A 72,089-nucleotide genomic window follows, 5' to 3' on the forward strand; every position below is an offset into this window, starting at 1 on the left:
CTCCTGGGCACCTGTTTGAATGTTTTATTTTTTTGCAGTTGTGAGGCAGTCAACAGAACCACTGAGCAAAATCCCTGGACCCTGTTTACTTTTTTAAAAAGTTACTTTAAAAACAAAATCAACTTATAAAACCAATTTATAACACCAAGTGTAAACAATTTTTTTGTTTTATTTTTATGAAATTTTAATGAATGAAATTATAAACATAAATGTCAAATATTTATCAGTTTTCAAATGAGGCATATTTAAAGAAGTCTGGTTTCTGGCCTTGGTCATGCACCCTGTTCCTTCCTCCTCTTGGGGAGAACAATTTCCCCTCCATTTTAATGTTTAAGTTATTCTTTCACTGTTTCTTATACAAATAATTTTTTGGTACTTGAAATAAACAGCTATTACACTAATAATGAAATTAGTTACTAAATTCTTCTTCCTCCTACAACTTCACTTCTCTATCATCTGATATTAAGTAACTCAGTTTCATTTACTGTTAATAATTATATGGTCATCAGCAATAAAGGCCATAACCTATTCTACTTAGATTTTGACAAAGTTATTTACATTTGATTTGGCTTTGATTATAAATCAAATTTATTCCCAAAATATCCTCCAATCCTCTTTCCTTCTTTTCCTAGAAATTATAAATTTGGAATATTTTAAAATATTATTTCCTGAATATACCATATGTTCAAGTTTGAATCATATTTATGGAATATGTTATCTAATGTTAGATTCATATTTTAGTGAAATGATTAAATGAATTAGTTATAATGTAATATTTCTCCTCAACCTATTTCCAGCTTCCAGAAGATTTTGAAATTAGTTGTAAAATCTAGAAGTTGATTATTTCTTTTACTGTGTTAAGGTAGAAGAGCTCAGAGTCAGACCTAAACACAGCATCTGTGAATTGAGCAATCATCTTTCTTTACAGGAGAATGAATTAGAATTTGGAAACATGATAGATTCAAATAGTTATTTGCTATTCCATTTTCCCATTTCCCAGGGATATTTTTTGAACACCTGTGTAGATAAAATAAAATTGCATAAATTCTCTATTTATTAATATTAATTTTATATTTGTAAGAGGAAAATGCTTGCAAAATTCCTTTGCATCAATAGTATTTTAATTACATAAGACTTTTACCTCCCAAATTTGTATAAATGCTTACATATACATTTTATTTAATAAAACTTTACATAGAATAAGGTCCATTTACTTATTTAACAATATTTTGAGCATCTTTTTCATAAATTAAGCATTAACCAATCCTGAAGATCAGACCAATAATAACACAAATTAAAATTACCCTTGAGTTTAAAAGTGTGATCTCTTACCAAATTACAGTTAACTCTATATGCTGGAGAAAGCAGAATTTTTATTACTTAAGAGCTAATATATTTCTGATAAAAATAAATGACAAGCATATCATCCATGAATTTGGTAAAATAGATAATGGAGTGATAAAAATTGAAGTGGGTTACTTTTGACTACTTCAAAGTAAAAGAAAACATGTGCTCTCTTTTTTTAATCCCTTTTTCCTATGGATAATATTTTATCATGATTGCTAGTTATGAGTAGAGGTGCAGCTTGGATCTTCAGCTTTGTGAGCATTTTTATACCACATATTCTTTTTCTGCCAGTTGTATGAGAAAGTGTATTTATAGAAACACACTTCTTGGGTACCTCTTATTATAGGCACTTGGGTTAAAACAATAAACCACACACAGCACAACCCTTCTTACATCTCATAGTCTAGCAGAAGAGCCTTGGAAATAGGCATTTGTAATGCAAAGAATGTGACATTCAAATCTGCCTTACTGAAAAACAAATTTTAAAGTAATCTAGGGTATAGGAAGTAAAATTCCAGGCAACTGGTGAGGTTTAAGCATTCCTATGATATAATTAGATTTTTATGGCATATAATCTACTCTTATAATGGAAAATATAGAGTCACACCTACTTGGCAATCTTGTATCAGTGAAAATAGTATTGTGTTGGCAAGGAGAAAAATAAGATATTTAATTGGACTTTTAACTTTATTGTATTTCTGGACAACAATTTAAAGATGTCATGAAGCCATACAAAGGCATTTTTACTGTCTTTTATATTTGTAATGAATTTTGAATTAGATTTGAAACATGAAATAAGTTAGAAGAAAATCTTAGTAAAGTCAGACATAATATACATGTACTTGTAAAGAAATTTAATGTGTGGGAGTAATATCCTGGGGCACTGCCCTAATTCATCCAATTATAAACAAAACTATTAACTTAGTTTTTGCCTGCAAAAGGAACTCATTGAATGTCATTTCATAACCCCATTTCAGAGCATCAACATCCTTGTTTATGTTTGTTAAGTCATTTTTATGATCAGCTAAATATATTTAAAATATATTTCTAAAGAAATATCATAGATTTATAATGGAGAAACTCCTAATTAAAATTAGGCATATTTATTTACATCATTTTATTTATATTCTATCAAAGCATTTGTCTATGCAATTTTGTGAGCTTAATAGCTATGTAGGCCATGTTTCTACTGTATAGGTCAGGAAGATGTACATATGTAAGATGTAACTATGTCACATTTTGTGTTTACATAAGAGTTAATGAAAAAATAAAATAAATTTAGGGCAAATGTTATCCATCTTGATTTTGTGAGGTACTGTATTAGAGGTAATAGACATTACACAATTAAATGTATAATGTTTTTCTGCATTTGAATGTATCAAGTAAATTTATAATAAGCAAAATAATTGGTGGTGAATATAATGTCTGTTTAATGATTTCATAGTATTACAGTTGAATCTAGCACTAAGTAAGCCTATAAATAAATTTCATCTGTTTCATGACATGCACATCAGTAAGCATATTTGAAATGTGTGTTTGCATGTTTTGAGATTTTAGAGAAGTTGTAGCTTTACTTCAGGATACAAGGTGATGCTGTTTCATTTTACAAACAAAACTGCTGCTACAACAATAAACAGAACGAGGACATCATATCTTATAAAAAGAAAGAGAATACAGAATAAGCCAATTCCATACTTCTATATGTCAGTTATGATTTTGTTTAATGGAAAAATAGATAAGTTATATCTATATGCACTATATAATGTAAATACAGAGGCAATAACAATATGCAATCATGGATGAAATGTTCATCTTTTAGTAGTTTACTAGATTCTATGGCCTGCAGTATTGGTAGAGGCTGCAAAGGCCCTAGTCTGAGGAGAATAAAAATAAGTTCCTTGTGAAAAATAAATGAAAGTGAAGATTATTTCTAGTTCGTTCTGACTTTCTGTACTAGTTTATGGTTTTGAAAATGAAAATCCAATTTCTCCTTTTAATTTTAAAAGTCTAATGTTTTGTGACACTGATGAAGATCAAAGTTTCCACTGTTTTCTACCTAATCAAATACTGATCAACATTTCCAGGTGTGAATTTAAGTGCTACAAAAAGTGACACATCTTTTCATGTTATTTTTCTCTGTACTTACAGAGTTCAGGGTCCTATTTCAACAGTAGAATTCCTAGGTGATATTGGTCCAATTAAATAAACTTTCTGGGTCTGTTTGAATAAAATTTAAAGAAATGTTCAAAATTAACATTTTCACAATAGTTCTTTCTTTTTTAAAAAATTATTTTGGAGACAGGGTCTTGATATATAGCCCAGGCTGGCCTCAAACTCAAGCCAACCCTGCTTCAGCCTCTCAAGTGCTGGGATTACAGGCATGCACTACCATACCTGGTATTCACAGTAGTTCTTGAGGTTTGTTATATTTGTAAAACAAATTGACAAGAAAATTTTAAAAAGTTAGACAAGTTTACTGTAAATTGATAATGTAGAACAATTTGGTTGTTTTATGTCTTTTGACATCCTTGGAAAATCTTTTGCAAAAATTATTGATATTCATAACAATTTTGTGAGGTCTTTAATTATACCTATTTATCAATCTATTTATCATATATTTTGGTTACTAAAAAGAAAAAAATTAACTCTAAGCTCTGCTGAGAACATGTGAAATATATTATTTCTGCACTCAGCCTTTTTATCCTGACATATCAGCTATTTTAATGCCATTTCAGAAATCATTATTGATGTTGACTCTTTAAAAATTACACTTTTTTTCTAAAAGATGCCTTCTATTTTCAAATAATAGAGGGAAATAATTGCATTCTTCATTTATTTTGTCATAAAATAGCTTTTTATTTGGTTTTACTGACTAAATAGTAGACCATTTATTGATGATATTGAATTACATGATGTTATTTATTCTGTGGAATACAGCTATATCATAAATAAATATGATATAATCTTGAAAAGAAGTTCATGTCATCAAGATTTAAATAATTGTAGATAAAGAAGACAAGGTAGTTAACCTAGCACCAAAAGCCAGTCACAAAAATGATTAACAGAGAATAGCTAGAATGAGCCTCCTGGAAGGAGATTACCTGACTTTTGACATTTTCCCCATATTCCTAAAACTTAATGTCTTGACAATGTAATATGAATGTTAGAGATCTTTCCTTTTGAAACAAATGTAATATGCTAGAAGGCACTAGTGTGTTGTTATATAAATTGTGTCCTTGAACTACATAAAAGCTCAGACTTGAATGATAGCTATGCAGTTTAGGATTGTGTGATCCTAGAAAAATAAGCCCCTGTATGATTCAGTTCCTTCTACATATATCTATTCATAGCAATTAGAATATATTGTTATAGTTAGATAAATGGTTACATGAGATAATTCATATCTATTGGTTAACAAACTGTAACCTCTTAAAAATTAAGTAACTATTTTAGCTTCTGTTTTCAAGTAAACACATAGTGTCAGAAAGTCTCAATATATTCAAAATATTTAACTATTAAATGTTACTAGTTTCTTTCCTGTCACATGTGCATAAGAGCAGTACATAGTTAAAATATATTTATTGTTTGCAAAAATAATAATATGGAAGACAGTAGAGGTGCATAGAGGCAGGAGAAACCTGACAAACACTACTCCAACAAAGTGCCTAAGGTCAATATCACAATGAAAGCTCCTTGTGATACTTGAATCTTTGATATAATGTTTTGCAACAGCATCTTACCTCTGTGACATTTTTCCTGGAGGACATTATCCCAATCTAAACAGGGGATAAACATCAAACACACACCAATTAAGGGGTAGCCTACAAAATACCAGTATTTTTCAATACTCCCTGTCTTAGTTTTCTTGCTGCTGAGATAAAATATCCTACATCCAAAGTTAAAGGAGGAAATGTTTATGTTGACTCACAGCTGGTAGAAGTTTCAGTTCATAATTGAGTGGCTCCAAGGATACAAGGCAGTGTGGCATGGCAGAGGGGTGTCACACAGGAGAAACATTTCATGGTGGGCAGAAGGCAGCAAAGGAGAAAAATAGGGAAGAAGCAGTGAGTCCTCTTTCTGTCCATTATATTCTATTCAGGCTATAAGCCCTTAGGGCAGGTAGCACTCACAACCAAGTTGGGCCTTTCCATCAATAATCACATATCCTTAATCCCACCATTGTACCCTTAATCCCAGCATCGCACACTAGATCAAGTCACCTCTGAAAAGCCTCACCTATGACTGCATGACACTTTGAGAGGACATCTAGTCAAAAGCCATAACGTTCTTCAAGTTATAAAAAAACAAGGAAAATATGAGAAAATATCATTGTCAACAGGAACCTCAAGGAGCATGACAAAAATAGTATTATGTTATCCTATATGGATTTTTGAACAGAAAGAAAGTATTGGATTATATACTGAAGAAATTTGAATAAAGTATGGATGATAAGCTTATTCATATCATAATTGTTTTATAAAATTTGAAAAATTTATTTTTTATTCTATTAATTATATTTTATTAAATAATATACTGAATAGGCAAAAATGGACATGGGATATTATGGAGACAGTATTATGTTACCATTTTTAATAAAAAAAATCCTAAAATAGAAATTTTATTAAACATAATTTTAAAAAGTACTTGGCATCATTTGTCAATGAGATTTTTAAATAATGTCCCCCGCAGGATGAATACTTACAAATGACATAAATGTAAAAATTTTCTGTTTGCAAGAGGAATATATATGAATTTTAGAAAGCAGAAATTATGAACAAAATAGAGGAAACTTTAAAATCATAGTTCTACCTATAAGCAATCACTATTAGCATTTTGACAATATAATCTTTCATTTTTTGTATTTGTTTAAATTTTAAAATAAATACCTTCTGGGATTTTATTTTTGGTTCACATTTTTCATATAACCATGGATGAATATACACCCCTGATATATTTTTTTTGTATTAAATTCTTTTATTGGTACATTGTAGGTATACAACACAATTACATTTCTCATTGGGAATTGTACCTTTATATAATGCATCTTGGTTCTTATTTTTTCCCCATTCCTAGCCCTCCCTTCACACCCTCTACCCTTCCCTATTTACATAGACTTTATTTCCATTTTTTCTATTTCTCATCATTTTTTCTTTCCCTTCTTTCCTTTCCCCTGCCCCTCCCATACCCCTACCCATTTGGACCTTTTCTTCCTATTTTACATTATCGATTATTCATTCTAATCATTGGTACGTTTTAGGTATAGCAAAAGAAACTCAAAAAATTTCATAAACACGTGGAAATTGAACAACACACTTCTGAATAACCAATGGGTCACAGAGGAAATTAAAGAAGAAATCAGATAGTTCCTTCAATTAAATGACAATGACAATACAACATATTGGAATCTATGGGACACAATGAAAGCAGTCTTATGAGAGAAATTCATAGCAGTGAATATGCATATTAGGAAAACAGAATGAGCCCAATTAAACAACCTGATGCTGAACCTCAAGCTTCTAGAAAAAGAAGAGCAGGACAACCACAAAGCTCATACAAGGGAGGAAATTATAAAGATCAGAGGAGAAATCAATGCAATGGAGACTAAGAGAACAATAGAAAAAATCAATGAAGCCAAGAGTTGGTTCTTTGAAAGAATCAACAAAATTGACAAACCCTTAGCCAACCTTGTCAGAAAAAGGAAAGAAAAGGCCCAAATCCATGCAATGAGGAATGAAAAGGTTGAAATTACAACAGACCCAGCAGAAATCCAGAGGATCATCAATACCTACTTCCAGAACCTATACACCAATGAGATATACAACACAAAAGAAATGGACAGATTCCTAGATACATATGAATTACCAAAGTTGAACGAAGAAGACCTAAAAATTCTGAACAACCCAATATCAACCAATGAAATTGAAAATGTAATTAAACACTTATCAACTAAGAAAAGCCCAAGCCCTGATGGCTTCACTGCTGAATTCTACAAGACATTTAGAGAGGAACTGCTCCCACTACTGTTTAAACTCTTCAGTGAAATTGAAAGGGAAGCAATACTACCAAATTCATTTCAGGAAGCAAGCATCACCTTGATCCCCAAAGCAGAGAAAGACCTAACTGAAAAAGAGAGCTATAGGCCAATCTCACTAATGAACATAGATGCAAAAATCCTGAATAAGATACTGGCAAACAGAATGCAGAAGATCATCAAGAAGATCATACACCCTGCTCAAGTGGGATTCATCCAAGGGATGCAGGGATGGTTCAATATACGAAAATCAATCAATGTAATACACTATATCAATAGAGCCAAGGACAAAAACCATATGATTATCTCCATAGATGCAGAAAAAGCATTTGACAAAATCCAACATGCATTTATGATAAAACCCCTACAAAAAATTGGAATAGATGGTCTCTACCTCAAACTGATAGAAGCCATCTATGAAAAATCAACAGCCAATATCATACTAAATGGCCAAAAACTGAAATTCTTCACATTAAAATCAGGAACAAGACAAGGATGTCCACTATCACCACTCATGTTCAATATAGTTCTGGAAACAACCTCTGCAATTAGACAAGAGAAAGAAATAAAAGGAATAAAGATAGGTAATGAAGAAGTCAAATTGTCATTATTTGCAGATGACATGATACTCTATATAGAAGACCCCAAGAACTCCACCAAAAGTCTTCTAGACTTAATAACCAAATTCAGTCAAGTAGCTGGTGACAAGGTCTACACCCCTGATATTAAACTTATTTTTATGGTAAAAGTGGAAAATAGTTCAACTTGAATCCTAACGTTGTGTTTATGGCTATTAGAAGTGCTAGCTTGACAAAGAACCAGTAGGCATACCTTCATCATTAGGAAGGAATGACGTGATCGGGCAATGATATATTCCCCAGACAAGTAGCAGCTCCTACAGCATATGGCATATATGTCCTTATATCTACATTATTTCCCTGTTTTTAATAATGATTATTTTAAAATATTCTTCCTTTAAGTATTTATATATATTAAAACAAGGAGAAAATTATGAAAGGAAATCTTAGAAAAGAAAATTAGCATCTATGCAATGGATAATGTTGAAGGATATATTTGATTGACTTTACTGAGCCTGACTTTTTGTTAGACTTGCTTCAGATAGTCACAATTCTCTCAGCCTAAGTTTATACACAATTTTTTCATGATGCTGTACTTTGAACATAAGTATTTAAATGATAGCAATAAAGTGGAATAGAAATTGAATAATCTGGGAAATTACCTCTGTTCTTGGGTGGGTCCCAAAATTTTCCTTTTTGATGAGCTCAGCCATCACATCACACTGTTGGATCTTTACGAAGCCAGTAAGAGCTTCCTCTTCTGTTTTGTCTTATCCAGGGTTCTCCAGAGAAGGAGATAATAGGACATATAGAGGAAGAAACTTATTAATAGCAATTAGCTGACGTGATTAGAGAGACTGAGAAGTCCCCTGGAAGAGCCCTAGAAAAACCTACAGTTCAGTTGCTTTTCAAACTTTAAGGCCAGAAAACTGATAAGGTGGGAGATAATAACTGTCCCAGTTCAAGCAGAAAGAGCAAATCCAACTGATTTCAGTCTTTTTGTTCTATTTGGGCCTTCAGTGAATTGGGTGATTACCAGCCACATTGGTGTGAATGACTGCTTAACTCAGTCTTCTGTTTCAAATGCTAATCTATTCCAGAAACTCAAATAATGTTCTTCCAGCTCTCTGAGCATTGCTCTGCCCATCCAAGTTGGCACATTAAAATTAATCATTATCTGTATACTTTGGTAGGATTTGTAGATCTTATTTGCTTGCCTAACTGAGGAATGTGCCTTCTTACTTTGCTGAGTCCATACAATGCAAAGACATGAATGCAAGCATCAAACCCCTATAAGCTCAAAAATATGTGTGTATGAGTATTTTTTATCATTTCACAGAACTAAAAGTCCTAGAATCTGATCTATATTCTTATCAATTCTTTAACTCAAAAGGTAGCAGTAGGCCATCATTACCACAATCATCTAGATATATTTATCACTAAGATTAAATAATGGTTTCTTTTGTGCATCTTCATTAAAGCAGAAATGTTGGTTAATTAACCAATAGGTTAAAAATATGTTATTTTATTAAAAAGTGATGATGATGATATATAAACTCTAATTGGCAAACAATAAATTCAGTTCTATTTGAAGTAATGGAAAAATTTTAGATAAATGATTTTTCATCATAGGATATGCTACAGTATTTGCTGAGGATAATACAATACAAGGTTGAGTTATTATGTGCTTTTTAAAATATACATATTTCAGCATTTTGTAGTATAAATTTATTCTGACCATAAATGATGAAGTAATTACCTGCAGGAAAGGGCATATTAATGGACCTATTAACCTGACTGCCTGAGACATTTAAGTAACTGATCTTTGTTCTTGTTCCAGCTATGAGTTAAAGAATGTACTTACCTCAGTCTGTGTAAGCCTGGAGAGGGTGATAAATGGGATATGTCCTGATGCTGGTTATATGGGAACTCACCGTATTATTATATTTTATTCAGTAAACTCAGATTAATCAGGATCACTTGGCCTTAGGAAAAGGTACCTGGCACATGTTAAATTAGTCTATATTAACCTATTCCAGGTGTAGGTATATAGGCCCAGGTAAACAAGACAGATCTGAGAGAAGGGCAGAGAACACCTAAAGTTATTCGTATACAATGAGAAATTACCATTGGTAACTGCTTTTCATGATTTTGAGTTTCAGAGTTTTATCTTTCCATTGGCCCCAGAATATGGATTCCAATTTATGTATTCCTATTTTACTCCCTTTCTTCTATATTTTGTAGATAAGTAAACTCTGTTAGTGCTGTTTTGATATGAAATTTCCTCCAATGACTCATGTATCAAGTACTTGATCCCCAGAGCAGCAGTGTTCAGAGGTGGGATATAGAAATGTAATTGGATCATGAGAATTTTAACTTTATTTGTGGAATGATGACTGATAAAATCATAATGTGGTGGCATTATTGGAAAAAGATAGAAAGAGCAGGTTGTGCCTAAGTTGAAAAGAGTGCATCATGGTGGAGTGATCTGGTCCCCAGTCCCTTTCTCTCTCATTTGTTTACTGCTTGGCTACTATAATGTAACCCAGTTTTTTCCACCATATATTTCCTACTATCATGTTCTGCCTTACCACAAATCCAGAAAGAATGGAGCCAGCCTACCATGGACTATAGCTTCTGAAGCCATGAGACAAAATAAATTTTCCTGCTTCAAGTTTGTTATCTTTGGCATTTTACTACAGCAAAGGGAAGCTAACTAATGGAGTTATGGATCAAAGTAGTCTGTGTGCTTGGCCTTTCATCAATTTGCTCCCACTTTTGATACATGATAATGGAGTAATGTGTTATAATTTTGACACATTTTTTCATAATGTATAAATTATATTTTCTTATTAAGATTTAAGACATTTATTACTGTTTTGTAAACATTACATCTATGGTAACATACATAATTTGTATATGCATAATGTTTACTCTTTACTGTTTTAATAGTACAAATTTATGAAGTATGGCGTAATAATTCAATAAATGTAAACAATGTGCAATTATCAAATCAAGACACTTAACATTTACATCTTATAAACTTTTTAAACAAAATGTAAAATAATTGCATGTATTTATAAAGTATGGTGTGATTTTTATTATTATTATTATTATTTTGGCACCGGGGATCAAACTCCGGTCCTTGCACTTGTGCAGCAAGCAGCGTAACCACTGAGCTAAATCCCCAGTCCTGGTATTATATTTTAATACATAGAATAAAATTTGCACTGATCAATTCAGAGTAATGAACATTTCTATCTCCTCATTGCTAACGTTGTGTTTTTCACCTTCAAATTGCTTTCTTCTACCTATATTTTTCATTTATTTTATGCTAACCTCTTCATTTCTTTTTTTTTGTGACAGGGTCAGGCTATGTAGTTTAGGCTGTTCTTGAACTCACTATGTAGCCCAGGCTGGCCTTGAACTCACAGTGATCCTCCTGCTTCAACCTCCTGAGTGCTGGGATTACAGGTGTGCACCACCATGCCTGGCAACATCTTCATTTCCGATTTTGTATTTTGGTTCTTTGTTAATTTAGTCTGACATACAGAATTTTTTGTGAAAAGGGATTATAGAAGCTATATTGTCTGAAAAAATCATATTTGAGAAAATCTCAATCTTGACTCTATGATTGAGTAATATCTTGGCCAGTGTCCCACTAATCTTTGGTCTTCATTTCTCTCAGAAATTTGAACATGTACATTTATTTTCTTATGTCACTGAAAATTGTGAAATATAGTCTAAGATAGGTGCTATTTTTTTCTTGAAAATATTTTATTCATCTTCCAGGTTTGTTCTACATCCTTTCTTCTTCCTGAATATTTAATGATCAAGTTAGGGCATGACTCATTGTTAGTGTATTATATCAAATTTTCCTGGAATTTGATATGTTACTCAGGATACAGATGCCTTCTTCCTTCATTTTAGACTTAATGTTCTTAAACTGCATGACTGAATATTTTTTCATTCAATTTACTGATTTCTATACTTTAATGATATAAATTTTCCTGATGTTGTATTATCTGAATTATACAACTATTTTGTTTTACTTGCTTTACTTTGTTTATATTCATTGTGGTTATCTCAGGACTTACTCCTGTATCAAAATTTCCATTAAAGTTTTCCCTCTTCTATTAATCTAGTATTTCTTCTTTTTATTTTTGCAATTGATCTATTCTGTAGACTTTAGACTTTGAAATCCTTGTCAGACAGAAGGAAAAAATACATATGCCTAGGTTCAGAGACTTTCTCTTAAGCAAGAGACATATAGGTTCCATGTTATTCCTGTTTATTCCATTGCCAGTAGCATATATATTACATATATATGTATTATATAAGGATATATATATTTTATATATATATATATATATATAAAATATATACTGGATGGCAATAGAAATGTAGACCTTAATTGATTTTCCACCTATGGTGAGCAACAGAATTTTGTTAGACAGTGCTAGTTCCTATCACATTTTCTGCTACTTGATTTGTATTTTTCCCAAGCTGAATAATTGTTATTCTTCAGTATATTTGCATATTTTTATGTCATTTCATTTTCTGAATGATATTTAAAGAATTTTGCCTAGACAATTAGTTTGCAATGACAAAATTTGTTTAGTTTCTCCTTGATTATTTCAAACACTATTTTAATAATAAATTTATTTTTGCAGCAAAAATATTTTATATTCTATCCACAATTATTAATCATCATATCCTTGAGATGAAAAATGTGAAAGTTAGAGGTAATGCCACAAATCCCGAAGTTCCCTAAGTTCTTCTTTCTTTTTTTCTTTTTCCATCATTAGTCTTGTGGTTTACGGTGTTACATTATTCTCCTTTCCTTTTTCTGGTAACTGCAAATACATTCTTAATTTGTATTACACTTTATGTCACTGAGTTTTGAGGAGGAACAGTGCTTCTTAGATGGTTAATAAATGACATTTTTTTTTACCGGAGTATTAGTGTAATTCATTTAATGTGTATTTATTATTTACTTATTTATTTATACTGTCTAGAGAGTAGATATGCTCAACTTATTTGCCACTGTTGTGTAAACAACTTTTAGAATGATGTCTGAGTAGTAAATTGCTAGATAATTATGTATTTTTCCCATTAAGTTTATTGGTACATTTTAGGTATAAAATAAAGTTGCATTCATCATTGGGATCTTGTACCATTACATGAGTATCTTGGTTCTATTTTTTTCCCCTTCCCCTGCCCTCCCTTCACCCCCTCCACCCTTCCCTATTTGCAAAGAATTTTTTTTCCTTTTTTTTCCTTTGCTCATATTTTTTCTTTTCCCTTTTTTCCTTTCCCCTACCCCTTCCACTTCCCCTGATCCTTTAGACCTTTTCTTCTTATTACACAATATCAATTATACATTTTAAATACTACAATATCAAGATCTAGGAGACATTACCACAGATTTTACAGAATTTAAAAGGATATAGAATGCATATTACAAAAATCTTTTTTGAAATAAATTTGACAACTTCTAAGAGGGATCTTGTAAGACAAATTAATGAAACCAACTCTGGAGGAAATATAAAATTTAAATGGCACCTTTAAAAGAAAGTATATTCCTAGCTTGAAAACCTACCTATATGACACCAATAGGCTCATATACATTTTAACTGATAAATTATATCAAACATTTAAAGCACAAAAAAGAAAGAACACTTCTCCCCTCATTTTAGGAAATCAACAATGTGCTAATCCTAAAACTGGATAAAAATAATAGATGAAAAAGTATGAACATAGATAGAAATGTGTTAAACAAAACAAACTATTAGAAGTCAGATCTGGCAATATGTAGAAAGTGGTTTTGTTATAGGGAAGACAGTGTTGGATCAGCATTGAAAGATCCACCCCCAAAAGTCAGCATTTTAACAGAGGAAAGGAAAAAGCCGTATGATCCTGTCACTAGTTGGAGAAAAAGTATTGCACTAAATTCTACAGCTGTTCATGGTAAAAGCTATCAGGAGACTAGAAGTAGAGCAGAACCTTCTCAACAGATCAAAGACATGTCTTCCATACTTCAGCAAAAATGCCTTATATGAATGGAGAAGATACAATGCTTTCTCCCTAAGGTGGGGAACAAGGGCAGATATGCCTACTCTTCATCTGTCCATTAAACTTTGAAACATAGGCCTAAACCAAATAGTCTGGCAATAAAATGGCACAATTAGGATAAGATTGGCAAGGTAGAAGCAAAATCTCTATATGTAGATGAAATGATCGTCTACAGAGAAAATACTAAGGAATCTCTAGGAGCCCCTAGAACTTGTATTTCAATTTAGCAGGATTAGAAAACACAGGTATATATAAAAATTCAGGTCTACGTATACTTGCTGTAAATGAAGAATTGGATATTGAAATTTAAAAGTTATGTAGGAGTACAAAGTACCTAGAAAAGTAAAAAGAAAAAGAAAACAATAACAAAAAAAATAGTATTGGAAGATATTTAGTACATAATTTTAAGACTTCCTCTAAAGCTACAGTAATTGGGGCAGTGTTGGTGTAAGGAAAGACATTTATATCATTGGAATAAAACAGAGAATCTAGAAATATAACCACACATACATCATCCACTGAGTTTTGAAAGATTATTTAACATTAACATTTTGTAGAGTATAAACTCAATTCAAGACCAGAGGAAATGATAGTGTTTTCACCAAATGGCACTAGAACACCTGGTATCTGTATATAAAAAATTAACCTCCACCCTTTATTTCCATACATAAAAATAATTTGAAAGGATCTATGAACCCAAAAATGAAAGACTAAAACTATAAAACTTTAAGAGGAAATTATAAGGGAAAATGTTTATGAATTTAGGGTAGGGAAGAACTTCCTAGGATACAAAAAACATGATGTATAAAAGAAAAAAACCAACAAATGAGATTCCATCAAAATTTAGAACTTTAAATGACATCATTAAAATGAAAAGTAGTCCTTAAACAGACCATATTTACAATGCATATAACCTATGACCAGAATATATAAAGAACTCTTGCAGTTCATTAATAGACAACCCAATTAAAAAGTAGACACAAGAAGATGATAAATAGCCAGTACAGCACAAGGAATGGTGTGCAACACTAGAATTGGAAAAATACTAATCAGTACAATAACAAGATTGAATTATACACTCATAAAGGAGATGAAGTTAAAAGTTTTAGAAGCCTTGTCCTGACTTTTTCTTTTTGTTGGATTCTCCCCCTTTGTGATTAATATTTTATGCCCCATGGATTCATTCTGCTGGGCTTCCTGGGGTTGTGATCCTCATTGTCTGTTCCTAGAATATTGTCTAAAATTTTTGGAGTGCTGGTTTGCTATTCATGAAGTTCCTAAGGTGCTCTTTGTCATGAAAGTATCTTATTTCTCCATCCATTTTGAAAGATAGTTTTGCAGGGTACATCAGTCTGGGTTGGCGGCTGTTTTCCTTTAGGACTTGAAATACAACACTCCAAGCTCTTCTTGCCTTCAGGGTTTGCACTGAGAAGTGTGCTGTGATTCTGATGGGGTTCCCTTTGTATGTGATTTATTTCTTTTCTCTCACTGCTTGTAGAATTTTGTTCATCTGTCGGGTTTCTGGAATCTTATTATATGCCTATGTGTAGTTTTTTTTTTTTATCAAGGCTGTTTGGAGTACTGTATGCCTCACTTATCTGTATGTCAAGTTCTTTTCCCCTCCTTGGGAAGTTTTCTGCTATCACTTCTGTGAACAGGTTTTTTTATGTCATCTGCACTCTCTCTTGTTTCTTCATTGATTCTGATCAGTCTTATGTTATTCTTCTCTGCATCAACTAGCAGATTCTGGATTGATTTCTCATGGTCCCTTATAATTTTAAAGCAATTTTTCTTTTCCTGGTCACTAATTGCAATCTTATCTTCTGTATCTGAAATTCTGTTCTCACATTGGTTCATTCTGCTGCATAGACTGTCAATGAATTTTTTAATCTCCTGGAAATCTGTTTGTATCTGTTTTATGGATTCCATTTGTTTCATATATTGGGATTCCATCATGTTCCTCAGCTCCTCTATTTTTTTAATCTGTGTCCTCTCTAGATATCTTAATCATGTCTTGCACTGTGGGCACAATCTTTGTTGTTATCTGAGAAATTATTTCTGATTTCATTTTTTCCAGATCCTTTTTTGTTGCCAATTCAGTGGGTCCAGGTGCTTGAGTATCAGATTGTTCCATCTCATTTCCCTTTGGTGTTGCTGTAGGTGATCTGGAAGTCTGTTTTTAAGGCTTATTTATGTGTCTTCTCATTTCAACAGGCAAGGGGGTGTGGCATTGTGTGCTGCTGGCACCCATGCAGCTCACCTCCTCTGCCCTGGGAGTGGTGGCATAATTGTGTATTTTAATCAATGAATGATATATGCATGGTCATAAACTTGAAGACACAAATACCTATTTGGTGTTTTCTTTAAGGAAATTAAATGTTCATGCCTCAAATATATATCTGATTTCAGTTCCAAGAAATAGTGTACAGAAATTCCCTACCCATCTTCTAAACTTACAGTGAAAAACTACACTTTTGAGGTGAATTTTATTTCCCACAATAGGAAAATAGCTGGAAACAATTTCTAGCTCATGTAACAAGTACTATTTGTCCTAGAAACTTGGGTAAAAATTTTTTAAAGGGAAATACATGTTATGTGTTTATGACTTTGTGTTCTCTAGCTTATAAAAGCAAAGAAAATCTAATTGTTTTAGTAAATGAATGAATATAATCGTTCCTAAAGTAAAAAGAACTTACCTACTTTGTTTGAAATTTGTATACAATGTGCTTTTAAATGGAAGATAATTATGAAATATCAAACACTAATATAATTTTTTAAATATTATTACTAAAACATTCATAAAAATCAAAATAAAAAGAGGCAACATTTAAAAATAATTTCTTTTGGGCTGACAGAAAACATGAAATTCTTAGTTGATTTAGCAAGCAAAGTCTCTAAGAAAGGAGCAATAATGAAGCTGTAGCCTTGGCTATACATACAGCAGCATTGCTATGTGTCTGGAATTTAAGCCCTGAGCTTGGATTTATGATTGGCATGTGCAATGTATTTTATGTACACTTTTTTCTCTTTGCTCCACTTTCATTTTATAGACTGTCATAAACTATATATGAAAAGGTTTTATACTAAACCCTTTGGCAAACTGACTTCAGTATTTAAAGAATTGCCAATTTGAGAACTTGGCTTAAAATAAAAAAGGGGCAAAAGGTAAAATGATAACAAAAATCTGCCTTTAGATTAACAGGCAATGAGCAAAAAATATTCATGTACACACAAGTTAGGCTGAGTATCTAGAATAAGTTATGGATAATTATAAGGCATGTAAATATTATTTGCATTAAGCCATACATATGGTGAATCTTTCTAGTCTGTGAGGCAAGTGAAGTCTTTTTTTGGGGGGGAGTACAGGGATTTGAACTTAGGACCCTGTGCCTGCAAGGCAGGTGGTGGAACCACAGAGTCAAAACCCATGTCCTAATTTTTTTTTTTTTTTGGTATCAGGGATAGAACTCAGGTCCTTGAACTTATGCACCAGAAGCCAGTGAAACCACTGAGCTAAATCTCTGGCCCATGAAGTCTTTTATGTGTCCAGCCCAGATGACAGTCTTCATTCAGGAATGAGTCTTTAGAAGACTTCACAATTAATATTACCCAAGATTTTAAAGTCATCTTTGATCATTTTGCTCATTTTATGAATTTTACTTTTTTCAAATGATGTTATTTTGGTACAAATGATGAGCTAACTTGAGTTTTAGTTTCTCTGAATTCTTTAGATTACAATCATACTTATGGGTGCTTCCATGATAGGCATTCTCTGTCACCAGAATGTTGATTTCTTGATGAAATAATCTAAATGGCAACAATATAATTTACTATGCATAAAACTATACTTATAATCCACTTGCACCTTGTAGATTTATTTCTCATCCTCCTTTTATCTTATGCCATTAATTTTGTACATTCTATTCTTGGCCTTCCCCTGAGGCATGGAACCCCATGATCTCTTGCTGACATTATCACCTTGCCTCTTGGCCAGTGTTTTAGCTTCTACTTTGCCCTAATTGTCAATCTGGACCACATCTGAAACATAAGTCATGTTGTATCATTGCACCTACAAAGTAAAGGAATTAAACTATTTTAGTTGAATATTATTATTGAAGGGTTAGCACTAGTAAGAAAAAAATAGACATTTATCTAAGGAGCATACAGACTACCCTACAAAATACATACTTTATGTAAAAAGGCATTGGCTAAAGAAGCAAGTGAATCTAAATACAAATCCACTATCTATTATCATTTACCATCACATGATTTTAGAGCATGTAGAAACAATTCCAAAGACATTAAACTATTTGATCTCTCTTTTTTTTTTTTTGGCTTAAATTCTTTTATTGGTACATTTTAGGTATACAATACATTTACATTTATCATTGCATGCTTGTATCTGTACATGATGTATCTTGTTTTTTATTTTTTCCCCATTACCTGTGTGCCCTTCCACCCCCTCCACCCTTCCCTATTTACATAGACTTTGTTACCATTTTTTTCTTTTCTCATAATTTTTCCTTTCCCTTCTTTCCTTTCCCCTTCCATTTCCCCTACCCCTTTGGACCTTTTCTTCCTATTTCAAATTATCAATTATTTATTTTAATCCTTATTTACACTTTCAGTTTCTCACACTAGAGAAACTATTTATTTTACATGTGTGTGTCCTATTTATTTCACTTAAGAGTATAGCCTCAATATGCATCCATTTAGCTATAAATGTCTAGTTTCTCATTCTTTATAGCTGAGTAGTACTCCATTTTATAAAAAAATTCACATTTTTATCCAGTTTCCAGTTAATGGGCACTTGGGCTAGGAGGCCCCTTGCCATCTGGAGCCCCACTCCATTCAACTTGCCACACCCACCTGTGACCAGCAAGATGGTGAGGACCCCTCAGCATGTCCACCAGCAAGCATCTTAGCCATGCCTGCACTGCAACCCTCCCCCTGCCACCTCTGGCCTGGCTGTCACTACCTGGTTCCACACTACAGAGGCACAGGGAGACATAAAGGCCATTGCCCTGGGCTGCAGAAGTGAACAACAGATAGAGGTCCTCTCTCAGGCTACTTGATGAAAACTGAAGCCCATTGGAAAAATGACAATAAACTATTTGATCTTTGACAAAGGGGCCAAAAACATACACTAGAGAAAAGACATCCTCTTTAATAAATTATGTTGGGGAAAATGACTATCTACATGCAGCAGATTGAATCTAGACCCAAATCTCTGAGCATGTATTACACAAAAATCTAAATGTATCAAAGAACTAAATGTTAAAACAGAATGATTTAACCTGCTGGATGATAAACTAGATACATTCGTGAGGTCAGGATTAGGCAAGGACTTTCTGAACAGAACCCAAGTTTCACAGGAAATAGTACCTAGAATCAACAAATAGGATCATATCAAATTAAAAAGCTTCTCCACAGCAAAATAAACAACCAACAGATTGAAAAAAATGTATAGGATGGTAAAAGATATTTGCCATCTATCCCTCAGAGTACTAAGATCTAGAATATCTGAAGAACTAAAAAGATTAGAATCCCCCCATACAAAATACCCAACCAAAAATGGGCAAGTGAAATGAATAGATGCTGCTTCACAGAAGAAGTACAAATGGCAAATAAATAGATGAAGAAATGTTCAACATTGCTGGTCATTAGAAAAATGCAAATTAAAACAACACTGAGATTCCATTTCACTCTAGAAAAAATAATTATCATCAATAAATCTAATAATAACAAGTATTAGTGAGGCTGTTGGGAAATAGAACACTTCTACATTATTGGTGAGAATGTAAACTAATACAGCCATTAAAGAAATCTATATGGAGATTCCTCAAAAAACTAAAATTAGAAATTTCATTTGACCCAGCTCTTCCCTTTCCATGTATCTTCCCAAAAGATCCAGACATCATATTATAGTTATATATGTATACCTATGTTTATAGCAGCATAATTCATAATTTTTAAATCTTGGAAGCAGCCTGTGTATCCATCAACAGATACATGGATAAAGAAAATATGGTATTTATTCACAATGGATCATTACTCTGCAATAAAGAAAGATACACGAGTAATTTGTAGGAAAACTGATGCACTTTGAGACAATAATATTAAGTGAAGTAAATCAGATACATAAGCTTAAATATTGCATGGTTATTCTTATATGAGAAACCCAATGTTTAGATAAAGAGCAAAATAAAAGATAATAGGAAGTAGGGAACTAGATCTTTCTCAAATGGGAAGGGGATCAAGAGATGGAAGGAGGTGTGAGCAGAGGAATAAAGGATGAAAAAGGAATTAAGATGTGTTATGTGCATATACTAACTTCACACAAGAAATATAAACATTATATACTGCAAACATATACTCATAAAAATTTTCAAAAAGCAAAAAACCTGTTGAAATAATATCTCAAAATTACAAATTTTAGTATATATATAAAATGTTAAAAACAATACATTACTGTACCATTTTATACAACTTGTAATCATACGTGAGTGGTATATTAAACTTTAATCAGGAAAACAGAGGGTTTCTTAAAATATTTACAACAGGGGCTTGCATCCCAGAAATTGGTAAAAAAGTGATGTGAATTTGAATTAAAAAAAGGAAGTAGTAGAACAACACAGAGACTGGCAGAAATGTACTACCACCTTTAGATTAGATAAATAATGTTACTGCAGATAGCTAAATAATTAGATATCTTGTGTGCAGTGCAGTTAGACAAGACCAGCCATCCAGGAGCCAACACAGCAAGGAGCCAAGATAGAGGACAATCAAGACACATTAACTGAAGGCCAGAATTGTAAAAGGAGAGAAACTGCACACCCTTGTGCTTCCCCTGGTGATAAATAGCAGTGATTGATATTCTACATAGGCATCAATCACCTGGGTGAGAGGTCAAGGTCTTAACCTAGCCTCTCCAGGAAATATCCCTGACCCCCTTTCTTATGGAAAATCCTTATATGCTCGCTATGTGACTTGATCCTCATTTGACCCCCCATTTAATCAATATTATCTGGGTGACTATACTTGTAATCTTATTGGTTGGTCATGGTTTTGTCCCACCTCATGCCCACCTTGTAAATTTCCATTGGGTCTTACAGTTTTGTCCCACTTTGTACCTGCTTCATCACATGGGTTTGCTGTATAAGACATCTTTGAAAAGTATGGTGGGCAGGAAATCCACTTTCCAGTCCCCTTTCTGTCTCTCTTAGGCAGAAGCTTTCTTTCTCTCAATAAATTTTTCTTACTCTTAACCTCTGTTTTTCCTAGAATTCATCAATTTTACAGAACATGAACTCATGCTTTGAATATCTAGTAGGTTTGGAAATTACATCTCTTTCTCCTGTATCATTTTGGAGGTTCCACTGAGATTACTGGTTGGAAGTAAGAGTTTGCTTTTGTTCCATAATTCTAACTTTTGTCTTTTTGCTTCATAGAATGTAGCTTTTTGTTTCATAGGCTCTGGCTATTTGTTTAATGGATTCTAGTTTCTTTTTCATAAATTCTGGCCTTTGTTTTGGCTTTTGTTTCAAAAGTTTCTTACTTTTAAGTTGTGTGTTTTAAATGTTTGCAAATTTCTTGTCTTTCTTATGCATTGTCTTTTGTTAAAATTATGTTTTATTTTTGTTTTGTATACATTGGATTTGGACTTAGTTGCTTAAAAATGTTGTAAAATGGGTCTCTTAAAAATTGCCTCAGATAAAGACAGTGCAGGGTTTTATTTGTTCCTTATAGAATGCCAAACAGTGGTTACTCTGCCAGCTAGTAATTGCATTTAGGGCAGCTGCCACTCTCAAAGCAGAGGACAGATTCCTCCAGGTGAACTCTGGTGAATCCCCACACCCATTGACACTGATGGTGGGTGGAATGTTGACCAGATAGGCAATTGGGTTCCTTTCAGAGACAGATCTCTGATTGCATGCAACTAGTGGAAACTGAGGTGACAAGTGGGGAGTCATGGCCAAGGCTACTCTCTGGTGGAGACCCAAAGGTTCCTCAGAACAAACTAGCTCTCGACCGCCCATCCAGGTAATCAGCAGAAAGTCTCCACATCTTGTCCCTATCTGGACAGCTCAGTGAGGTGAAAGGGGAACTCTTGTCAGTGATCAGATATCCTCTGTCTCAGAGTGATCTGAAATGATGCTGTCAGAGGCCTTTCTTAAACTTCCATTAAGAGTGGAACTACAGGTTTGGACTGCTTTCTCTATTACTTATAAGACAGACCACTAGACAAATATACAAAACAAATCTTTGATAGAGTAAAAACTACCTGAACCTTTTCTCCCCCCAGGCATGGTCTTCATCATTTATGTTTGTAGGGCAGAAAAATGGCTTTTCTGATAGGTTATAGACTTTGGAACTTTGACTTTGGACTTATAGAGTGCTATATGGTGATTTTTGGATGTTTAGCCAGCTTGGGATTTATTTGGACTTTTTCTCTCTGCTAGTGAGTTAAAAACTCCCCTTAAACTTTTCTCCAAATAGTTGGGAGTTCATTTCAGAATCCCTAGTAGTGAGACTGCTCTTCCTTCCAGAAAGTCAGACTAAGGCAACTCGAAACAACTGTTTTGTCTTACACTAGGGAAAATAACAATCAGTAACTTGCATTTGTATTTTTACATGCTAACTAGAATATAGGAGTGTTTTGGTCAGTCCTTCTCTTCATGTGTGTGTGTGCAAAGGAAGTTAATAAAGGTGCCTTTACTATATAGATTGTGGCTGTTAGAAAGACTTATGAGTTTCAAATACTTAGTAAATTTAAAATGGACCTTAAAGGAGTAGACTTCTCTTGCTAATAAAAGTTGCCTAAATGACTAAATAGACAACAGAAATTTCTTAGAGCTTTCTCTGCCCTAGGGCTCAGGGCAGAATCTCTGAACAATCTCTGGAGGTGATCTCTTTTACAGGAAAAGTGCCCTAGCTTGATTTTTGACTTATTTTCCTCTCTCTCTCTCTTTCAAGGAACTAGATAGCAGTGGTTTAAATCTCTTGGTTTGCTGGCAATACTTCCTTCTCTAAACATGATTGTTATGGCTGAAGTCAACTGTAACTTGTGCTTTAAGAGTGCTCACTGGAGTAAGGATATGAGTTACCTAAGGAAAATAAGATCACATGCTGGTAATTGGTAGATAGTCCCATCCAGTTTTATTTTCTGTTTCTCTCTCCAGATGGTAGCTACTTACTCTGGAGTGGTATAAACCTTGGGGGATGCCCTGGAGATGCCCTAGGGGGCACAGGAATCAAGCAGAGAATAATGGGATGTTGTATTTGTTTCTGTTGTTTCAAATTTGGATGCTATATCTGAACCTCTTACTCCTTTGGAATATTTAAGAGCAATTTAGTATTTCTCTACACCTGCATGTGGTGTGTCTACCTCGTAAAGCCAAGTACACAGAGCAAAGTGTTATGATGCTATCTCACAATTAGAATTATATTATAAAACAGAGAAAATGGTCAAAATAATCTTATGTTGAGATTTTCTTTATATTAAGAAGTAATTCTTGCTTGTGTTCAAATATAAATGTGGGCAATAGAAAAATGAGACACCTCACCCTTAAGGCATTCAGTACCTCTAAGCCTAAGGCTACTCCTCACCCTAACCACCAGGTGCTGAGGGTGAAATTCTTAGGTCAGCTATAATTAATCTCCATGAGGCTATATCCATCCTTAGCTATGTTGTTGAGGTCCATCAAAGACAACATGTCTTGCAGGAAGTAAATGGCAAATATGGAACTACCTGTGTTCATATGTCTTTTTCTCTCAGTAATCTTAGACAGATCAAATGAGACCTAAAAAAGTTTTCAGATGACCCTGATATATACATTGAGGTCTTTAGAGGACTTACTTAGACCTATGAACTAGATTTAAAAAGATGTAATATTGCTTTTAAATCAAATATTGATTTCTAATGAGAGACAAGTAGTATTACAAGCTGCTACTACATGTAGAGAAATATTATTATCTTAATTTTGGAAGCTCAAAAGACAGGCAGCTAGGGGAACAACTGGTTTCTATTAGAACACAAACAGTTCCTATACAAGACCCCCACTGGCCTGTCAATCAGATAGGAGATTAAACAGAAGACATTTTCAGGCATGTATTCTCAAAGGTCTTGGAAACATGAGAACTAAGTCCTTCAATTATTTTAAATTGTCAACTATTTATCAGGAAAAATAGTACTTCCCTACATCCTGATTTGATAAAAGGAAATACTATAGTTTTTCTCAAGTCACAGTCTTGCAATATGCAGATGGTATGCTGTTATGTGCCTCCTCAGAAGAGCTTTCTAGCCAAGACATCTGCTCTGCTCAATTTTCTAACAGACAGGGGTTATAATATTTCTAGATCTAAGGCAAAACTTTGCAGCCTTGAGGTAAGATATTTAGGACTTATATCTGAGGGAACCCAAAAACTGGGGGAAAAAAAGAAACTGATCCTTTCCTTTCCACAGACCATAGCCTAGGATATTCCTGGAAATTACAAGCTTTTATCACCTTTAGTTAGCAAGATATAATGAGATTTTGTGACCCCTCTATTAGCTTATAGGAAAGCCCAGGAGACAGACACCTAGGAAACTTATTCCCATACCACTCTGCAAAAGTTCAAACAAGCACTTCTAAGTGCCTAACTACAGGACACCATTTGAGTTTGTATGTTAATAAAAGGTGAGACATGGGTTTGGGAGTGTTTCTACAACATCAATAAGCTGCTCAACAGCCTGTAGGGTATTTCAATCATAAATTAGATATTATAGATTCAGAGTAATTCATTAAAAGGGTAAGCCCTAAACAATATAGTTAGAACACTTTCATTCTCTTTCAAGAGGCAAAAAGCAGCCATTTGGGTTCTTTGCTTATTGGTTTGATTTTTCTGCTTGTCAAGGCAGTGGGAGTCAATCATAGCTTTTGTCTCTGGAGACATGTTTTGCTAAGGATCACAGATCCACTCTGGAAAAGCCCCTGATCTTAATTGTCCTTCTACACCTGAGATGGTTAAAATTTAGTTCATGTGCAATACTTACAGGTATTTTTCTGTCCCTTTTCCACTGCCCTGCTCCTGAGAAATAATGTGGTTTGATTTAAGGTACTTCCCTTTTCTATGGCTGCTGGATTTCAAGACAAAGCTTCCGGAATGGTGAGTTTCCTCTCCCTGGAATCCTTCCAGAGTAAAGCTGACCTTCATTTATCACTGGACCACATAGAAAACTGGTGTAGGTTTAACCCTGAAACTCTAAAAAGATGAAAAAAGTTTCAGTTCAGATTTATCTGTCTTTCAACCATCAGGCAAATTCTACTTCCTTGCACCTCTAGTCAGCTACCACTGGCACTGGATGAGATTGGGCACAGAAAAAGAGAGATAGACAGGGATACTTTCTTTCCCTTCATTTCTTTTCAAAATGGAAAAAACTGTCATAAGTAGACATCTACAGCACAGCAGGTTGGAGCCTTGGCAGGCTTTCTTCCCTCACTGTTTGAAATTCATACTTAGCTCCAAAGAGTTTCACCTAGTCTCTTCTACATGCAAACCTGGCCTGAGCAGACCCCCACTGGAGATAGTTAAAATTACCTTTAATAGTCTGTCCTTTTAAAAGGAAGAATTGCATGTGGCTATTGAACAACTATGGTTATCAAAGCAACTATGAGAAGCCTGTGTAGCTGGCTATTCCAGTCAGATAAATTCTCAGCTTAGGACCCATTTTAAAATGGTCTTTGCTTTCACAGGTGTAGAAGATTTCTATTCTTTTTGATTCTTATTACAAGAGATCTCTGTTAATTGATCTACAAAGTTCTGGCTAGTCTTTTTTATAGTTATAAACCTAAAAATTATAAAAGTTATTTGAATTCAACTTGGCCAAATACATCTGAGTGGACTCTGGTTTATAAACAAGTTTTTTTTTTATGTGTGTGTCTGTTCAATTTGTTACAACATGTACAGCTGTTATGTTTGAGCTTTTTTCTTTTTTCTTTTTGGATTTTTAGATGTTTGCCTGTAACTATAGATAAATGTCACTGAAGACATGCTTCTCCCAGGTTGGCAGATTATCCAAAAAATGTCAACTAATTTTACAAATATAGTACATATTGTTGTCTATATTAATAACTCAGGAATCTTTCATTGGTCAAAAATAATGTGTTAATTGTTATGATCTGGCTCTCACAGGTCATCTAAAATTTGTTTAAGATAATAATAAAGACTCTTGGGCTTAGGAAAGCTACTGGACAGGACTCCCCTTGGTAAATAAAGGAGTGCCTGCTGCAAAATAATTTATTCCAGCCTTTGATCACAAAGGGGACCCCAATAATTTCCATAGACTTATGGGAATGCGTTGCTAAACATATTATTGTGATATGTATATATTGACCATGGTCTAAGTTTTCTGTGGAAAAACAAGGTTTTATTTAAAATGTTCTTAGTACAAAACAAAATTAAATGACAAAAAGTTTCATGTAACTGATACTCATTGTTATTTCATGGTGTAGTAAATATTCATGTCTTCTGGGTGTACAGGTCTTTGAGATATTGTTTATGGTAATGATCTTTTTTGACTCAAGTATCTACCTTTCTCTTGCACTTCAGCTACTTGTGGTAAGAGGTACATGTCAAGCCAGCATGAGAAAACCAGTTAAACAATATCTTAAAAAATTATGTGATGTATGTTATATGTGTCACCTTAGGGATGCTCAGTCACCAAACAGTTGAAACAATGTCACACTAAAATTAGCGGCTAGACATTATGAACTCCTAAGATACATTTATAGGGCAATATATATGTTCTCTTTAGATAGTGTCCTACTAAAGGATAACAAATAGGAATTTTCTTTATGTCATTTAATGTCATGATCAGATGAAGGTGTTTGACTGAAAGACTATTCCATACTGAGATAGACATGTAAGTGTTACAAAAAAGATATCATCATGATTGTCATGCTAAAATACTACCTGTGGCTCTTGATCTTAAATTTTCCTACACAATATATAACCATTCCCTCTAAACATTTTACCAACCATGGTTGGTAAAATAACAGCCCTCTAACTGTGCTTTACACTTCAAAAGTTCTTGATGTCTTAACTATTATAATAGTTATAATATATAATATAATAACTATAATAATAGCTCACTGCTCCTACTGAAATACTTATGTCACTGATCTTCCCTTCTGGGTGTTCAACAACTAAAATTTGGAGACCAAAACTAGAAAGGTAACTGGGTTAAGAGAACAGCCAATATTTTGGCCTTCGCTTCTGAAGGTCATCAAAGAATCCAGGATATGAAGAAAACTTTCCTACAGGATCCTATATCTTTGGTAAGTCACTCAACCCCCTAACCAGGGAGATTGCTGAGCACCAGAGGACAAATGTACCATGTGCCAAAGGAGGGTCACAAAGAGGGAAAAATCTCCCATACTTTCACTTAAAGCAACATGGTTGACCAAGGCCATGATCCATCTTGATGGCTGACACAGAGGAGCTGAGAAACTCTATGCATGGTTCCAATGTAATGTTTGAGGAGACTTAACTGACCTTGACAGATAGCAAGAGTTCACACTGATTGACACAGATCTCACTTTAACTTGGTCTTAAACACACAACAGAAAAGAATAACCAAAAGAGGTATAAAATAATGCCATAGTAATAAAGCTAGATATAAAAGGGGCTCCAGTCACTGAACCCTTCTGGCAGTTTCTAGCTACACCAGTAGTTGACCACAGTTATAGATCATTAGGAAAAAACTATAGTAAAATCTATAAAAGCTCAGCTAGAGTTTTAAATTTCTTAAGCAAGATTTGTTCTTCAAATTGTCTCTTATCTTCTTACAGCTAAAACTAGTGATATTTATAACAAATATCAGACTTATACATAAACTTTTATCAATGAAAGAATCTAAGAGCCAGCAGTTTTCCATCACTATTTCAATTTCTAAGTGCAACTTTCTCCCCAAGTTGCCCTTCCATTCTAGTGTGCTCATGGTTAGATTATACATCCTCTAATTTCTTAAAAGTTTTATTATTACCTAGAGGCTGCCAAACTTCAAGCAGTCATAAAAATGGAACCAATGACAAAAATGCTAGGCACATTTTTTACTTGGATTCACCAGATCAACCAGATTGACCTTGTAAGCAGCTCATAATGCTAAACTATACAATATGACTGCTATGTTGGATTCTGAAGTCCCTTGGACCTTCTCCTTATCCTCTTTGTGGGAAGCTATTACTAGTTGCTTCTGGTGGAAACCCTTATTGGCTATATTCATAGTAATCCTTCTGACCTTATAATTTGGCCCATGTATTAACTGTTTCTTTGGCTTTGTCTCCTCTAGACTCAAAGCTATATTGATACAAAGATGACAATCTCTGGCACCTATGGAAGGCCTTTAGATAGACTCTCTGTAGAGTAAGTCTAACTGCTGATCACAACTATCACCCTCTTCAGCTGGAAGTAGCCAGAATGGTCTTCACTCTTAGCCCCCTCAAAGCAGTTAGGGGCACTTCTTCAGAGGGGGGGATATTGCAGATAGGTAAATTAATTAGATATCTTGTGTGCAGTGCAGTTAGACAAGACCAGCTCTCAAGGAGCCAACACAGCAAGGAGCCAAGATAGAGGACAATCAAGACACATTAACTGAAAGCCAGAATTGTAAAAGGAGAGAAACTGCACACCCTTGTGCTTCCCTTGGTGATAAATAGCAGTGATTGATACTCTAAATAGGCATCAATCACCTGGGTGGGTGTGTGTGGGGGTCAAGGTCTTAACCTAGCCTCTCCAGGAAATATCCCTGACCCCCTTTCTTATGGAAAATCCTTATATGCTTGCTATGTGACTTGATCCCCCATTTGACCCCCATTTAATCAATATTATCTGGGTGACTATACTTGTAATCTTATTGGTTGGTCATGGTTTTGTCCCACCTCATGTCCACCTTGTAAATTTCCATTGGGTCTTACAGTTTTGTCCCACTTTGTATCTGCTTTACCACATGGGTTTGCAGTATAAAACATCTTTGAAAAGTGGGGTGAGCAGGCAACCCTCTTTCCAATCCCCCTTCTGTCTCTCTTAAGCAGAAGCTTTCTTTCTCTCAATAAATTTTTCCTACTCTTAACCTCCGTTGTTCCTAGAATTTATTCTTCAATTTTACAGAACAGGAACTCACATTTTGGATATCTAGTAGATTTGGGAGTTACATCTCTTCCCCCATATCAATGTTACCATAAGATACCAGAGATTCTTTCAAAGCTGGAAACACAATGTGCTTACCACATACAAGCATGAGCCACAAAGAAGCCACAGTGGAGAAGCTGCTCAATTAAGATGAAGGTGAGTATCTACTGGCTTCTTCCCATTTTATTTCAAAATTCCAACAATGTCCAGTGTGCAATATAACCAGAGCCAGCTGGCTTCAGATCTTGGGACATGCACTGTCAAGAAGTGAGCTGCTCATATAGGGCAAAGCAAGGAAGAGTGAAAAGATTGAGAACAGTGAAGCCCAGAACTATTGCAGTCCATTACCAAAGATCTTAAAATCATCTGTGTAGTACAGAGGATATTTAAGTGTTCATCCAAAGAAACAAGTTTAAATTTCTGTAGAAGACAATAGTAGCTAGAAGGATAGAGGAAAGAAAAGCTGAATTACAGGTTGAGGTTGACAATGATGTCAAAATTCATATTGACTTAATTGTTAAGGTAAATCCATCTAGCAGATGACTGATACAGGTTGAAAATTTTTATTACTTTCATACTATCTATCATTTGATCGACCAGTCAATAGATAGATGTAATAAACTGTCTGAATGAGAATAAAGAGTGCATATAAGTACAGAAATAGTGATGAAATTTAAAATTAAAAAATTTTCATAGTACTAGTTGAGGTTTTTTATTGATTTGCAAATTTAAGAAGCCATTCTTTCAAAATAAGCAACCTAAATTCTGATGCATATATGGAACCTCACAATGATATATATATATATATATATATATATATACATATATATATATATATATATGCACATACGTATGTATATATACAACACATATAATTGTAACAGGTTTCATTCATAATCAATGGACAAAATTATGCAACAGGATACTCAATTCATATCTCTTATGTTGAATAATATGGATTTCAAATATTAATGAAAATACAATTTGAATAAGAAATCTTAGAATTACATTTTTGCTAAGTAAGAATTTCCTTGCATTTTGTTAATGTAGCATTTCCATTAAAGAAATACTGTATTAGAAACGTCTAAAATTTCTAGTTGAGAAGTAAGCTCAGTACTGTAGTATTACAAAGATTTGCCATTGCAATTTCCCTAGGCTAATCATATCAAAGAAACAGTATATTTTATTGTGTTAATATAAAGCTCAGAAGTCACATACATTTTTCTAAGTAATTATGGAGAGAAAGTTTGTATTTGTTTCAGTCAGGGTGGAGTGTCAAGTTGATTGGCTTTGAGATTTGGGGCAAGTGGTAAGTGAAACTCCCTTCCGACTGTATTTGAGTAGCTCATGGAAACGTGGCTAGGTGTCTGGTTTTGACAGCTTTCCTTGCTGGTACTAACTCTTGCTCTGTTTCCCAGACACCTCAACAAAGCCACTTTGCTATATACCATTCTCTTTCACCATGATGTTTTTGCCTTGGAATCAGCCACCCATGGACTGAATACCCTTGAAACTTGTTAGGTAATTTAAATTTCTACTTTATATTGTGGCTGTTGGGTATTGTGCTCCAGTGAGAGTAAAACTGACCAGTACAGCATTACATAGATATTTATCTTCACAGAAATGTAGAATTGTTTGTAGGTACATAAAGAAATCTTTCTTTGATTCATTTTCTATGGTGAGGGGCCAGGGATTTAGCTCAGTGGTTCTGCCACCTGCCTCACAAGCACAAAATCCCGAGTTCAATCCCCAGTACCAAAAAAAGAGAAAAAAACCCCCAGCAACAACAACAACAACAACAAAAACAAAAAAAAAACCCAAATAAAACCATTTTCTATGGTCATTAGGCAAGATCAAGTGGATCTCAAATGTTTTAGATTGATTTCCATAATTCAGGAGCTATGTCATGCTATTTTAATTGGTAGCATTTATTTAAAGTTTCTAGAAAACCCCTCCACCCTGGCACCTTTGTGTGGAGTCCAGCCAACCCCAGACCACTACATGGGCTGTACTGGATCCACACCATAGAGGCACCTGGAGCCATTGTTATAGACTCCAGAACATAAAGGAGAAGTGAACAACAGAGAGAGCCTCTCTGAGGTTCCTTGATGAAAATTAAAGCCCACTGGGAAAGTGAAGAAAATCTCTGCAACAAAGGCACACAAGACCACAGTAGTGGTAAGTTGGTGGGATCAGCACCTTCCACAGGAACACAGACTCACTTCAGGGGAAGGGCATCTGGAACCTGCAGTAGAACCTTTGAGAGTTCAATCCTGCAGGAAGTCAGGGAGCTCAACTTGCATCCTGCAGCAAGAAGTCAGACTGAACCTCAGTGGACTACCGCTGGCTTGCAGAGACTAATCGACTTAAATCTGCCTACTGCTGCCCACATTGTCTACTGAAACAGCAGAGACATATCCTGAAGGAGGCCTTCCTTTTTAAATTTATTTTTTCTTTTTTTCTCTCTCTCCCATCTTGTTCTTCATTTCTCTCCCTTCTTGTTCCTGTTCCTGTCCTATTTTGGATTTCTTCTCTTTCTCTTCTTCTATTGATTGTCATTGTTCTTATATAAAAGTGAATATAATTTGTAGCTTTCCTATTGCTGTTAGTTTGTTCAGTATATTTTTGTTCCTTCACTCTTTCTTTTCCTCTTGTCTTCAACAGTTTATTTTCCTGTGTCCTCTAGCCTCACTTCTAACCTTTCCCTCTCCTATCTCTCTATTCCCTCCTTTCCCAACTACTTCTAAGTCCTGATCTGAAGGATATAAATTTGCTATATGGGAGGGTTTATTTATTACAAACATATTTTGGGGTGGTCCTTGATTTTGCTCTAGTTCACTTGGCTAAACATGACAGATGTCAGATTAATAGCAACAAAAATTTGTCATTTTCTAAGCTGTGTTTGAGCCTATTGTTGATGCTGATTGTATCACTTGGGATAAGGTATTGTGATTGATATAATCAGCTGTCTTCCTGGTATACCAAATATGAGATTTCCTAAGAGTAATTAGACAATCAAAACCTAAAGACCAGCTACTCCTTGAAGACATCTCTGAGAAGCAATCATTCTGTAAGGATTCTAAATATCAGCAATAAAGATATTCACAATAAGCAATATTGAAGTATCAACCCAGGAATTAATCAAAAAGATCACTAACAATAAAAATAGAAATGAGGAGAATCTAAACAAAGCACAAACCCAGACTTCCAGCTCACCAAAGGCAAATTCTGGGGAAATGAGGTGGAAAAATCTAATAAACAACCACTTGGACATCTTGAACTGATAACACAGGAAGTAACAAAACAGATGAACATAGCTCTAGAAAACTTCAAAACAAAAATAATTTCCCAGATAACTGCAGAGATGGAGAACAGAATGAAAGACATGATTAGAGACTCTAGAACAGAAACAGTTAAAAAAAGAATAGATGAGTGCAGGACCATGATGAACACCCTGAATGACCAGCATAGGAAAGAAATAGAATCCATGAAACAGATTCAAACAGATATTCAAGAGAGTAAAAATTCCTTTGAAAGTACTCGCAGGAGAATGAGGCAATGTGAAGACAGAATATCAGATATAGAAGACACAGCTGTGGTTAGTGACCATGAAAAGAGAGATTTCTTAAAAATAGTAAGGGGCCATGAGAAATTGATCCAGCAACTGCTAGATGATGCAAAGAAGAATAATATAAGACTGATAGGAGTTCAAAAAATCAGGAGAATGTACTAATGGCATAAAAAATATGTTCAAAGAAGTAATGGCAGAAAACTTCCAAAGCAGAGTAAAAGAATTTGACATACAGATAAGTGAGTCATATAGGACTCCAACTAGCCATGATAAAAAAACTACACCTAGACATATAATAGTCAAGATCCCAGAAACACAACAGAAGAGCAAAATACTACAGTTAGAGAAAAGAAACAAATCACATACAAAAGAAAGCACAACAGAATCACAGCAAACTTCTTGATATAAAACCCTCAAGTGAAGGAGAGCCTGAAGTGTAGTATTTCAAGCCCTAAAAGTAAAGAACCTCCAACCTAGACTGATGTATCCTGCAAAACCACTCTTTCAAAATTGATGGATAAATAAGATACTTCCATGACGAAGAAAACAGGAGAAACTTCATGAAAACCAAACCAGCACTCCAAATGAGTCTAAAAAATATCCTAGAAAACAATTCCATGAGGCCCAAGACTGAAGCCTCAAGGCAAGGCAAGAAATTAAATGGAAAGCACAGAAAAATAAAAAATAAAACAGTCAACAATAGGAAAAAATCATGACAAGGATAAATCAATACATTCCATCAATGTTAATGGCCTCAATTCACCAGTGAAAAGAAATAGAATGGCAGAGTAGATTAAGAAGCAAAATCCAACAATATGCTGTACACAAGAAATTCAGTTAGCTCAAAAAGAAATTCATAGACTGAAAGTAAAAGGATGGAAAACAATTCTCCATGCTACAGGAACCCCAAAAAAGCAGGGGTAGCTATCTTATTTGCAGACAAAGTAGATTTCAGACCAAAACTAATTAAGAGAGACAAAGAAGATCACTACATCCTTGTAAAGGGAACAATCCAAGAGGAAGAAGTAACAATCATAAATATTTATGCACTAAATACTAGTGCACCCAAGTATAAAACAAATATTAAGGGACACGAAAAACCAAATAAGCACTAATACAATTGTAGTGGTAGGGATCTTGGTACCCCACTATTAAAAATAGATCACTTAGACAAAAAATTAACAACAAAATACTATCTTTTCATCTTTCTTTTTTTTTTTTATTTGTACTGGGGATGGAACTCAAGACCTTGCACTTGCAAGGCAGGTGTGGTGCACTGAGCTAAATCCCCAGCCCTGAACCAAACTATTGAACAAATGGACTTAATAGATGTCTACAGAGGGTTCTAACCTACAAAATCAGAATACACATTCTTCTCAGCTGCACATGGGTCATTCTCCAAAATAGACCACTAGCTCGCTCACAGAACATGTTTAAGTAAATGCAGAGGAATTGAAGTCATTCCATGTATATTATCAGACCATAGTGGAATTAAATTGAAAATCAATAGCTGAAGAAACCTCAAGAACTTCACTGACACATAGAAATTGAATTGAACACTCTCCTGAACAACCAATGGATCACAGAGGAAATTAAAGAAATTATACGTTTTCTGCAATTAAATGATAATGCCAATGAAACATACAGAAATCTATGGGACACAATGAAAGCAGTTCTATGAGGGTAATTCATAGCAGTGAATGCCCATACTAGGAAAATAGAGCAAACTCAATTTAACAACCTGATGCTGAAACTCAAGCTTCTAGAAAAAGAAGAGCAGGATGAACTCAAAGCTCATACAAGGGAGGAAATTATAAAGATCAGAGCAGAAATAAATGCAATGGAGACTAAGAATGATACAAAAAAATCAATGAATCAAAGAGTTGGTTCTTGAAAAGAATAAATAAAATTGATAAAACCTTAGACAACCTTATGAAAAAAAGGAAAGAAATGGCTCAAATCCATTTAATTAGGAACAAAAAGGATGAAATCAGACAGATCCAGCAAAAATTTTGAGGATCATCAATACCTACTTTGAGACCTTTTACTCTAATAAAATGGCTAACAGAAGAAATGGACATATTCCTAGATACATAAGAATTACCAAAGTTGAATGAAGAAAATATAAACATTATAAATATCCTAATTTCAATCAGTGAAATTGAAAACAGAATTAAATAATTACCAGCAAAGAAAAGCCCATGTCCTGATAGTTTCACTGCTGAATTCTACTAGAAATTTAGGGAAAAGCTAATGCCATTTCTTCTCAAACTCTTTAGTGAAATTAAAAGGGAGGCCATACTAACAAATTCATTCATGGAAGCAAGCATGAGTTTGATTCCAAAAGCAGAGAAAGACCCAACCAAAAAAAGAAATAACTATAGGCCAATCTCCCTAATAAACATAGATGCAAAAATCTTCAGTACGATACAGGAAAACAGAATATAGAGGATCATCAAGAAGATCATACATGACTAAGTGGGATACATCCTAGGGATGCAAGGATTGTTCAACATATGTAAATCAATGAATGTAATATACTGCATTAACAGAGTCAAAGATAAGAAAAGGATCATCTCAATAGATGCAGAAAAAGCATTTGACAAAATTGAACACCCATTCATGATAAAACCCTGCAGAAAATTGGAATAGATGGTCTTTATCTCAACCTGATAAAGACCATCTATGAAAAACCAATAGCCGACATCATACTAAATGGTCAAAAACTGAAAACCTTCACACTAAAATCAGGAACAAGACAAGTATCTCCACTATCACCACTCCTGTTCAATATAGTTCTGGAAATGTTAGCCACAGCAATTAGACAAGAGAAAGAAATAAAAGGAATAAAGATAGAAAAGGAAGAAGTTAAACTCTCATTATTTTCTGATGATATGATATTCTACATAGAAGACCCAAAAAACTCCACCAAAAGATGTCTAGACTTAATTGACAGATTCAGTAGAGTAGCTGGATACAAGGTCAACACTCAAAAAACAATAACCTTTTTATGCACAGACAATAGACTCACTGTTAGAGAAATTGGGGAAACAATTCCTTTCACAAGAACATCCAAAAGAATGAAATATCTAGGAATCAAATCTAATGAAGGAAGCAAAAGACCTCAAAATTGAGAACTATAGCACTCTGAAAAAAAAATCAAATTGGATATAAGAAAATGGAAAGACTTCCCCTGTTCCTGGGTAGGAAGAACCAATATAGTGAAAATGGCTGTACTTCCAAAACTGCTATACAGATTCAATGCAATCCCAATTGAATTCCCAACTTTACACTTCACAGAACTAGAGAAAACAACCCCAAAATTCGTTTGGAACCAGAAGAGACCTAGAATAACAAAAGGAATTGTAGGGAACAGAGGAGACACGGCAGTGGGGCGGGAAGGTATCACAATCCAAAACTTGAACCTATACTGTCAAGCCACTGTGATAAAAACAGCATGGTACTGGCAAAGAAACAGACCCAAGGATGAGTAGAGTAGATTAGAAGATGTAGAAACAACTCCAGACACACACAGCTACCTCCTGTTCGACAAAGGAGCCAACCATCGTCACTGGAGGAAAGATAGCCTCTTTAATAAATAGTGTTGGAAAAACTGGATTTCAGCTTCCAAAGATTAAAACCAGGACCCTATCTTTCACCATGCACTGAATGAAAATCCAAGTGGATTAAAGATCTAAATATTAAAATGGAAACACTAAACTTACTGGAAGATAAGTTAGGTAAAACTCTTGAAGACATTGGCATAGGAGAAAACTTTATGAATACATCCTCAGTAACATGACAATCAACAACTGGGATCTCATCTTATTAAAAAGCTTCTGCACTGCAAAAGAAACCATCAACGGAGCTAAGAGACAACATACAATGTGGGAAAAAAATGTTAACAGCTGTTCCTCAGACAAAGGTCTACTATCTAGAATATATAAAGAACATTAAAAAATCAAACATCCAAATATGAAGACCCAAAATAAAAATGGACATCTGAAATGAACAGACATTTCTCAGACAAAAAAGGAAAAGAAGCAAATAAATATATGAAACAGTGTTCAATATTCGTGAGATGCAGATGAAAACAATGCTGATTCCACCGCATCTCAGAGAGAATGGCTGCTATCAAGAAATAAACTAATAACAAATGCTAGCAGGGTTGTAGGGAGAAAGGAACAATTCTGCATTGTTGATGGGACTGCAGACTGCTGCAACCTCTGTGAAAATCAATATGGAGATACCTTAGGAAACTAGAATTAGAGATCCTTTTTGACCCAGCTATTTCTCTGCTCTGTATCTTCCCAAAGGAATTAAAAGAATCATAGCATAGTGATATATTCACATCCATGTTTATAGCGGCACAGTTTTTAATATTTAAATCTTATAAACAGCCCAATTGCCCATCAACTGGAGACTGGATAAAGAAGATGTGTTGTTTTCTTTTTTTATAAAATGGTGTATAGCTCAGCCATAAAGAATAAGAAACTAGAGACATTTATAGCTAAATGGGTGCACACTGAGACAATATTCTTAAGTGAAATAAATAGGACACATGTGTGTAAATACCAAATAGTTTCGCTAGTGTGAGAAACTGAAAGTGTAAATAAGGACTAAAAGTTATAGTAGTTAATGTGAAATAGGAAGAAAAGGGGCAAAGGGGAAGGGGAAGTGGGAGGGGTAGGGAAAAGCAAAGAAGAATGGAATTAATATGAGAAAATGAAAAAATGGAAACAAAGTGTTTGTAAATAGGGATGGATGGAGGGGTTGAAGGGAGGGCAGGGGAAGGGGGAAAAATAAGAACCAGGAGAGATTATGTGAAGGTGCAAATTTCCAATGATGAATGTAATTATGTTGAAACCTAAAATGTACCAATAAAATAAAATTAAAAAAATAAAGATTATAAAAAAGAATTAGAAATTGGAGACTTTTATAGCTAAATGGATGCACATTGAGGGTATACTTATAAGTGAAATAAATAGGACAAACACATGTATATATTGAATAGTTTCTCTGTTGTGAGAAATTGAAAGTGTAACTGAGGATCAAAATATATAATAGAAACTATGAAATAAATAATAAATGTCCAAAAGGGAAGGGGAAGTGATGGGTTGGGGAAAGGAAAAAAGGGGAAGGAATAAATATGAGAAAAGGAAAAAATGGATAAAAAGTCTCTGTAAATAAGGAGAGGTGGAGGGATTGAAGGAAAGGAAGGGGAATGGGGAAAAATATAAGAACTAAGATATATCATGTAAAGGTACAAATTCCCAATGATGGATGTCAGTATATTGTAAAACTAAAATGTACTAATAAACTTAAAGAATAAAAAAATAAAGTTTCTAGAAGGCTAACACATGAAGTTAATACTCTAGATTACAAAAAAGTTTAAAAGTTTTAAAAATGCATATTTAAAATAGATGTTTTAAAAATGCATGTTTAATCCCACCTCTCCCGGCCCAGAGGAAGGGGTTTCTGGGCCACCATCCAGCCCACTGATCCTGGCCCAGAGGAAGGGGCTTCCCAGCCACCATCCATCCTGCCACTCCCAGACCAGAGGAAAGGGCTTTTGGGCCACCCTCTCTCCTGCCACTCCCGGCCCAGAGGAAGGGGCTTCTGAGCTACTGTCCCACTGCTCCTGGTCCAGAGGAAGGGGTTTCTGGGCCACCATCCAGCCTGCTGATCCTGGGTCAGAGGAAGGGGCTTCCCAGCCACCATGCATCCTACCACTCCCAGCCCAGAGGAAAGGGTGTTTGGGCCACCCACTGTCCCACACCTCCTGGCCCAGAGGAAGGGGCCTCTGAGCCACTGTCCTACTGTTCCTGGCCCAGAGGAAGGGGCTTCCCAGCCACCATCGCTCTCACCACTCCCTGCCCCTGTCCCACCTCTAACAGCTCAGAGGAGGTGAGCCATGTGGGCAGCAACAGCACTCCCCACCCCCGGTCGAAATGAGAAGACATGTAAATAAGCCTCAAAACCAGACTTCCAGATCACCTACAGCAACCCCAAAGGGAAATGAGATGGAACATTCTGATACTCAACCACTTGAGCCCACTGAACTGGCAACAAAAGGGGATCTGGAAAAAATGAAATCAGAAATAATTTCTCAGATAATAGGAGAGATTACCCTCCTAGTGCAAGACATGATTAATAAATCTAGAGAGGAACTGAGGAACATGATGGAATCCCAACATAGGAAACAAATGGAATCCATAAAAGAGATGCAAATAGATTTCCAGGACATGAAAAACTCCATTGAAAGTCTACACAGCAGAAGGAGCCAATGTGAGGACAGAATTTCAGATATAGGAGATAAGACTGCAATTAATGACCAGGAAAAGGAAAATTGCTTTAAAATTATAAGGGAAAATGAGAAATCAATCCAGCAGCTGCTAGATGATGCAAAAAAGAATAACATAAGACTGACTGGACTCAATGAAGAAACAGGAGAGAGTGGAGATGACATAAAAGAAAAACTCTTCACAGAAGTAATGGCAGAAAACTTCCCAAGCAGGGGAAAAGAAATTGGTATACAGATAAGTGAAGCATGTAGGACTCCAAAGAGCCTTGATCAAAAAAAAAATCTACATATAGGCATATAATTGTTAAGATTCCAGAAACTCAACAGAAAAACAAAGTTCTCCAAGCAGTCAGAGAAAAGAAACAAATCACATACAAAGGAAAGCCCATCAGAATCACAGCAGACTTCTCAACACAAACCATCAAGGCAAGAAGAGCTTGGACTGACATATTCCAAGCCCTAAAAGAAAACAGCCTCCAACCCAGATTGATGTACCCCACAAAACTATCTTTCAAAATGGATGGAGAAATAAGATACTTTCATGACAAAGAGCACCTTAGGAACTTCATGAATACCAAACCAGCACTCCAAAGAATTTTACACACTATCCTAGGAACAGACATTGAGGATCACAACCCCAGGAAGCAAAGCAGAATGAACCCATCTGGCATGACAAGAAATTAAATGTAAAGGGGGAGAACCCAACAAAAAGAAAACGTCATGGCAATGAAAAGTGAATATGTTTCAGTTATAACCATCAATGTTAATGGTCTCAATTCACCAATCAAAAGATATAGACCTGCAGAATGGGTCAAGAAGCAAAATCCAACAATATGCTGCATACAAGAAACACACTTCATTCAAAATGAAACTCATAGACTGAAAGTTAAAGGATGGAAAACAATACTCCACGCGACAGGAACCTGAAAAAAAGCAGGAGTAGCTATCCTCTTTGCAGATCAAGTAGATTTCAAACCAACACTGATTAAGAGAGATGAAGAAGGACACTACATCCTTGTAAAGGGAAGAATCCAAGAGGAAGAGATGACAATCATAAATATCTATGCACCAAACACTAGTGCACCCAACTGTATAAAACAAATAATAATGGACATGGAAAGTAATATATGCACTAATACAATTGTAGTGGGGGAACTCAACACCCCACTCTCACAAATAGATAGATCAACTAGACAAAAAATAAGTAATGAAATACTAGAACTCAATCGAACTCTTGAACAAATGAACTTAACAGATGTTTACAGAGTGTTCCACCACACAAAATCAGAATGAATGTTCTTCTCAGCTTCACATGGGTCATTCTCCAAAATAGACCACATACTTACACATAGAACATGTTTAAGTAAGTGCAAAGGAATTGAAGTTATCCCCCGTATACTATCAGACCATAGTGCGATGAAATTGAAGATCCATAGCAACAGAAACTCAAAAAATTTCATAAACATGTGGAAATTGAACAACACACTTCTGAGTAACCAATGGGTCACAGAGGAAATTGAAGAAATCAGACAGTTCCTTCACTTAAATGACAATGACAATAAAACATATCGGAATCTATGGGACACAATGAAAGCAGTCTTATGAGGGAAATTTATGGCAGTGAATACACATATTAGGAAAACAAAACAAGCCCAATTAACCTGGTGCTGAACCTCAAGCTTCTAGCAAAAGAAGAGCAGGACAAATCCAAAGGTCATATAAAGGAGGAAATTATAAAGATGAGAGGAGAAATCAATGCAATGGAGACTAAGAGAACAATACAAAAAATTAATGAAGCCAAGAGTTGGTTCTTCAAAAGAATCAACAAAATTGACAAACCCTTAGCCAACCTTATCAGAGAAAGGAAAGAAAAGGCCCAAATCCATGCAATTAGGAATGAAAAGGTTGAAATTACAACAGACCCAGCAGAAATCCAGAGGATCATCAATACCTACTTCCAGAACCTATACGCCAATAAGATGGGCAACATAGAAGAATTGGACCGATTCCTAGATACATATGAATAACCAAAGTTGAATGAAGAAGACCTAAAAATTCTGAACAACCCAATAGCAACCAATGAAATTGAAAATGTAATTAAACACTTATCAACTAAGAAAAGCCCAGGCCCTGATGGCTTCACTGCTGAATTCTACAAGACATTTAGAGAGGAACTGCTGCCACTACTGTTTAAACTCTTCAGTGAAATTGAAAGGGAAGCAATACTCCCAAATTCATTCCTGGAAGCAAGCATTACCTTGATCTCCAAAGCAGAGAAAGACCTAACTGAAAAAGAGAACTATAGGCCAATCTCACTAATGAACATAGATGCAAAAATCCTTAATAAGATAATGGCAAACAGAATGAAGAAGATCATCAAGAAGATCATACACCCTGATCAAGTGGGATTCATCCCAGGGATGCAGGGATGTTTCAATATACGAAAATCAATCAATGTAATACACTATATCAATAGAGCCAAGGACAAAAACCATATGATTATCTCCATAGATGCAGAAAAAGCATTTGACAAAATCCAGCACACATTTATGATAAAAACCCTACAAAAAATTGAAATAGATGGTCTCTACCTCAAACTGATAGAAGCCATCTATGAAAAACCAACAGCCAATATCATACTAAATGATCAAAAACTAAAATCCTTCAAACTAAAATCAGGAACAAGACAAGGATGTCCACTATCACCACTCTTGTACAAAATAGTTCTGGAAACATTAGCCATGGCAATTAAACAAGAGAAAGAAATAAAAGGAATAAAGATAGGTAATGAAGAAGTCAAATTGTCATTATTTGCCGATGACATGATACTCTATATAGAAGACCCCAAGACTCCACCAAATGTCTTCTAGACTTAATAAACAAATTCAGTCAAGTACCTGGTTACATGATCAACAGACAAAAAACAATAGCTTTCCTTTACACAAATGACAGACTCACTGAGAGAGAAATAGGGCAAATAATTCCTTTCACAATAGCATCCAAAAAACTGAAATACCTAGGAATCAACCTAAAGAAAGAAATCAAAGGCCTCTTCTCTGAAAACTATAGTACTCTGAAAAGAGAGATTGAAGATGATATCAGAAAATGGACAGACATCCCCTGCTCCTGGGTAGGAAGGATTAATATAGTGAAAACGGCCATACTTCCAAAACTGCTATATAGATTTAATGCAATTCCAATTGAGATTCCAGCAGCATACTTCATGGACCTTGAGAAAACAATCCAAAAACTCATTTGGAACAAGAAGAGACCCAGAATAGCAAAAGCAATTCTAGGTAACAGAGACATGGCAGGGGATATCACAATCCCCAACCTGCAACTATACTACAAATCTACTGTGATAAAAGCAGCATGGTACTGGCAAAGAAACAGACCCTAGGACCAGTGGAACAGATTAGAAGATGCAGAAACAATGCCAGACACACTCAGCCATCTCATCTTCGATAAAGGAGCCAAACACCCTCACTGGAGGAAAGATAGCCTCTTTAATAAATGGTGCTGGAAAAATTGGGCTTCAACTTGCCAAAGATTAAAACTAGACCTATATCTCTCACCATGCACTAAACTAAAATCAAAATGGATTAAAGATATAAATATTAAAATAGAAACTCTGAACCAGTTGGAACAGAGGTTAGGTAGAACTCTTGAAGACATTGGTGTAGGAAAAGATTTTATGAACAAAACCTCAGTTGCCCATGAACTAGCACAAACAATCAACAAGTGGGATCTGTTCTTATTTAAAAGCTTCTGCCCAGCAAGAGAAACCACCAGCAGTGTGGAGAGACAACCCACAATGTGGGGAAAAATCTTCACCTGCTCTTCCTCAGACAAAGGTCTACTATCTCGAATCTATAAAGAACTTAAAAAGATCAGACCTCCCAAATTTAAAGACCCAATCCAAAAATGGGCATCTGAAATGAACAGGCATTTCTCAGACAAAGAAGTAGAAATAGCAAATAAACACATGAAAAAATGTTCAACATCACTGGTCATTCAAGAGATGCAAATGAAAACAAAACTGAGATTCCACCTCACTCCAGAAAGAATGGCTGCTATCATGAAATCAACCAATAACAAATGCTGGTGGGGCTGTGGGGAAAGAGGAACCCTGCTCCACTGCTGATGGGAGTGTAGACTGGTGCAACCACTGTGGAAATCAGTGTGGAGATACCTCAAAGAACTAGGACTGGAAGTCCCATTTGACACCACCCTTCTACTGCTGGGAACCTTCCCCAAAGAATTAAAAGAATCTTACCACAGTGATATATGTGCACCCATGTTCATAGCAGCACAGTTTGTGATAGCTGAAACTTGGAAACAGCCCAAATGCCCGTCATCTAGAGACTGGATAAAGAAAATGTGGGATTTTTTTATTTTACAAAATATAGTACTACTCAGCCATAAAAAATGAGAAATTAGAGACATTTATAGCTAAGTGGATGCACATTGAGGCAATACTCTTAAGTGAAATAAATAGGACGCACATGTGTAAATGCCAAATAGTTTCTCTGGTGTGAGAAACTGAAAGTGTAAATAAGGACTAAAACGTATAATAGGTAATGTGAAATAGGAAGAAAAGGGGCAAAGGGGAAGGAAGTGGGAGTGGTAGGGAAAAGGAAACAAGGAAATTGAATTAATATGAGAAAATGGAAAAATAGGAACAAAATCTTTGTAAATAGGATGTAATGGTGTGGTTGAAGGGAGGGCTGGGCAAGGGTGAAAAATAAGAACCAAGAGAGATTATGTAAAGATGCAAATTTCCAATGATGAATGTCATTATATTGTATACCTAAAATGTACCAATGATTAGAATGAATAATCAATAATGCAAAATAGGAAGAAAAGGTCCAAAGTGGTAGAGGTAGTTTGAGGGGCTGGCGAAAGGAAAGAAGGGAAAGGAAAAATGATGAGTCATGGAAAAAATGGAAATAAAGTCTGTGTAACTAGGGAAGGGTGGAGGGGGTGAAGGGAGGGCTAGGAATGGGGAGAAACTAAGAACCAAGATGCATCATGTAAAGGTACAAGTTCCCAATGAGAAATGTAAATGTGCTGTATACCTAAAATGTACCAATAAAAGAATTTAAGAAAAAAATGCATGTTTAATGCAGAATAACAGCTGTTGTAATAGTATGGAGTCTTGTTTGAAAGATGAAGGTTTTAGAAATAAGTAAATAATGTATAAGAATCTTATCAAGAGTTGAAAATACAGCTCAGTGGTAAGAACTACCTGTGTAGGGGAGGCTCTAGGTTTGATCCATAGTACCAAACAACAACAGCATCAACAACAACAAGAAAACCCATATGGCTACATTTCCTTCTATAATGATGGATTAGAAATGCATGCGAACATGCATTTGTCAAACAGCTTGCGAGAGAACTTTACAATTCTGTGAAATGAAGCCAATAATAAATATAGATAATTATTACTCCTCAATTTTTTTGGATGAAAACGTCCGCATGTGTCTCTTTCAGAATCACCAAGGAACACTGACAAGTATAGAACTCTTTTTTTTTAACCTAGAGTGTAAGCCTCTACTATTGCTGACCTTTTTCTTATTTTTCCCTTTTTTAAAAATGAAAAAAATAGTATTTGAATGTCTCAATACACATAATGCTGCCGGAATGAGAGCACCACATCATTTTGTTTAATCCAAGGAAAGTTCTAGACATGTATCAGTTTGCAGGCTTCTGTTGAATTTTATCACTTATTCTTTTAAATTATTTTGTTTCTTTGGAATGTATAATGTGGAGTAAAATTGTTTCTTACAAAGTGCTACAAACTATATACTACCTTATTTGGATTATATTAATTTTCCTTTTTGGGGGAGGCAACAGGGATCGAACTTGGGACCTTGCGTTTGTGAGGCAGGTTTCGGAACCACTGAGCTAAATCCCCGTCTCTAGATTATATTAAATTATTGTTTATTTTAGATTAAAATGATCGCTAATAGGTTTACAGTTAATATTTGATGAAAATTTGTTAATAGTTTGTTTAATATAAAACAATTTCTACTGGAAATGGGAGTGTCCCATGTGATTATCTTGGAATGAATGAATGAATGAATGAATGAAAAATCCATGTGGTTTTTCATTTGTTTAAATGCCTTTCATTATTTTCAGGACTTTGAAGTTTTCATTTCACAAAAATGATTGAGAAGATTTTGACGCAAGTTTTCCAGTTTTCATTTTAAGTGTGAGGGTGTTTTTATATTTTGACTATTTTTGAAGATTTCAAAATTAATTGATAGCCTATCTTTTTAAAATCAGAAATTTATTTTTTTAATATTCTTGCCAATAAAATGGAAATGTTGATAGTTTTATCTTCCGATTTATTTGAATTTTATTTACTTAATTATTATGTTGTTAGTTTTGTAAGGACCTCTTTGGATAGTTCATAATTTTTTGTGAAAGACTTGTGAATTTAGCAGGAAAATGCTAGTGGATTATAAGTTGTTTTGTGTTGAAAAGGTAGAATATTGTGATCTGGAGAATTTATGGAGCCCTAAGAGAGAGTGTGCCAAATGTAGCACAGGAGCGCAGTTATATGGTTCGAGGGAATGACAAAAACATCACAAACAGTGAAACTCATTGGATTCTGGCTTTTTTACATTCACATTCTTCTAATTCATGCTTCACCTTTTTGTTGTTAACAATAAGTTGACTTTTTTGTATCAAAGGACAAAATTTCTTAGTATTATCCCTTAGTACAAGGATAGCAAAGAAATAGATGACATGTCTTATATCTCTTTCTTTTCTTTTGTCTTCTTTTTTATTGCTTTACTTTTACTTTCTCCTCTTTCATTTCTTTTCTTTCTTTTTCTTACTCTTTCTTTGCCTCCATGCCCCTCTCTCTCCCTTATTTTCCTCCTTCTCTCCTTCCTTCCATCCTTCCTTCTTTCCTTCCTTTCTCCCTTCCTTCTGTCCTTCCTACCTTTTTTCCTTCTTTCCTCCTTCCTTCCTTCCTTTATTAGTTTTGAATATTTGATTTTTCTGAATGAAAAGAGTCATTTAAGGGACATACTTCGTCTTTCTGTGTTAGTTAAGGCCTCAAATCTGAGGACATACTTTTTTTTGGTCATTTTTATTCTGCCAGTTTTCTAAGTCTACTTTGAATTGGGATGGTTTCCTTGTAATAGGTAGTGATACATCATTAATACATTTACCTTTTATATTTCTCATTGACTTTTAATAAAAGTCCATACCAAAACTTCAATATGAATGGAAAGTTTAACATAGAAGCTTGCTGTTTTGAATGATAATATTAAAAAAATCTGTACATTATGCCATTTGTTACTCAAACTCATAAAGTTACTCATGAATATATTTTAGAAAAAGTGTACTATATATAGTAAGAAATTGAAAACACAGGAGAAAGCAATTTTCCAAAAACAAATGGAGTATTATTTAAAATCTGTGTTGTTTTAAATTTGAAGACATTGTTCCACATATTTTACTGGCCATGGTTAGCAAACATCCTAATAAAACTGACAATGTTTACTAATAGTGGGGATTCTCTCTCATAGCATCTGTAGAAACACTAACTTTTCTCTAGATTCCATAAGTGGGAACAAAGTATTTTTCTTCTCTTAGTCTCTTTCATCATGAGCTTTTTTCTGCTTTTCTAAGATTTAATTGTTCATGTTCAGGTTTGCCCTGGATTGAAAAATCAGAGACTAGAATTTATTGATCTTTTCATATTCTGCTCTAGCTAACAAAATATTTTTAAGAGGGATGTTCTTTATAGGTATTTGTCCATTTAACAAAATATATAACTATAATGTTTATAATTGAAATGAAAGGGAATTATTATGAAATTTTGAATAAAACAAATACGGGAGAGCAAAACATTAAGAAACAACCAGAATTTAGTAGCAAATTCTTCATTAACTTCTCTAATAAGCCATATAAATAAACCAGATATCTAAGCTAAAGAAAGTTTGTGGAAATATAAGTAAAATAGTTATAATAAGAATCAATGAAAGAATCCTCATTTAAAGCCCAGATGGAAAATTTACATTTAACTTGTGCTGTGCGTGATGTGAGTTGGGGAATTTTGCGGAAATTGGGAACTTTACTTGGGCTGTATAAACTACTGAGAATAGAAATATTCCTGTGATGTGTTCATTCCATTAAAAATTTGGAGGGAATGGGAAATGGCTCTATTTTACATGCTGAGAGCTCTCAGGGCAAAGCCATATGTTAGAGTTAGTATGAAATCTTCCTAATTTAGGGCTTTGGTGATGGAAATTTGGAATAAAGTAGTATATTGTTATACCTACTTATGGCATTTAAGTCATCTTTAAAAATTCAGTACATTGAGAGTAGAAATACGGAATTTCTGGACACAAAAAATCAAAACAGGCAATCTTCTATCTTTGAGGATATTCTTGTCTATACCAAGAAGACAAAGGAGCTGATAGTACTGCTGCTGTCACACTCATACATATTCCTAGATTTCATAATCATAACCTTATGGTTTTTACAAATTACATATGTGGAAATGTTTCTGAGCAGTTTGCTTTTCCCCTGGATGACTGCATGATGATTGAGTTACAGCATTAAGCAGTAATCTTGTCTCAGTTAAATCAAGTAAATAAAAAAAATTATCCATGTTTTAAACAAAGTCAAACATACCCCTCAAAGTCTAAAATGATTTCTAGTTTAGCACCACAGACATTCCACAGTATTAGTTCAAAAATTTTTTTCTCGCCTTTCCAAAAGATTCCTTTGTTCCCATGGATCTAAGTGGTTAGTCTATTTGTTTGAGAAATAGTCATTGTTATTCAGGATTTGAAAATACTTAATGTGGCTCAAAAATTATCTTTTAAAGAATATTTACAACATTTTTCAGTTTAAGTATGTTAAACTTTACTATTCATGTAATGATTCAAGTATTAATATATTAATGATTTATGTATTGATTTGAAACTGAGAAGTTGAAATTTTTTAGGCTTCTTTTTGAAAATACACATTTCTCTCTTTTCCTCTGAAGTTCAGAAATTTTAAATTCACTTCATTATTCATATGACATTATTGCAATAGTTCTTAAATATTCCAAGAAATGAATATTGATAACACTGTAATGCATTTGGTCATAAGCAGATGTATTTTAGCTAACTTTTTTCATGTATTTAGAATCCACAGAGAAGGCCAACACATGATTCATGTCTAAGCACTTTCCTAAATGCCTGGTACACATTGACATAAAGATTACCATTCATATTAAACGAGCATTTGTTTTTTTAAATATTATAGCTGATATGCTATTAAAAAATATGCTAGAAAAAAGGCATTTAAAATCATGTTAGTTTTTCATAATTAATTGGCATTAACTCAAAATCATCTTTCTAGTGGTTTGATATTCATGCTTGTTAGTCATTTTAAAAATGTTTAATCTGTTTATAGATGCATGACTTAAATTAAGTGATTTGAATTGTTTTCCAATCACTAACTTTGGACAAAAATGATATATTGACTTATATTAGTAAGATAATAGTAATTTGAATCTATTTGCATCCATTATGATTTTCGATGTTTGATATGGATTTTCTGTTAGATTATGCAATTTATTAATAGGGTCACGAACATGCAAAATAAAATTTTAAATGTCACAGAAAAATTAAGCATTTTATACTTTTGAACTCTCAGGAAATTACTAATGAATCAAAGCAAAGATTTTTTTCTTTGTGGTACTGGGAATTGAACTCAGGACCCTGTGCTTGTGAGGCAGATGTGGTGCCACTAGCTAAATCTCCAACCAGAGATTTTTTTAAACACATCGTAATGTTACACAAAGACCAGCTCATGCTGGAATCCCACACAAGGACAGAGAGCTCATTACTTTGAAAGACATTCTACCTCTTTATTGGATAACTCTAATTTTAGAAAAATATTCTTTATGCTAAGCTGAAACTGCAATGATATTTTTATGCAGAGGCTATTAGGTTATAAAAATAGTGACTGAATTACTTTCTCTTAATATTGTTATTCTTCTCGCCAGGCACCAGGTCAAACAATTACAGAACAGTCAAGGCAAAGGCTACGTGACTGACAATCAGGAATTTTTTTTACTATATGTTCTAGTAGGCATATGAAATTTGTAAAAGAAGAAAATGACATGTTGTAGTAGACTTATTTCTGGCCAAAGTCACGGCCAATAGAGCTTCTTCCACAAAACAGCAGCATGAGAAATGTAAAGGAAGAGGCCTACTCAGTTTTTGAAACTCCTTGGATTGTTCACTTTTTCTCCCAGGACTGGAAATGTATTATGGACTATTCAGCTAGGTTGATAGGTGTGGAGGTTATAAACTAGCATTAGTTCTAGTGGGCATATATCTATTATGACTGACTGTTTTAATAAAAAAATAAGTTTTCATACTTTAGTGAGTCTTAAGTACACTGAAAAATTTTCATCAATATCCTTAGTGTCTTATCTCAAACATGCAAAAAAAAAAAAGAATTCATGAATATAAAACATAGTATGCAGGGCATGGTGGCACAGGCTTGTATGCTTGTTATCCCAGCACTCAGGAGACTGAAGCAGGAGAATTGTCATGAGTTCATGACCAGTCTGAACCACATAGTGAGATACTGTGTCAAAAAAAAGAGAGAAAGAGAGAAAGAACGAAAGAAAGAAAGAAAGAAAGAAAAGAAAACAAATATTTAGAGGAAGAAAAAATGTCACTACTAGCTTTCTTCCCTGCCACGTTCAGAGATAAATTAGTCATCTCTCCAATTGTTTCAATAAGGAAAAACTATAGTTTGCTTGGAAAAGGCTTCAGTAGTAGTTTTTATTCAACAGTTGTTGAATAAAAACAAAAATGTAGTAATATAAAAATATAACTAGTGCTAAGATTTTTCTTCTCTTTCTTTTTTTTAATGTTCTATTGAATTTCTAAGAAGAAAATTTGTAATTAAATACATTTTACTCAGTAATTGGTGATACTTATAATTGTTTTAAAGTATTCACTTGCAAGACAACATTTTAATATATTCTATGATAATATGCTCATTTCATTTCAAAGCAGACAGAGAATCCTATCAAAATTGTTGTGTATCAAAGTAAATAAAATGAACTGACCCCAAAAGGGCTTATTTTGTGAAGGAGCATTTGTAATTCTTAGGTTTAAAAACTTTATTCCAGTGAGCCAAGTAGGGAGTTAATTAGTCCCATTTATAAACAGGTGACATAATTCATTGTAATGCTTATCTCCAGCCCATGAATTGTTCAATTGTGCAAGCACTCATCTGTCCAGATACATACTCATTAAGGTGAGTGTCTATGCCTAAAATACACATTTTCTGTATTTTTACTTTTATAAAGGTAGTAAACTCCAGAGAAATGGATGAATAGTGCCAATAAAACCCTAGAATACAAATATAATTTGACAAATTAGATGCCCATTAAAGAGCAATAAAATGGTTTGTTTAGAAAAATGTATAAAATTATCCAGTTGGATACATTTCCTAAGTAGAGGATAATATGTGAAACCTTACATCAACCCCCAAATTTTGTTTTTATAAAAAAGCAAAAATGGCCAAGGGTGAAAGGAATAAGAGTATCACTCAAGTCATAAGTTAGAATAATAAATAGCACACATGCTGGTCCTCTGAGTTCTGCAAACTCAGTGAAAAAAAAAGGAGAGTTCATGCATCTCATTCAAACTTCAAAGCTACTTTCTCCTTTTTATGTTTAAACTAAAGCTTTCAAGAATGGAGGCCAGGTTTTCTTTACAATTTAAAATTCAAAGAACACCACTTTGAAATTTAATAGAGCACTGTTTGCTAAAGTAAACATTTTAGTGGCAGTGATGCAGGCAGATGCCTCTGTGCATCAGAAGCCTTTCTGTAGGTATTAAAGCAATGCTTCAAAATACTGGAATCTCTTCCCAATAGTCATTCAAAATGACTTAGATTTCATGGGATGTAGAATCCCACTTTTCCAAAAAAAATGCACCTTAAGTGTTAAAGTAATTTTGAAACTTGTACTTTAAAAGTATCACTTTAGAAAAACCAAACAGGAATATTGAAAAGGGGATCTTTTTTTTTTTTAAGGTTTTAATACCACCCCGTGCACAACCCCATGGGCCTGGAGAAATAGGCCTCTGAAAAGAAAAGAGAGATATAGGCTAGACAAGCATTTATGGCTGAGCAACACGTGGTGTGAGAAGCCTTTTGTATTTTTAAAAAATGGGTTACTAACACTGCTCAGCAAAAGGCGCTGTTTCTTTTACAATGCATACCAAATCCAATTATGGAGGAAGAACAGTGGAAATTCTTTTCTTATTGAGAGCTAAACCAGCTTACTAAACCATGTAATTTTTTTCCCAGTAAGCTTAGAACACAGACAAGTATATGGATTAAAAAGGACTTTTCTCCATGCATTGACTACTACATATTACCAAATATCTTTTTTATTCCTGCCAAATATTTGCTTCTTTTTTTATTATTTCAATTTTTTCACTCAGAATATATTTAAATAAATTCTCAAATGAATCTTAGGTGAACTTAAAAATCAAATGATTGAGAGAAAATGATTTGAAAAAGTTATTCTTATATCAATGTATATATTTCTGAATATATATCTAAATTGAATAATGTTTAATATATACTTTAAAATACACGTTTATAAATGAATGCACTTAGAAATCGTACATATAAATTATACATCTAAAGTTGTGAATTGCAAGCATCAAGTTTTAGTCATTTAATCCATGTATTCTATTCATTGTTTTGCAAGCAAAAATTGCAGTTAATTTCTCTTGACATTTTCCCTGTATCAAGACAATTTTTTTAAATTTTGTGGGAATATTCTATTTACAAATACATGACTAGTATAATGTGAAATCAATATTTTTATTGACAGCTTATCAATCAGACTATGTACACCCTTTATAGGTTTGAATTGAGTTTTATAAAAGAAATTTAAAAAAGAAAGTTTCATAATTTTCATATTAGCAGCATATTCCTGTGTACTAATAAACCATACATTGATCTCTAGAACTGTTAACTCTTTTCAGTCTGAAGTATGTTTAATTATATTGTATTTAACTCTCATATGAATTTCTTTGCAAAGGAAATTCAAAAAAAAGAAAAAGAAAACAACAAGAAGCCATATTTCTAAACATGCAAGAGGCAAATTCAAATGCATTCTTCTGTTTGTTGTGCTATCAGCTGAATATGGTTCCCCCCTGGCACAATAATTATAGCATTGCAGTTTTCTGGCAACAAATGGCTGCTGGGGTCACCAAATGTCTGTGATTTACTACAGCGTTTAATCTTCCACAAACGCTGTTTACTGCTTCATATACTCTGAACGCCAGGGACATTATCCTTTAAATCATGCCTAGCTGCTAATTAATGGATGTATAAATGTCTAACAGCCAAGTCTTCAAACAGAGCCATGAGTGGTACAGCAGACATTCTGAATACAACTAAAATAGAGTACTGATGAACCATAAACTGATTTTTCTACATAGCTATTGCCATGCTGTGTATCTAACCACATTGAAGTGCATTTGAGAAATTTACTTTAAAGCCATCTCAAATTGAAAATATATTAACAGCCCTAGAAGAGTTCAGCAGTGCCTTATTAAATTCTAGGGCATTTCCACCTCTTACATGTTTCTCTTGGACATCTGCATTTTGGAAGCAAAGCAAAGGCCCAAGATTTTTTTTTTTTTTTGCTTAAATTCTTTTATTGCTACATTTTAGGCATACAATGCATTTACATTTATCATTGGGTGCTTGTACCTGTACATGATGTATCTTGGTTCTTATTATTTCCTCATTACCTGTTCTCCCTTCACCCCCTCCACCCTTCCCTATTTAAAAAGACTTTTTTATTTGATGCCCACATTGGATATTATGTTATTTTAAGATATTCTCATTGTAATTTCTTGAACTTTCTTTTCTAAACCATGAGGAAATCACATTAAAAAGATTTCCATTGTGACTTTTTCTTTGAATGGTTAGGCATAATTTGATGTTACATAACAATCTAGAAAATATCTATGAAATTTTACTCTATTAAACATTTATCAAGCATTGCTATGTGTTGACACTAAACACTTACACATATCATTTCTTGCAGTCCTAAAATCATATTAAATTCTATAAGAAATTTTAAATATCTTAATTTCTAGATGAGAACTAGAAAAATCCACAAAATAGAAAAACTTTTAGCAATAACTGATAGTTGTTAATTGCTCTGTTCTCATATGTAATCCCGAGTACTTTCCTGCTTCCCTAAGCTACAGAGATTGCCACAACTGACCTTCCATCAAATACTCTTTCACAAAATTATATTTCTTGCAACCTGATGACAATTATCAGTCTCATAATATAATACATATAACTTCATAATCAAATGAACTTTTCTTTTGACCTGAAATTTAATTTTTTAGGAAAAATACCCAGAGGTGAAAAGGTAACATGAAAAGTTTTAGGAAAACCGAGGGAAGGTGGCTGCAAGGAAAACGTGTCTGCTTCGTGCAAGGGGTTACCAGCAACACTAAGTCAACGGGAGAGAAAGACTCTCACATCCAGCATACCTATTCATTCTTTATAGGCCATCACATGTTAAATCAAGGAAGGAAATTGAGAATTGACTATGAGAAAGAATTTGAAAGTGGCAATAATGCTGTGACTTCTTGCTGTAATCTTGTATGAATTAGTGTCTGTGTCTGTGTGTGCATGTGTGTGTTTGGGTGCAAGCAAATTTGTGTATCTGTTGAGTTTTCAGTAGGCCAGATGTATTATTCATGCCATTGTATGAGTTTATTTAGCTGAAGAAATAGGTTTTTTACATATATTCAAATAATTTATTATGGACCATTTTATGTGAAACTAAGAATGATTAAATTTAAACAAGGACTTCAAAGGTTTTTTAAAATTCAAAAAAATCACAGCAAAGTAGGTCCATTCCTAGTATGGAATGCATCTTAGAGATCATCTATTACCTTCCTTGACAGAAGTGCTTAAGATCTTCAAAGATGGGAATGTATTAACCTAGAATAAATACTTCTTTTTTCAATGAGCGAATCCAATGAAAATTACTTATCCTAATTTAAATTTTGCATTCACAGAATAGCAATTTAACTCCATTTCTCCTTTCTTAAGCAACTGTTTTTCTGTATGATTGTATGTCACATATTTGGGGATAGTCAACATTTTCCATTTAGTTTTCCCTTGTTTCCTAGCAGTCCCTACAATAATTCATTAAGTAACCTTTCCCAAACTATTTTCACGTTCTTTTACAAGTACTCTGGGCACATCTCTAGTTTGTAATTATCCCCATATATTGGCTCAGACAAAACACAACATTTAATATTTGGACTCATCATTGCAGTTTATAGAGAGACCATTTTATTTATGGTAGAGGCACCAAACTTTTGCAGACTAAAATTGCTTTAGCTGCATTTCAAGTTCAATAACACTCTTGTGTTGTATTCCCTTTCTTATCAGTTAAAATCTACAGTTATTTTTCACCTGAGCTGTTTTACTCAATAAACACCCATATTTAGTTTTGTGCAACTGATATTTTGAAATTTATTCTTTTTTTTTTAGTGAACTTTGTCAATACATAGTGATAATTTTCATTGTGGGGACTTGATACAAGTATGTAACACACTTGATTCTTTTTTTCCTTCTCTTACATCTTCTTTTCATTCCTGCTCCTTCCAACTCTTGGTGCCCTTCCCAATTACAAAAGATTTATTTCCATTTTTTCTTCAATTCATTTTTTTGTATTTTTCCCTCTCCTCCTAACTCTCCCTCCATCTCCAGTTCATGTGCAATTAATTTTCAAAACCATAAATATGATTCTGTATATTTATCCAATCAGATTATGTTCTAGTACATCAGGTGGGACACATGTGAATCATTTCTGACATCTGTGAAATACATTAAGCATCATCTGAAAAATCTGATGAAATATTTTATTTATAGATGGTAAAGAACATTTAATTGATCTTTATGCCTTTTATTTACTTTGATTAATAATTTTCCCTTAGAAATTATATCCATAGAGAAATGCAATATATTCAGTTAAATTCAACAAGTAAATTTGAATATCTACTCTAAAAGATAAATTCAACAAAGATGTCACTGAATATTGTCAATATCACAGGTGAGTTAAATATGTAAAACAATAGCTAAACAAAGTAGCAAATTTAACAAATATTTATACAATTCTATGAAAGCGCAATTCAAGGAACAACTGATTAAGCTGAGAAATGAATGTTCACAAAGATGAGAAGAAGCACCTTAGTTTAATTTTTATGCAGAGCAAAATTTTAATGACATGTGATAAAAAGATTCAAATTAACACACATAGATCATCTGTAGTATATCATCTTTTCATATTTGAGGCAACTGCCATAGTTACTTTTCTCTTATTGCTGTGACAAAATACCTGACCCCCAAAATTAAAGGGGAGAGGTTTATTTAGCTCACAGTTTGTAAAAGTTTCAGTCCATCTTTGGCTGGCTTCAAGGAAGAATGGCTTGGCAGAGGGGCATCCCAGAGGAGAACCAGTTCATAGTGGGCACAAGACAGCAAAAGTAAGCAAGCAAGGGGAAAGAGAAGCCTATTTCTGTCCCTTATATTGTATCCAGGCTACCAGGAGTAGGCCGGTGCCAAACCAATCAGTGGACTGATTTAGTAATTACATACCCTTAGTCCTAGCATCACACTCTACATCCAGCTGCCTCTGAAAAAGCCTGACCTGTGATTGCATGAGGCTTTTAGAAGACATCTAGATACAAACCATAACAGCAACTATGGACTCCTTAGTTTTGCCCCAGACAGCAAAACAATAGCCTTGAATAAGGGCATAAAAACTACACTTAAATCATTCTACCTTGGCGATTATTATGTATGCAAATATCTGAAAACTATTCCATGGTAAAAGAAATTTTTCAGTGTTACTGGTACATTGAGCATATGGTTTTGGAAAAAGACACAGCTAGTAAATGCACTCATGGCCTGCCAGTGGATATCTCAGGCTATTCTGAGGAATTTGGGCTTTGAGGAGGTAAACTACTGAAAATATTCTGTAGGAAATTTCAGCTTTTCAATAAAGTGGATCATGAAATTATTACTTCTCTTAACTTTTTACTAATGTTTCAGTTACTTTTCAGATATCTAAGATATCAAATAGAATAAAAAAGATGGTATTTAGATCTATAAGTTAACTTTAGGATTATTTATTGATATTCTTATTTTTTTCCAGGTACCTGGTAATAATATACCTTCTACCTCCCCTTAAAGTTAAGTAAGGTCATGCAATTGACTTTGGTTGACAAATTTTGTTTGTTTGTTTGTTTGTTTTTTGGTACTGGAGATTGAACTTGGGACCTTGTGTTTGCGAGGCAGGCAACAGAACCACTGAACTAAATCCCTGGCCCTGACAAATGTTAATGAAAGTGATATATTTGACTTCCATGCAGTAGTCTTTTAAAGTCAATGTGTAATTCATAATATGCAGTGCCTTACCACAGCATTCAGCAATGCTACTGATGTTGGACACATCAAGCCTGGGCAGTTTAGAAAAATCTTCAAGCAAGCCATGAGAGATGTGTAAAAAAATAAACCTACACTATTTTATGCAATATTAATTTTGGAGTTATTTATTGCTTCAGCTTAACTTGTCTCATCCCACCTAATATAGAAATCATTTTATGATCAGTGCTCTGATGAAAGAGTTCGTTGATGACTACTCTCAAAGGCCATTAACCAGAGTGGTTGTCCTTGGTTGCCCCTGGTTCTCACTGCACTGTTTAAGAAATCAAGCATGACATGAAGGTAGAGATTTGTGTAGAGATATCAATGCATACAATATATAAGTGGAGCATGTTTTCTATTATTAGAGTTGAAAATTGAACTGGATTTTCAAAGAAGGAACCATATTCTTATTTCTATGCATAGGAAATTGAAAAGATTCAATCACCAAAATGAGAATATTGCCTTTTCTTCCTCCTCAGAATTTCATGGCATGAGAAGTTAAGCCTGAAAACAAACTTAGAGACATATTTACTGAAATCACTCTAGTATCCTGAGAGTACATACTGGCATTTTCAAATATAAGTCTGACTGTGCCTCATTTCCTGATTGTTCAGCAGGTGGCTGGACATTTCACAGTGTAAGTCACACTGTAGGTATTGTGCTTTGGGTTGTTTTCCATATATATATATGGGTGTGTATATATATATATATATATATATATATATATATATATGGACATGTATATATACATACACTTTTTATATATGGGTATATATATATATATGGACATGTATATATACATACACTTTTTATATATGTGTATATATATACTTTTTATATATAAGTGTGTATATATATATACACACACACTTTTTCAGCAGAAAAAGCACTAAAATATTTGTTATCTTGTTCATTAAAACTGCTTCTGCTGTAATTTTGGTGCATTGACTTTAATGACCTTTCTCTTCTGTATGTTTGCTTACTTCTGAGGCTTTCTCCAGTTTGAAATAATTGCTTCATGTTAACTTCTGATTTCACTGCGTTCAGACAATCTTCTTTGAATATTATTTTAATCCTGATCCCAACCTCCCCAGTGACATACTCAGTTTAGGAGCATAGATCAGTTATTTATTCAAAATATATTGACAACTTATTTAATACCAGACTGTGGCTTCAAGATCAAGGTATCACCAAAACTGAAGTAAAGAAAATACAACAAATCCTTACCAAGAGATTGTCTTATAATTAACATATGGTGTTAAAATAATCATGCTCATTTTTATGAGGAAGTGCAGAGCTGCCAAAGACCCAGGATGGCCTCTAACCTAAAGCTGTGTCCTGGGAGATGTTGTAAATTCTTGGATTTTTATTTAAAGTTTTGTTTAAAAAAATGTACACATAAATTTGCATATATACAAATATGTAGCATGTATTGTATATGTATAGTATGTATAGATATTTATAATACATTGAATTATAACCTAAGTGGATGTTTAGATGTAAATTACTTCATAGTTGTCACTAGTTCCTAAAAAATGTACAGAAGAAAATAGAAAATATGTGGTAATGAGTAGGAAAAATTAGTTTGGGCAAAATGATTAATTTTTCATATATCTATTTTTTTTCTCTGTCAGAACATGTTCTAGAAACATGTTTGTCACCATTCCTAAAAAGGGCATTAATTAATGAATTTTCTTAAAATTTACAAATAAAATTCTGAGTGAATAAACAAGACTGCCAGTATATTGCAATGGCCTAGATTTATAAATTGGTCTTGGATGTGATGTAAAGTGCCACAGGTGCAGCCTGAAGATGGCCCTTCATCTCTTCCCTACTTCCTTTCTCCTCCACAATGGATGGCATAGCCCCAGGAGACAGTTACATTATGCATCCTTCTTCCTTGCTCCCTTTCTGCACATGTCCTGATCACAAGACAATCATGTTCAGCCTAGGCCACGTGGGCCACATGGCATTAGTTACCCCGCCTTCCTACACTATAAATAAAGAGCTCACTGGATGCCGGGCAGCCATTAGCTCATCAGGCTATTGTCCCACCTGGTCCCAGCTATAATGAATAATTTTGCCTTCTTTCTTATTATTTTCCAAGTTTTTTCATCTCCCACCACTCTGCCCTGCTTTAGACCCTACACTGTAAGAGGAAGCGACAGTAAAGAAAGTGCATTTTTATATAGATTTATTATATGAAAATACATAAAGTGATACCAAAATACCACTTTTGCTAATTACATCATTTGATATAAAATTTTAAATTCTGACTTTAACCATTAAATTAATATAATGAAAAAAATAGATGAGATAATATTTGTGTATATTTTGTTTCCTTACCAGGAGAATGAAATGCAACTGTTTTTCAGTATACACAAAGGACTGAATACTAATAAACTTGTTAGAGAAAGAAATCTTCATACACAGATGATTTTAATTTGCTGAACTTACTGGTTATACTAATATTTTACAATATAAAACCTTGATGAAGTCCTGCCAAAGTTTTCCATTCTTCTTACTTTCTCACAGTAAAAGAAGAAAAAAAAACTCATTAAAGTTATGTTTTAGATTTTATAAATCTTAAATGTTCTCTCAAATAGAACATCAATAAACTTGCTCAGGTTAATTTTTTGTTGCTTGAAAAATAGCAGTGTGTAGTTTTTATTTCTCAAAGATTAATAGAATATTAGAAAACATCATCTATCTTAGTATCTGTAAGGTAAAAGTACAAAGCAACATTATGGCCATTAAAATCAATTTGCCTCCTTGTTCAGGGTATAGTTGACTTGATATGATTAAATCATAGAAAATTTGTTATTAAAGAAGAGCTGACTTGCCAATTATTTTCTATTTGGGTTGTAGTCTCTTTTATATTTTTTGTGTAATGATGATACTTTATTTCCTTGTCTTTGTTTCTCCTTTTTCTTAATAATCTTATTGTGATTGAAAATCTGTCTGAATCTATCCTTTGTGAAATAATACTGTATACTTGGAATCCACAGCAGAATACATTTTCCCCTAAAACTTAAAGTCTGATTTTTCTTACATTAGGCTCTGACAAGAAAAGCATATTTAAGTATTGGGTGCTGCCATTTATTTATGTCATGTAAGACATGCCGTTAAACAAGGTAAGACTTTCTCAGAATAGATATGTTGTCCCTCTGCTTTTGTAAAGAGGGATAGTGACTGTAATTTCTTAAATTTATGGTCATTTATAGATAAGATTTTTTGTTTATCCATTATTTCACACTGGTTCTCCCTTTATTTTCAAATTCTTGGAAGACCTTCAAGGGCAAAACCAATGTATTCATCGTTCAAAATTACTATGCTAACTCTAGACATTTAAAAAACATTACTAGTTAAGAAAAAATATATAAGGGAAATAAGATTTTTAAGAGACCATGTAGAAGGAATGCATTTTGGTTACAGATAATTTTTGTGGTGGTTATTATTTTTCACTGAGCTTAAAGAATGTTAGGAAATATATATTGAGGGTTGTACAATGATATGTATGGAAATTCATATTTGACTTGGAAATTATCCTTAAAGTAAAAGGTCAGATCATCTACTGAAACTGACAGGATTGTGGATGGAGAATGCATAGTGAAGTAAAATAATTGGTAGTTTGGTTTGAAGGGACATCTAGGATTAGCTCAAATGAATAACGTTATGAAGGTATCTGGAGGAAAGAATTGACACCACCAGTTTGTAGTGGTTTGGTGAATTCAGTCCTTTACCTGAACATAATACAGACACTAAAGTGTAGTAATTTTACAAACAATTTTAGATTTGTCAAACTGAGATCGTCTGAACACTTGGAGGTCCTAGCAAAGAGTGTTTTTAGTAGATACAAAGCAGTAAGAGAGAATAACAATTTATACTCAAAGAGATGCAACTCAGATAATACTAATAATAATGCTCATCATTTAGGGAGTTTCTTTTCTTTGCCAGGCACCAATGGGCCCTTTACGTGTTTACCTCTAATCTTAACAACCTTGAAATGAAAATTATCTCTATTTTATAGATGAGGAAAATCAATGCAAAGAGTTTATATAACTGACTATGTAGTAGAGCTGTGATGATTATTACTACTTAGGTCTATCTAACTCTAAATTATTTGTTCTTTGACAATAGCAAGCTGGAGAATTACAGACACCTACCCAGGCTGCAAGCAGCAATAGTTTCAGCCTCTATTCATTCACTGTTATGAGGAACCTCGTGGGGTTTCTGACACAATATTAACTGTTAACATTCTCTCCTTAGTTTCATATATTTGTTAAATCATGGGTCTCAATTTCAGGTTTATATTGTAATGTGAATGAAATGCTACCAATTCAGATTCTTTATTACCTGCTGAGTTACACTGCATAGAAAGTGGTAATAATAGTTCAGGATCCCAGAAAACTTAGGAACACTTTTGATTACTGTATGTGGTAGACTAAAAGTATCCTTCAGTATCCTTCTTTCTTTTGCATGAGAATCTCAACATGTCAGCTTAATGCATAGCCCCTTAGAATTTATTACTCTGGAGCTGGTAGGGCCATCATCAATCTGTATAACATGGTAAGTTGTGATAAATGCAACTTCTAAGTAGTCCTCTTTCAAGAAAGGTACCAGCCCCATCTCCATTCATCTTTTTTCACTTGCTTCTGTACAAACCTTGTGAGCTGTCTGAGACCAAACAAATTTAACTAAGTTATAGCAATGTGGGTACAACATCGGTGTCTTATATTGTGGAAAAAATGTGTATGAAATAAATGGCAAATGATTTAGAAAGTTTAGATGAACACAGATTTATGGTGGATCTGGGAGATGGACATGGAAAGGAACTTTTGAAGAGGTAGAGGAATCTGAGGCAGAATGTACAAAGAAATTGTGAATTGAAAGTGTTGGATAGATTCAAAAGAATATTTGGTAGATGAGAATAAAGTGTGAGTCAAATATTAAAATGTTAAAAATGGTGACACAAAACTAGTGATGGCAGCAAAATAGAAGGACAAAAATTATTTGGCTAAAAATATTAGCATTGCTTAGAAGAGGGGATTTTTACTAAAAGGATAAATAACAATTTTGAAGTGTCAATGAAGAACTTAAAACATATACATACCATTTCCCAATATTCTGAAATGCATACTTCAGAAAATACCTTCCCATGAAGATGAGAGGGCTCAAATTCCACAAAGACCATGCCAGTACAATATTGTTGAGGATATGTTTTAATGTAATAACAAAACTTTGAGAAAAAGAGAAACAGAAAATGATGAGTAGAATGTGGTTAGAATTATGGACTTATGTTCTAGTGACTCAAAAGAAAGTGGTAATAGCCTTCTTAATATTCCAATGGTATTTGTCACCCAAGGGCTAATGTGTTTTAATCTCGGTTTCCAATGTGACAATAGTGTTTAGGTGGTAGAAACTTTAAGAAGTGGGGATTTGGGGGAGGACCTTAAGTCACTATGGTTCTCCTCCTGGCAGGGATTTAAGTGGCTTCTGTGGACTCCAGAGGTAGTGCTCATGATAGCATTGTTAAACAAAAAGCAAGCAATGCCCCAGGCAGGGCTCTGGCCTGCTGTCTGTGAGTGTGATCTGATGTGATTCTTCCATTCCTCCTCCTCTGCGAGGTCTTCCCCTGAGCTGTAATGGTGCTATGCCACATCCCTGGAGATCTACAACTGTGAGCTAATGAAACCTTCATGAAGTTATCCAGTCCCCAATATATCATTATAATAATAAAAAGGAACTCATACAGGCTCTTAGAAAAAGGTAATACTAATGTTCAGGGTAAGAAATTCTGAACAAATGAAGTTGGTTTTTTCAAACAGTATCTGAATCTAGAGATTAAAGAAATCAGCTGAGGATCTTGTTTCTTCCTGTATCATATAAATTTTCTATCGTTCTGTAAAAATTTGCCACAAATTTAGCAGCATAAAAGTAATATATATTAAAAAAAAGTAATATATATTTTCATTCCTACCAATTTCATGGATCAGAAGTCAGTATGATTTAACTGGGTCATCTGCTCAGGGTCCTGGACGAAATTAAGTGTTGGTCAGTACTGCAGCCATTTCTAATTTACAATTCTTTTCTATGGTCATTCGGGTTAACATCAGAATTCAGTTTCTTGTAGCTACAAGGAAAGAGTCACTGTTTTCTTGCCAGTTATAAACCTGGAGTCACTTTGGCACTACAGATTGCTCTCAGGTAGTACTAGACATATGATCTCTTACAACACAGTGGCTTCCTTCTTCAAAGCTAGCAAGATAAGCTCTCTACAATCAACCTCAGTAGAATCATATAAGACACCAGGATCACATCAACAACTCTCATATTACCTTTGCTTTTTAATGTTACAATCAGAGAGAATAAATATGTATGAATAACTAGAATGGACATGTAATTTTAAAGTGTGAATTGGGACAATTTTGAGTGAAGAATCTGAATGAATGCTACATTCAAATGACCAGCATTATGGTGGGATATATTAAATGAAGGGAAAAAGGAAAAAAAATAAGTAAGAATGGTTTCATTATCTTACAGAAAAAAAGTTGTTAGTAAATACATTAGAACATGCTACAGTATATATGTATTGAAGATGCAATGTAATGCTAAAGAACATGTGATGATTTTATGGGGATTTAGATTATCCAAATCCTGATTAACATCTATTAAAATATCCTAATACACCAGGCAATCACTAAAATATTGGCTACCAGAGAATTTGGTAATTATTTTGATGCTGCCTAAGCATGGTTATAAATAGAAACATTAAAAAAAAACCTGATGCCTTTTTCCAGTACAAGAGTGTCACAGAATAAACCCCAGAGGGCCAATTATTGGCAAAGGCTAGTATGTTCCCTTTTCACTAATAGATAAGCACAGAGCTGCACTTACATTATGAAACTTTTTTTACTTATGGCTTTTTTAAAACTTAAAAAAAATGAATTACATATTAAAGTTAACAGTAATGTTCTTGATCTGGCCACAATGAAATCAAACCCAAATAACATATACATTAATTCATATATATATATATATATTAAAATTTTCAAATTTTATAGATAGAAGTGTAGCTCCTGGTTTTTTTTAGAGGTTTAAAAATAATCAGTGCTTTACAATAGAGTTTCTTAAATAATTCCTTAGTGTATTCTAAATGTTTCCCCTCTCAGCAAGACTTCATGAATGCCTATAGCTTCATTATATTTTTAAAGTTCTCAGACTTTTTGTTGAAAGAATTACTGACCTAGTTAAGTTTTGTCCAGTTGGTTTTGTCAAAACGTGTGTGTGAAAGATGTTTAACACAAAGTTGAAGCCCAGAGTCCAGGACTGCATCTTTTACTATCATTTTTTCTTTCTACATATATTTAAAATACAGATACACAAGTCTCATTGTTAGGTTCAAATCGACAAAAACGATCTAATGGCCTGAGCATCAAACTTCCTGACTTTCTCAATTGTTGTGAACTTTACAACCACTACATTTCAGCAATGTCTTCTTTGACGTCAATGAGAAATGTTCTGTTTTGAAATCTTAAATTTCACTGGGACCATCTATCCATCGCCTCTTGTCCTTCCAGGATTTCAATCCCTTACACTCTGAATACCTGCACTTTGACCTCGTCAATACTTCTAGTACCTTAACGTATTGTTTATCACTCATTACATAATATAAGCCTAATTTTATTTTTTCTACTAAATTTAGTTTTTAAAATTCATTTTATAGATGCCTTTTTCTCTCTACTTAATTGTCTTTACCAAATCTTGCTTTAGCAAACTTTAACTGTGGGCCAATTTCACCATCTTCACTGACATCCGTAACTTCTGTGGGAGAATTCCTGGTGAATAAACTAGTACGACCTGAACCCTATGCACCTTGGAACACTGAACAAACCATTCACCTATTAAATGTGTTTTCCAAATCTTCAATGGCTGATACAAATTTTTTTTCTTTTCACTTTAAGGCCTCGTTTTAGTGTAGGAAATTGCTCTATTGAGATAAATTAGGTGTTTACTTCATAAAGAAAACAGAATACATTGGAGATACGTTTTTCAGTATCAAACACACATGCATTCTTTGGAATGTTTTTTTGAGCTTGACACCAAAACATAATGATCTCCATTTCATTAGAAAGGTACCACTATCAGGGTAAAATCTAAGCACACTGAGTGTCTTGAATTTTAAACAGATAGTGTCTTGCCTGCACTGATCAGCTCAACATGATCTGGGAATTTGAAACATGATAGTAATTAATCTACGAGGATATTAAAATTATAGCAAGTGAATTCAAAGAGTTTAGAAAAACTTTAAACCTTTACGTGAACTAAAGAACACAGAAAGCTAATTTTTGATCTTTTGTGTAGAGGAAAATCAGGGGGCTAGAAATAAAATAGTAATTTCTTGCTCTATATCTTTCCAGTTTTTAGTTAAACACATGGTGAGCCAAGGTACACTTCTGTGAATGGATTCTTGGCTTCTTTCCTTAGACATATACCCTTTAATTTGGCCAAGCTACCTGAAATTCGTTTTTTGTCATGTGAAAATAAAAGTTCCTAAATAAGACACGTGTCTTTCTAAAAATCGACATTTGCTTTTGTACCATTCTGAGGGCATTAGCCAGTAACGTTATAATTATTATAATGCCATTTTTACATTTACTGATGATTTTTCTTCCATGTTTAGTTTTTAGATGGATAAGTAGGTCAACTGATCTGATCAATTTAATTTTGATAAATGCTGTGAAACTGTGCTCCAAAATGCTGTTTCAATTTATACTTTTATACAGACCTTTAAAAAGTATATCTTCTAGGGCCCGGTATTTAGCTCAGTGGTTCTGGTGCCTGCCTCGCAAGCGCAAGGTCTCAAGTTCAATCCCCAATACCAAAAAATAAAAATAAAAAATAAAAAGTAAAAAATAAGAAGTATATCTTCTTATCCTATCATTATGAAAAAAGAAAGAAGTGCTCTAAACCATTTGGGAATATTGGTATAAAATAATATCACCTTGTGATAGTATTCACTTACATGATTATCTATATGATTATATATTTATTTGTCAGTGAATAGAAGATTAAAAGTTTATCATCTTGCTCACCATTTCAGTATACATGGTTTCTAAAAATATTTTATAAATTCAAGTCGTTAAATTTGTGTTATATACTATTTGTCTATGAAACTTTCTTTGAATTACTTGTACCATTTTAAAATTTTAATTTATAGATATGCTTTTATGCCCTTGAGATTCTTTTCCATGCTTAGGAAGTATTTTTTCTTTTAAGATAATAATAAATGTTTTTCTTTTAAGTTTTCCATTAGTTATTTTAGATTCTTAAATATATATGTGTGTATAAATGTTCATTAGTGGTGTTATTAGAAGATTAATTTAACCATATATTTTCAAATTTCACAGTGTAATTTTTGAGTTAGATAACCTTCCCTCACTGACTTGAAATACCATTGCTATTATAAATTAAATACAATATTTGTATGTAGTATAATATGTTTTTTGGCCTTGGTCAGTATTGTCCCAATTGCTATAGAATTTAATTGTATATTAGTATCTGGTATTATATTTGCCTCTTGTAAAATATTATCTTGCTGGTTGTAGTGGTACATGCCTGTGATACCAGCACTCCTGAAGCAGAGGCAGGAAGATTTTTGTGAGTTTGAGGCTGGCCTGGTCTACATAGTGAGTTAAGCCCAGCATCAACTACACAGTGAGACCCTATCTCAAAAAAAAAAAAAATCTTGATCCTTATTGAATATCTCATCTTAAAAACAATACAAATTTTAGTATTTTAACTGGAATATGTTTTATTTATAATTTTTGAAATATATTTTATGGCTTATAAATCTTCTGAATATTTGCATTATTAGATTTAGTTTTCTTTTGCTGTTAGAAATCATTTTCCTTCATAATGCTTTCTTGGTTAAAGTTTATTATTTTAGACTCAAAAAGTGATTTTGTTATAGATACCTTAGCTATTTCTGTATGTTTTTATCTTAATATTGCCTAACTGTACTTATGTATTATTTATTAATTAGGAAATCTTTAGATTTTGCTTCACTATCTCAAAATATTCTTTCACCATTCAGTTTTTTGTCTGCATTTACGACTATTGATATAGGTAGCTTAGTTTCATCTATGATATTTTGTGCAAATGTGTTTCCACAGTGGTTTAATATTTTGTATTATCAAAAATTCCAGCAATACTTCTTACTCTAAGATATCTTTTTCTGTAATTTTTTCTTAAGGCATTTCTTTTTGTTTTTTTTTTTTTCTTTTTTGGTTTCTTTTTTGTTTGTTTGTTTTTGTTTTTGTTTCTTTTTTTGAGATAGAGTCCCACTATGTAGTTCAGGCTGGGCTTGAACTTGTGGAGATCCTCCTGCCTCAGCCTCCCGAGTGCTGGAATTACAGGTGTGCACCACCATGCTTATGATGTTTATGTGATAAAATTAATTTTCAAGGAAATTTCTTCCTTGCTTTTCATCTTCCTTTAATTATTAGAGAGAGAGAGAGAGAGAGACATATACAAATATTATTGTTTGTTGCGTGAAAGGAAAATTTTCCTGTTCTACTTTTCCAGTGAAATTATATTCCTTTCAAGGTGTAGCTCTGTATGAAGTCTCAGTTCCAGTGCCCACATCACTTTATACAAAAGCTTTATGCTTGGCACTTATATCTACTCAATCTCAAAATTGCTGAGACAAGTACTTGCTCATACCCCACGCAGTTATGTTGTCATTGCTTTCTGATATTAAGATTTCTCACGGCACAGTTTTTAATAGCTAAAGCTTGGAAGCAGCCCAAGTGCCCATCAACTGGAAATTGGATAAAGAAAATGTGTTTTTTTTTTTATAAAATGGAGTACTACTCAGCCATAAAGAATGAAAAACTAGAGTCATTTATAGCTAAATGGATGCATATCGAGGCCATACTCTTTAGTGAAATAAATAGGACACACATATGTAAATACCGAATAGTTTCACTAGTGTGAGAAACTGATAGTGTAAATAAGGGTTAAAATGATTAAAATGAATAATTGATAATTTGAAATAGGAAAAAAGGTCCAAAGACAAAGGAGTGAAGGGAGGGTAAGGGGAAAGGAAAAGAGGGAAAGAAAAAGCTATGAGAAAAGAAAAAAAAATGGAAGTGAAATCTATGTAAATAGGGAAGGGTGGAGGGGGTGAAGGGTGCACTGGTAATGAGGAAAAAAAATAAGAAACAAGGTATATCATGTACAGGTACAAACACCCAATGATAAATGTAAATGAATTGAATACCTAAAATGTACCAATAAAAGAACTAAATTTAAAAACAAAAGATTTCTCTTATTTTCTCAGTATACTTAGTTATATGCTTACTGTTTTGCAAGAAAAGGGATTTAAGTTATCATGGCCTGTTATTTCTAGAACTGGAAGGATTATTATTTTTTTTTAAAGAAAACTTTTCAAGAACAAATGTATAATCATCAATTCTTAAATTGTTTTCTGAATAAATGAAATGTTCTAAACTTGAGTTTTATACCTAGAACATAAATATCTTACGGCTTGCATTTGATTAACTCTGATGCTATAGGATGATATTTTAAAAAGATCAAGAACTATTATACCCAGTAGAGAAATATTTGAAGTACCTGTATCTCCTTGGGCTCTAGAGCACTTCCTAGGAGAAATACAAATTAAACAACATGGCCAATTCTCATCTGCTTTTCATGTAGAGGTGCATCATAGTGTTCCACACCATCATTCCTACTGCTGGACAAGCCATCCTTCATGGAATAGACATTCGCTAGTGATATCCACAGCCAAAAAGTCACAAAAGATGTGCTTATTTCAGCACTATTGCTGCTGAGACAGAATCTAGCAATCTTTACAATGTTAAATGTGAATGTAAAAGAATAAAACTTTAATTCTCTTCTTAACCCTTCAAAACTTTTCCCTAATGAGGAAAAGAAAAGCCTTTTACAATACGTAGGACAGAATAATTTCTCTCACAGTTCTGCAATAGGAATAGAACACAAATTAGACATAAAAAAATCCCTTTCAACTTTTGAGCACAATTTTAAAGTGAAAGTTTTATTCTGAATTTGCAATTTGCCAAGGTCTGTGGCTGAGTTTCAGATACCCACTTCCCTTCTTGGCAGTAGATAATGTGGAAATCAGAAGTCTGCACACTTGTGATATTTCCAGGCTCAGAGTGTCAAAAAGACAAGATGGCATATGGTGAAGTAAAAGGGATTTCTCACTTTCGGGAACACATTTCAACTTCCAAAACATAAAAATAAATAAGTGCTTTTTTGAATTCATAAAAGAAATAATGAGAATTTTGCCCAAATATTATAGACATACTAATGCTAAGCAGCAAGATGTTTGAGTCTGTCACTTTCTGCAAGCTTTTTTCTAAATGGATAAGTTCAGATTTCAAGATTGTCATGTTAACTTTGGCATGAAAATGCTTTCTTCTTTGGCAAAGATGACAGTAATCCCCCCTCAAAGAAAAATTGTGGTCTAATTAAAGTATACAATTTGATGTTTTTATACCAACGTTTTTGTGGGAAGTTTCTTCAGTACTACACATGCTAATTTTAAGTTCAAATGGATGAGAGTAGGAAGGAAATTGAATTGGGAGAAATAAGGTCTATGCGCAGTTTGGTTTGTTGAACATTTGGTGCAGTCCTTAATCTGCCTGCTTGACTGTTACAAAGATAAAAGTTTATGTATTTTTGAAGTCTTGGTATTATGTTTTTTGTTTGTTTGTTTTTTGTCCGTTAGTCTTTTGATCATTTTGATATATATTATTACCTCAAGTATTGCAGAACTGTTAGTTACAAGTTAATATAGTCAACTTTAAAAATCCTTCCCAATAAACCATCAACTGAAGAAATTTTAAGAGATTCACTGTAAAAAATTAATCATGTTTATAGGTTGCCACTAAATAAAATAATCATTATAGATTGTTTTATTCATGATAAGTACTTAAAGTATTTTTTTTTACAGAACTAATTAATTGACACTAGTGGTGTGATGATTTTGAGGGATCATGTGGAGAAATCCTACAACTTTAACAAGAAAGTTTTATGAAGATGTCCATATGAATCTTTGTTCATCATTTAGATTTATACAAGGGATGTCTGTGTGACGATTTCTTTCGAATACAAGTGCAAGGCTAAACACATTTGGAAAATGACATAAAGTTACCAAAGAAAGTAGCATATTGTAAAAATTCATTTTATAAAGCAGTTTTCCAAACTGTCAGATTATAGAAAGCACTTGTATATGGGTAGTAGGATATTTTTGCCACATTTATTTTTAGATAACAAGAAATGTGTTGTAAACTTTTAAAATGATTTACTGTTCTAACTCATAAAATATGAAAATCAAGTCTCCAAATGGCTTCTGATGTTGAGCTAGTAATAATCTAGACTTTGTAGTATTCATAGACAAAAATCAATGTTTTCACCATCTATAACTTATGTAAGTGGAAAAATTGTAGAATACAATGTATAGGACAAGATAAGTTAGTTAAGCCCTGTTAATTTCAAATTTGATCAATAAAAGTCATATAAATTTCATAAAATGAATTAAATTACACATAGGAGGCACCCTGAGTTCCTTAATTGAAGGACAGAATCTTAGTAAGATGCTTGTTTAAATTTTTTTTGTAATTATTGTGGCATGTAAATTTGCTAATTTTATTTGTAGGAATCACCTTAAGTCACCATGTTCTTCAGTTTCAGTACAAAAATGAGCATCTAACTCACATATGAGATCAGAATTTGGCTCATAAACTACAAATAATAGAAAATAAAGTCTACATCAGTATATGGAACATTAGAAGTTACCAAACATGCACTAGTATTCTTCATACTGACTGTGCCCTCAATGATGATCTTTGGAGTTTTAAGTGTTTTTACAATAACAGATTATATATATGATGTTTTATCTTTATATGAAGATTCCATGTTATTGATAGACTCTTTCTCAGAACAGCTTAATCTTCCCTGATGATAGGCAGAGCTGTCTGAACAGTTGTCCAGCCCAGTGAAGACATATGAGGCCCATTTTTAGTATCTTACTATTGTTTAAAATTCAGTGTTTATAACATGAATATATCTATTCTCCCATAGACTGAAATATTAGCATTTCAGCAAAACATAATACTTATAAAATTGAAAGCTTCAGCACCTCTGGGAATGATTTTACAACTCTAAGTACAGCTGTATGGTGAATCTGGTTAATATTAATGTGAAATTATACATACAGAAATATATATATATATATATATATATATAGTGTGTTTGTGTATACGTATATTTACACAAATTCTAGGTCATTGCTACTTGTAGTCAAGACTTTCATAAATTTCAAAGCTTTACCATAATTTTCTAAAAAATTGAAATTACTTGTTTTTAATAAAGTAAGTACATTGTGATGTATTGCAACATATAAGAATGCTTGCATTTTCTCAACCTGTAAAATTATAACTTTAGATAAATTCATTAGAAATAGAAATCCTAGTTCAAAGAACAAAAACATTTTTCAGGATCTATCTTTAGATGATCTCACCCCATAAGTATGTAGTTTAAAATACCATAGTTATGATATTTAAAGTACCAAAAATTATGTTTATACATTGTACATTCAACTGTGAAATTATAATCCAGGCCTTTCTCCCCAAATCTGAAGTTATAGGTCCAACTACATGATGCCTCCAATTGGCAAGAAATAAGTACCTAAATCTTTAGATGTCCAAAAAAGAAAAAAATTTTTTTCAAAGATACCCCTTGTATAAATCTGAATAATGAGCAAAGATTCACATGGTCATCTCTGTTGTAAATTTTCTTGTTAAACTTGCAGGATTGTTTCACATTATTCCTCAAAATCTTTTCTCTTGATTTTACAAGTACAAGGATAATGTTAAAATCTGAGTCATATTATAACACTCCCATTCAAAATATATGAGTCACTACACATCTCACTGGCAAAACAAAGTCCATCTTTGCTGTCTTACTAAGCTCCACATGATCTGATGATGTGTTCTACCACTCTGATCCTCCCCTTCAATCCAGTCAGTTCCATCTGTACTGCCTCTTTCAGTCCCTCAGATGTGTTGTGATTGTTAATTGAGAGATTAGCAAATTGCACTCCTGTGTGGGTCTGGGTGGATCATGGGAGCATGGCCCCGGGGCTGTATTTGGGCTCTGGACCCTTTCTCTCTAGTTCTCTTTCTCTGATCTCTGCTTGTGGCTGCCATGAACGTTGCTCCACCACAATCTCTGCCTCGTCTTAGATCTACAGCAATGGAACCCATCAGCTATGAAACCTCTGGAACAAAACGCCAAATAAACTATTTCCTCCCTTAAGTTGCATATGTAAGGCACTGTGTCTGGCAATGGTAAAGGTAACAATATGGATGTCTAGTCTGGTCCAACCCAAGGCATTTCCTAAACTTGACTCCCTCTATCCCCTAGAAAATATACAAA

Source organism: Heterocephalus glaber, unplaced genomic scaffold, assembly GCF_053883595.1.
Source record: "Heterocephalus glaber isolate CG9 unplaced genomic scaffold, H.glaber_assembly_v1.0 deba00001523, whole genome shotgun sequence".
In the NCBI taxonomy this organism is placed as follows: domain Eukaryota; kingdom Metazoa; phylum Chordata; class Mammalia; order Rodentia; family Bathyergidae; genus Heterocephalus; species Heterocephalus glaber.